Source organism: Arachis stenosperma, chromosome 7, assembly GCF_014773155.1.
Source record: "Arachis stenosperma cultivar V10309 chromosome 7, arast.V10309.gnm1.PFL2, whole genome shotgun sequence".
NCBI classification, from domain to species: Eukaryota; Viridiplantae; Streptophyta; class Magnoliopsida; order Fabales; family Fabaceae; genus Arachis; species Arachis stenosperma.
This window is the reverse complement of record NC_080383.1, coordinates 20,306,280-20,378,368: the sequence shown is the minus strand read 5'-3', so window position 1 is coordinate 20,378,368 and position 72,089 is coordinate 20,306,280. Positions and strand designations below refer to the sequence as shown.

General features: G+C 35.3%; 2 protein-coding genes across 2 annotated transcripts; one reads left to right on the top strand and one right to left on the bottom strand.

Moving 5' to 3' along the window:
- Nucleotides 1–13,384: 13,384 nt before the first annotated feature.
- Nucleotides 13,385–15,663, bottom strand: LOC130940862 (universal stress protein A-like protein). The gene is made up of 4 exons (XM_057869132.1): nt 15,397–15,663; nt 14,486–14,598; nt 14,268–14,386; nt 13,385–13,737 (listed from the first exon to the last, which is right to left on the bottom strand). Exons 1-4 carry the CDS (start codon nt 15,560–15,562, stop codon nt 13,662–13,664), a joined length of 474 nt encoding a protein of 157 aa, XP_057725115.1. The 5' UTR covers nt 15,563–15,663; the 3' UTR covers nt 13,385–13,661.
- A 40,149-nt stretch (nt 15,664–55,812) lies between these two features.
- Nucleotides 55,813–62,066, top strand: LOC130939527 (histidine kinase CKI1-like). Its single transcript, XM_057867629.1, has 6 exons — nt 55,813–55,899; nt 57,768–58,460; nt 58,770–59,145; nt 59,434–60,017; nt 60,730–61,782; nt 61,854–62,066. Exons 1-6 carry the CDS (start codon nt 55,813–55,815, stop codon nt 62,064–62,066), a joined length of 3,006 nt encoding a protein of 1,001 aa, XP_057723612.1.
- Nucleotides 62,067–72,089: the final 10,023 nt, after the last annotated feature.

Sequence of the window (72,089 nt, the reverse complement as noted above, 5' to 3'; positions counted from 1 at the left end):
CCCTGCCCATATGATATGAGCTCAAGTACCAATCCTATCCCAATGAAAGAGACTTTAGATAATGAAGGGGTGATTGAGCTAAGTAATTCAAGTCCCAGCAGAAGAACAAAAGAAAAAGGAGGTAGCCAGTTTGGATGAAGGAATACAAAGCATGAAGGAATGCGTATTAGGGGAATAATGCTTGTGATAGTAGCAAAAATTAATTACGTAACCACCTAGTGGAGAGAGTCATATATAGCAGAAAATGGAGTCACAAAAGATATGCAGAAAATATCATATATCTTTGAGGATTCTCCCTTACTCAAAAAGGAAATCATTGTTTTATCTTTACCGTCCATATAATTCACACATATTTCTGTTAATTCTTCTTATTTTATGTTATTGCTTATTATTGTGATTCTCTGTATTAATTGTTGATTCTGGAATTATTTTATTAGTTCATTACCAAGGAGTACCAACTGATGCTTCTCATTGAGAGGCCAGCGATGGTGGAAGGAACTTGCTTAAATCGTTTGGAGGAGCTCACCCTTTCTAACAAGCACGAAGTTGCAATGTTGAGTCAGTGGCTTGTTGAGGCTAATGAGCGCATTGTGGAGACACAATCCCAACTTACCACCATCGAGAAACTTCTCTGCAAGAATATGAAGTTGAAGTCCAAAAGCGATGATCAAATTCAGCCAAGGAAAGAATTAGTGATTGGTTCTGGTTTGGGCTCACTAAGCCCACGTGGGGAAACACACTAGCTATGCAATTTGAAGGTGGTCGACTTGCCTATGTTTGATGGAGAGAGGGTAGAAGACTAGGTCTTCAGAGCTCGTCAGTATCTTGAAACTTTTGATATTTCCGTTGAGCAGAGAATCCATGATCTTTCCTTCCATCTTGTCGGACCCACATATGGATGGTACCGTTGGGAGTCATCAATAACATCGTTTACACCTGGGAGACCTTTCTTGATGTCCTAAATTCTTGTTTTGCTAAGAACGTCTTTTATGACCACCGCACCGCCCTGAAGGAGCTGAAGTAAGGAGGATTTGTGGAAGAATACCAATGTCAATTTGAGGAGCTCAGTAACCATGTGACTGGGCTGAAAAGGAGTGGATCATAACCCTATTCATTGATGGACTTTAAAAGCATTTGAAGTGTGAATTGTTACTGGCCCAACTCAGTTCATGCATCCAAGCTGTATCCATTGCTAAAATACATGAACAGAAACATGCAGTGACCTTGGGCCTATCCAAGAGCAATGTAACCCGGTACAACCCGTCAGTCGCTACTCTGACCCGATTTAGCCTCCACCCGAGAACTACAACATAGAATTCCACTCATGTCACTTCTGCATCAATCGTATAGCAAGCTTCTTCTCCTTCACCCATGATGACCCCCACTTTATTCAAGAAACTTACCACCGCTGATATCTTCGAGAGAAGAGAAAAAATTGTAACGATAAATATGCGTCAGGCCACTGTTATAAAGCCACTTACCAACTCTTGGTGGGTTAAGATCAACTCCATGAGTTGTTACAAGAGAAGGTGGAGGGGGAGGCCAGCGACGCTGGTTCTGATTTCAAAGATAAAGGGAATAATGATGAGCGTTTGACTTTGAGAATAAACCTCAACGTTCTGGAAGGGGAGTTTCACCCTGAAACCCTCCGCATCCGAGGTACTCATGGAAATCGTCCTCTACTAATTTTGATTAATGGGGGCAGCACTCATAACTTTGTGAAGGGTTTAGTGGGCAATAGGGATTCCATCCATTGCAGTGTGAAACACATGGGGTTAGCTCTCTCGGTGCAGGGGTATAACTTTGCGGTGGATGCGTATATCTTGGATTTGAAAAGAGCAGACGTAATTCTAGGTATACACTGGATGATGAGGCTTGGCACTATTCAGATAAATTATATGGAATTGTTTATGAAGTTTAAGGTTTCTAGCAATTGGGTGATTTTCAAAGGTGAAAGGTTGTTAAAGGAAGGTAGCCTCAACTGTAGAGAACTGAGAAAATTACAGAAGAGAAAAGCTATTGCATCACTGTTCCACTTAGAGGCTGTTGAATCTAGAAACAATAAAGAGGAGCTTACGGCTAATGATGATGAAGTTCAGCAGATACTCAAAAACTTCTTAGGGGTCTTTGAGGAGCCAATACAGTTGCCACCACTAAGGATGGTGAATCACTCTATTCATTTAGTACTTAAGAATGCATCAATGAGTGTTAGACTGTATAAATATCTCCACTTTTAGAAAGTAGAGATAGAAAGACTTTTTGATAAGATGCTACAGGTGGGGGTCATTAGGAATATCCAGAGTGCCTTCTCAAGTCCGGTCTTGCTAGTGAAAAAGAAGGACGTAGGCTGGAGATTCGGCGTTGACTACCAGGCTTTGAACGCTATAACGGTAAAAGATAAATTTCCAATACCAACCATAGATGAAATATTACATGAATTGCATAGGGCTGTTAATTTTTCTAAAATAGATATGAGGAGTGGCTACCATCAGATAAGAATGTGATAGAAAGACATAGAGAAGACAACTTTTTGGACACATATTAGTCACTATGAATTTGTCGTGATATCGTTTGGACTCAAAAATGCTCCCTCCACCTTCCAAGCGACAATGAATTGAATTTTTCAATCTTACTTGAGGTGTTTTATTGCGGTATTTTTACTGATGATATCTTGGTATACAGCAGATCGAAGAAGGAGCACATGGCGTACTTGAGTCAAGCATTGCAAGTTTTGCGTGATAATAAATTTTTTGCAAAAAGATCCAAGTGTTCATTCTTCCAACAACAAGTTGAGCACTTGGGGCACGTTATAATAGTGGCTGGAGTTCAGGTTGACTCGACAAAGATAGAATCAATTCTTGCATGGTTGATTCCCAAAACAATAAAAAAAACTTTGGGAATTCCTTGGGTTAACCGGTTACAACTGGAAATTTGTGACAAATTATGCTCAACTGGCTTTTTCCTTTACCAAGTTGTTAAAGAAGAATGCTTTTCACTGGACATTGGAATCAGAACAAACCTTTGTCCAATTAAAAAGACCTATGATCCACAAATCGGTTCTTGCACTGTTGGTTTTTCAAAACCATTTGTGGTTGAGACGAACGCATCCAGAACAGGTGTTGGAGCAGTTTTGTCACAGGAGAGTGATCCTGTGGCTTATTTTATTAAGAAGCTTGGGGTTCAGTTAGCACATGCCTCAGCTTATGTAAGGGAATTATATGCAGTGACTCAGGTACTAGCCAAGTGGCGGTACTACCTTTTGGGATGAAAATTTACTATTAAGACTGACCACTAGGGACTTCGGGAGCTCTTGAAAAAGTGATCCTAACTCCAGAGCAATAGCACTACCTTTCTAAGTTGTTTGGGTATAACTTTGATATTGAATTTTGACCAGGAAAGTTCAACAAGGTGGCTGATGCCTTATCAAGACAAGATGAAGAGGGTGAGAGATTTCACTTCCAAGCTTTCGCAGTTGTTCAATCATCCATTATTTCCACAATTTTCCAAGATAATCAAGAATTCGAAGAGCTGTTAACAGTGCAAGAAAGGTTACAGAAAGGGGAGTTGGCTGCGGATTACAACTTTCATGATGGGTTACTCTTGTATAACGGAAAAATCTGGGTACTCGAGTTTGCAAATTTGAGGGACCTTCTCCTCCACCACTTTTATTGTGCTATAACTGCGTGTCACGGAGGTATCTTAAAGACTTTCAAAGGGTTATGCGAGTTGTTTCTCTGGTCGGGTATACATCAAGATGTGATACGCTTCATTGATCATTGTGCGGACTGCCAGAGCACCAAATCTGTCACTGCTAAACCTCAAGGATTGCTCCAACCACTTCCCATACCTGCACAACCTTAGGATGATTTGAGTATAGATTTCATCACCGAATTGCCTAACTCATCCGGCTTTACTGCACTACTCGTAGTGGTTGATTGGTTTACTAAGACAGTTCGCACGGCTCCCTTGAAAACCGGTTTCACAGCAAAAATGATAGCTCAGAAGTTTATTAACACAGTGGTCTGATTTTATGGCTTTCCCGCTATCATAGTTTCTTTTCGTGACCCACTCTTTCTGAGCTATTTTTGGAAGAATCTCTTTCATAATTGTGGTACCAAGATGTTGTATAGCACAACATACCATCCACAAATAGATGTTCCAACTCAGCACCTTTTGAGATTTTGAGAAGAGTTGCTCTTTGGAGAGCACAGTACGATGAAAGTTATAAGCTGTGTTCGGAGGGAGTTATTGTCTATCGTTGGCCCCTATGGTAGAATCACTTGTGGCTTGAGAGGTGGTGGTTTACTCTGTGGTGGATGTCAGAGGTTCGAGTCCGCTTATCTCCAACTCATGAACTTAGCCGATACAAAGTTATGCTATATGATAACACCCAATTTTTTTAATTCGGCAGTTTGATATATGCTATGATTTATTATTCGTGGACGTTGATAAGATCTTTCCATCTAGCAACACCTTAGGATGCCATAGCCTTCAAGTTAAGGGTGAGATTCAAATGAGGAAAGACTTATGGTGGGATACCTAGGCACCCAGAGACGAGAAAGGGCATAGTAAACAACAAAATGCTTCGGGGAGTTGAAAATAAGCGTATATCTAAAAAATTGGACAAATTTCTTTCTCTTAAGAATACATACAAGATTAGTCACCACAATAGGGGTAACCTTACCGTTAACTACTTCAATTTTATAGTAAAATACATGCTCTACTAAGAAAAAGACAGAATTTGTAACTTGCTATCCTTTGCCTAGCAGACAAAGATTTACCTCCGTGGAAAGGATAAATTGTTTGGATTGACATGAGAGTCCAACCACATTGCCAGTGGCGGAGCTTAGTTCAGACAAGGGGTGGCCATGGCCCCCCCAAACTTTTATTAAAAAAATTAGTAATACTTTTTCAAAAAATAAAAAATAGTTCAGTTGGCTCAAATATTTTATTATGACTTAAAATATCAAAGTTTAATCTTCATCTCTTGCTTTTATTGTACAATAATTTTTAGTTTTAAACATTCAAAACATATTGGATTTGAACGGAATTGACTGTATTTGCATTTCGCAGCTCTCTATTCAATAAGCAACACTCCCTCTACGTTTGAGTTCAAATATAAAAAATTAGGTATTTTTTATTTATGTAATTTAATATTATTTTATATTTTACTGTTTATTTAATTTAATTTTTTATATGATAATTAGAATATTCAATAAGTATTGATATTATTGTATTTGTCATTTTAATTTCTTTTTTACATATTTTACTGGATATATATTCAAATTTCTATATAAAATAGTCATAAAAAATCAAAGAGTTGATGATGCATTTTTTAAGAAGAAGGCTAATATTCAAGAAGGAAAACATATAACTTTTACAATATCAACACCTGTAGATAGTTCTTCTACTTTAATGAATCACGAAAAAAGTAAGATACAACCTTCAAAAGTTTAAAAAGTTACATCTGATGAGTTTGATCTTAATTCTTTAGAACGATACCCTGAAAAATGGCTTCCAATTTGGCAATATTACCCAAATCAGAGAAATGTTAGACGAGCTTATCTTAAATGAGATCTATATCAAAAGTATCTTGAAAATTATCTTCTGTCTGGCCCCCCAAAATTTCGTTTCAAGCTCCGCCACTGCACATTGCATTGCCAAAATTCACACTGTATATATTTGAAAGAGGTTGACCTCCTTGCTTCTGTCATGTTACAATTCTCTTGCCGCTGAGCTCCCTTTCTTCTCGGTCCAGATAACAGAGACAAAATATAAGATTGGTGCCAACAATTTATCATGAAAGAAAGAAATCATTAAGTCGAAATCACTAACTAATACTACACTAACTAATACTAATCCAATACTAATAGAATAGAAATGGAACCATTTTTCTATATTTTCTCCTCGGTTCTATTGCTACCGCGCGCTTTACGCAGTTGATCGGATCATGTAGATATCCCTTCAATACATAGGTCATCTAAAGGGTCTTGAAGACGCTCCAAAGCACAAAAGCCGAGTATCTAATCTGGATACTAGATATATGGCTAGCTATAGCAATGAAAGTTAGATTTGTGCAGGTTTAATAAATATACTAGCTTTACTACGTATTCCAATTTTATTCTCAAATTAGAAGGGGTGGTGTGTAAACTCTCCCACCTTTGTAAATTAGAATTCTCCCTATTAATATAATAGAAATCTATATATATAATTTTGATAATTTTGAATTTGAAAAAAAAAATTGAAAAGGAGGGATTAAGTATTCTAAAATGAATTCTATGATTTCTATTATATTGTTCTATATTATATTATTTAGAATTGTTAGATTAGGTTTTTATTGAGAGGAACAAATTCCGAGTTAATTTTGTTATCCAAATCAAATGGAAATATGTAATATCATAACATAATAATGGTATTATGTTATAAATGGAATCCATTTTTTGGATATTCTAAAAGAATCTATACGGGGTTGGTAAAAAACTTTTATGTGATTCGATAAAAGCAACATAATTTTATTATTGCTAATTTTATTCATGTTATTCGATAAATAATGAGACAAAACATGATGGAACATTTTCTAAAAAATACAAGAAAAAAATAAAAAATGATTGGGTGAGGAAAAAAATGAAGAAAAAAATAAAGAAAGAATATTTATTGAACTGTTGGAATTACTTCGATATTTCTCTACTTTTCTATTCTTATAGTTTTTGTAAATCCATACGACTTTTGTTCTTATCTTCCCTTAAAATAAAATTTTTGAACTATTCTTTTCTTTTAGAGTTTTCTTGATTCAATTTCGTTAGTCATTCATCATCAATATTCAATTCATAATTATAGATGAATATAGAAGGGTTTCGTTTTTGAATCCCTATCGAAATTGACAATAGCAGAACAAATTTGGATAACTATATTTATAGTTAGTTTCTAGATAATTCATTAACATCTAATATATAGTATCACATATACATGTATTTCTTCTATACCGTAAATCAATTGTTCGTGTATTCAATTGGATTCGAGAAGCATTCTTTGAAACCCTTCAAAAGACTTAAAAAAAAAAAGAAAGAGTTGCCCTTTAGCTATTATATTTGAATTTTATTATATACACCCTAGCTTGACTCCTCTTTTCATAAGGATATTGAATAGTTACGGATAAACGATTTGCGTGGGATAAGGTAATCATAAATTTTTTACCAATGTATCATGCAGCTCGGATTGTTTGTTGACCATAATTCATGAACCCAGTTACCATAAGGAACATATCATGAATATTTATGAAATAATTTTTTTTGTTTTTTTCTCTTATTTGAGGCAAGTTACAAATCTAGAGGATCTATATTTCACAGTGAAAATAGTTGAGACGAAGTTATTAATAATAGATTGCCGAGAGAAATAGGTAAAAGAAATTTTCACCCAAAGTTTAATAATTGATCCATTCTTAGCCTAGGCAAAGTCCATCTTACTGTGATATAAAGGAACAAAAATAAAATAAGTTTTAACTAATGTGATAAAGATATCAATTGTAGTTCCAAAATTCCATATGCTTTAGTTATTTCAAAAAAACATAGAAATGAATAGATACAAAAGGTTATTAACAGGACTCTGGAATAATATTTTCCTATCCAAGTAAGTGGTATGCATACCTCACTTAGGCTAAATATTGCTATAATAATTCTTTCTACTCTAATATTGAAATGTCTTCACATAAGGCTTTGTATGGGTTGCTGCCCACACTATTCCGGGATATATAGGTCGCACATCTCCTATTCAATATGTTGATGATTTATTGTGTGTGCATGAAGCTTTGGATAAGGAGCTTGGGTATAAGCTGCAGAGGGCGCAGAAATGCATGAAAAGAAGGGCTGACTTTTACCATCGTGAAAAGGTTTTTGAGGTGGAAGATTGGATTTTTCTAAAACTTTAGCCATATAGGCAGGATTCTGTGCTTGCTCGTGGTAATTTGAAGCTAAGAAAGAGGTATTATTGTACTTTTAAGGTGATGCAGAAGGTTGGAGCAATTGCATATAAGTTTGAATTGCCAGAAGGAAGTGCTATTTACCCGGTTTTTCATGTGTTCCTACTGAAAGAGTTTAAGGGTGCACCTATCCCTTATATTACCATTCATGACCTTCTACTGACACTCCTATTTGAACCACTGTCTGCCACGATTATCGATAGTTGCATCCACAGCTTGATGATAATACCAAAGAAGTGCAAGTCTTAGTGGAGTGGTAGGGTACTCCCTGAGAAGAGGCAACTTAGGCTAGTTAGGATAAGCTTCAAAGGCTGTATCCTAATGAAGATCTTGAGGACAAGGTCATTGTTATGGGGAAGAGAGTGATTGATACGAGTCCAAGTACCAATCCTAGCCCAATGGAGGAGACTATGGACGATGAAGGGATAATTGGGTCGAGTAATTCAAGTCCACAGCAGAAGAACAAAAGGTAAAGGAGGCAGCCAGTTTGGATAAAGGACTACGAAGCGTGAAGGAATGCATAGCAAGGGAATAATACTTGAGATAATAGAAAAAGTTAGTTATGTAATTACCTAGTGGAGAGAGTCATATATAGTAAGAAATGGAGTCACAAAGAGATGCAGAAAATATTATATATCCTTGAGAAGTCTCCCTTACTCAAAAAGAGAATTATTGTCTTATCTTCACCATCCATATAATTTACACATATTTCTGTTAATTCTTCTTATTTGATATTATTTCTTATTATTGTAATTCTTTGTGTTAATTGTTGATTCTAAAATTATTTTATTGGTTCATTGTCAAGGAGTACCAAGTGGAATACCACCATATCGTATCCTTTACCATACGTTACTAGCAGTTTGTGTGGTCAGCTCATTCTCTTTCAACTCTATTATTCCCATGAGTTTCACATTCTCATCTCTAGCTAACTTTTTTAATATTTTCTGTCGTTCCCTTATTTCCACTCCCTTCACATTCCAAATAATAAAATAAAGAGTAAAAGTGACAATTAGATCCTCAAAAATGTTGAACTTGGACTATTTAGTCTTTGAAGAAAAAATATTAATTAGGTATTCCAAGATAGTAAATGGTGGACATGTATGTCTTTCTGGTAATGAATAGTATGAAACAAAATGGGATTGTTCATGTATTTCATTATTTAGAACGGTGCATGTCTCGTTACTGTCACATTAGCATAAAAATGATATAGTTTTGGACACTGAAATATTTGTTATCTTTTGAGTTTTCATATACTCTTTATCAACTACTCTCTATATATCACAAATCCTATTAAAACAAGTGAAGTTTCGCTCCAAAAGTTGTTATCTATATGACTATCATTCATAGATAGACATGTCAGAGTAGTTAACAGTATATATAAGTATTACCGTTAAGTTTTAGTTGATGAATTGATAGAAGGACATCATGTGTCCATAGTTTGCTATCCTAGAGGACAAATTGGTACTTTTTTTCTTTAAGAACTAATTAGTCCGAAATCGAAATCTTCATATGTAAAATACATTATACACCTAACAGTGTCTTCAATCAACTGCCACTTTCGTCTTCACCAATCTCTTGATTAAGTTGACATAGAGTTTTAACCGACGGATTTAACCGACGATAAACTTGAATTTTAAATTTTTTAAAATTGTTTAAAACTTAATATAAAATGTTAAATATATAAATTCAATAATTTCTAAACTAATAAATCAGAAAATACAACACTAATTAACTCAGAAAATAATTCACTTAGATAATAATAAACTTAGAAAATTAACAATAATAAACAATAAGTCAATAATTAAGTCAGAAAATAAACAAGTTAAGATTAATGATAAACCGCTATTTTACGATTTATTTTGTATTGAATTGAGCAGATTTTATCCATTATTCTCACACTTATTCATATAATTCGCATGTTTTACATTTTCCTTCCTAATTTTGTGCTATAATTAAAAACATGCTTCTTTGGCTTTAAATTTGCTAATTTTAATTCTCTCTTATTACCATTCGATGCCGTGATATGTGTGTTAAGTGTTTTCAGGTTTTATAGGGTAGTAATGGCTTAGAGAATGGAAAGGAAGTATGCAAAACTGGAAGGAAGACAAGAAATTGAAGTTTTGAGAAGCTGATTGCGATGCGCACGCATGGATGACGTGTACGCATGACTGAGCCAATGTCCAAGTGATGCGCACGTTTGGCTGACGCCTATGCGTCGCAGTGAAAAGTCCAGCGACGCGAACGCGTGACGAGCGTCACGTGCTACAATTTACAGAAAACATTGGGAGCGATTTCTGGTCTGCTTTTGACCCAGTTTCAGGCCCGAAAATACAGATTAGAGGCTGCAGAGTGAAGCTGGAAGGGAGGATTCATCCACTTTTCATATTCACATTAGTTAGGTTTAGATGTAGGTTTCTAGAGAGAGAGGCTCTCTCCTCTCTCTAAGTTTAGGGTTCTTCTTTCGATTTCTCCTTAGGTTTAGGTTCAATCTTCCTTTAATTTAGTTTTCTCTCGCTTTTATTTGTTTAAGCACTTTAGTTCATCTTCTTCTCTCGATAATTTTCCATTTTCGCCATTTTTATGTTTATGAGCTATTATTACGTTTGATTTCTTCTAATGAAGTTTATGTTTTCTATGTATATTGTTGCTTTCTTTAACTGTTAGTCATTGATGTTTGCAACTGGTTGTTTAGACTTAGTATTGCTTGTTAATTAGAATTTAAATTAGAATGTTGTACTCTTAGCTTGGATTGAGTAATTTGGAGACTCTTGAATTGTCAAAGTCTCTTGTTGGTTGGTGATTGAAAGTTGCTAGTTGGCTTGAGCTTCACTAATTCTAGTCTTTGATTAGGACTTGTGAACTCAAGTTGATTTACTCACTTGACTTTCCTTCAATTGTTAGAGGTTAACTAAGTGAGAGCAATTTGCAATTACCACCACAATTGACATTGATAATGAGGATAGAAATTTCAATTCTCAACCCTTGCTAGGACTTTTCTTAGTTATTAGTTTATTTTCTTGTTATTTACATTCCTTGCTTATTAAACTCAAAACCCAAAAAGATACAATCTCATAACCAATAATAAATATACTTCCCTGCAATTCCTTGAGAGACGACCCGAGGTTTAAATACTTCGGTTAATTTTATTGGGTTTGCTTAAGTGACAAACAATTTAAACATTGACTGAGGATTAATTGTTGGTTTAGATCTATACTTGCAATGCGACATTTTTGTGAAACTCTAGACCGACGAAAACCCTCACGTCAATTAACTCAGACAATTAACAACAATCAACTAATTAATCCAAAAAATAATTAACTTAGATAATAGTAAACTTAGAAAATTAACAACAAGAAACAATAAGTCAATAGTTAACTTATAAAATAAACAAGTTAAGATTAACTTAGACAATTAACAACAATCAACTAATTAACTCATAAAATAAGTAACTCAGATAATAATAAACTTAGAAAATTAACAACAATAAACAATCAGTCAATAATTAACTCAGAAATAAACAAGTTAAGATTAACTCAGACAATTAACAAAAATAAACTAATTAACCCAAAAAAGAATTAACGTAGATAATAATAAATTTAGAAAATTAACAACAATAAATAATAAGTCAATAATTAACTCAGAAAATAAACAAGTTAAAATTAACTTAGACAACTAACAACAATTAACTAATTAACTCAGAAAATAATTAACTCAAATAATAATAAACTTAGAAAATGAACAACAATAAACAATAAGTCAATAATTAACTCAAAAAATAAATAAATTAGGATTAACTTAGACAATTAACAACAATCAGCTAATTAACTCAAAAAATAATTAACTCAAACAATACTAGAACAAAAATAAGAACAATACAGTTGAGAATCTTATACTTACAGTAATTAGAACAAAAATTAGAACAATTAACTCAGCCAATGTTCTTACTTGAACTGATATCAAATTACATAATTTGAGTTTCATGTTGTATTTCACAACTTTCTTATAAGTGCCTATTCCATTTTTGATATTAACGTAATCCAATTAATAAGAGAGTAAGATACAACTCAATAATAACTAACTACACCAAATTAAATAAATTATCAAAATCTACATCAACATTTAAAATTAAAAAACTAAAAAATTCAGTATAAAAAATTTATGGAATAAAAACTGAAAAAAAATTAGTGAAAAGATTAGTGAACTCAACCATACTGTAGAAGCAGAACCAAGAATACGACGATGGAGAAATCACGAGAAGAGGAAGTAGAGGACGACAACGTTGCAGAAACTAAGTATAACTAACAGCGAGAATGCGAGATGGCGAGAACGTATAAACCACGGACCATGGTCACTGAAAAAAGGAGCGAGATAGGGTTAGGATTTTTTTATTTGAAATGAAGTAAAAGCAGGGATGGAATAGGAAGAGGGATGAAAGCAACCTACCTGAGAGAGAGAGAGAGAGAGAGAGAGAGAGAGAGAGAGAGAGAGAGAGAGAGAGAGAGAGAGAGAGAGAGAGAGAGAGAGAGAGAGAGAGAGAGAGAGAGAGAGAGAGAGAGAGAGAGAGAGAGAGAGTTCACGGTTTGAATTTAGGGAAAGATTATCGTCGGATTTATTAACAGATAAATCTGACGGTAAATCCGACATTAATCTCAGCGCCAATTTTTTTTCAATTATTTCTGACGAATTTATCGTTGGAAAATCAAATCCAAAGTAACTTTTTTATCCGACAAATTTATTACCAAATCCGCTACTAAACCTGCTACTAATGTCTGATACTAAATTTAATGATAAATCTGATGATATTCAGCATTTTTTTTTTTTGTAGTGATATATAATATTGGAGGAGGGAACTAGAATCAGAGTGTTTTTTTGTTTTTCTTTTTTTTTTATCAAGTTACATCTTAACATACATACTCCTTTTTCTTTTTGTTGGATTCCATATAAACACTCCTAGTCATACCTAGGATTTGAACCGTGATACACCTTCTAGCAACATGTTCTAGGCTATGCTCTCCCCGATGTTGGAAGCAATTGGTTTCTGCTTCATATATCACTCCAAAATATTAGTGGTTAAAAATTTATTCCATTAATTTAAGATAAATTCTTTGATATTTTTCTATTTGGTGTCGAATTTATTTAATTTATCTTTTAAAGTAAGTACGTATTAAGTATTTAGAAATTATTTATTTTTATATTTTTAAATTAAATATTAATTTTTAATTTTTTTAAATAAATTAGACAGGTACATATAGACAACATAGCAATAAGTGCACTTAAACCACGATAATGGTGCCATTAGATAGAATAATAATACGTATATACTAAAATTAGCCACAAAAATCAGTCATCAGTATAAAATATATGTTAAAATATAAATACACAATAAAAATAAATTAAATCACACATGTGTTTATTCACAAATACATTAATGACTTATTTTAATAACTAATTTTAATGTACAAATAACATTTTTACATTATATATGTACATGACCGTCTCAAAACTAGATCATATAATCAGCAACATAATAATGTACTTTGCTAGGTCTATTATAGATCAAACTAACAATAGAAAATATAGAAAAAAGAAATATTCATGGACTATGTATAGTGGTTGAAGCTATGACTTTGAAACTGCTTCCCTTGAATCGAGCCAGCACTTACTTAAAGAAAGTTGAGAAACTCTTTCATGGTTGTTTGACGATTATAACAGGACACTTTGCATGCTTGGCACAGTGGTCGCTCACACTTCCAAGGAGTGTTCTGCAATTGAATAAAGAAAGCTACTTAATTATAATAGATTTCATGTACGTGTATTTATTACTGTTATGACTTTTTACTATATATATCATCAATAATGTTTGTAGATAATAAAAAATTATTCTAAATAATTTAAAATTATTTTATTTAGTATTCATCAATGATAGCTAAAATAATTGTATAATTTTAAACGTATGTTATGCATATAAAATTATAAATGTTATATTATATAAAGTAATTTAAATATTGTCTCTGCAACATTGTTGATATATCATTTCATACACAAATAAGTACCTGCCTGTGGATAAGTTCAAAAGCTAAAAGTTATTTCACAAACAAAAGTGCTATTGTACATCAAAGTCAGCTATTAAAATCAATTATCAATATATTTGTGTATAAATATATGTGTGATTTAATTTATTTTTAATGTATATTTATATTTCAACATATATTTTATACTGATGACTAATTTTAATGACTGATTTTGATGTACACGTAGCATAACTCTTTTGAAAATATTAGCTTTAGTTCACCTCTTGAAGAATCCATAACCATGGCTTCCCATGACCAAAGTGTCAGCATCTAACTTCTGCACTGTACTGCAAATTACATTCTTTGCATCTCCCATCTCAATTACTCTCTCCATAGTTATCTAAGCGCAAAATTATAGACATAGCCACAATGATATTAATAGAATGGGGGAAATGGACACATTATAGTAGAAGAATTTCTGAATAAAGAGGCTTATTACATCGGTGGCGTTCAAATTTCTGCAAATGGCTTCAGCTTTATCCATTACTGAATTAGCAAGCTCCATACTGTACTTTTCCATAGCAGCAATAACTTCAGGGGAAAACACATACCCTGTGAAAAATGATCATATTGCAGTGCCTCTCTGTCAGACAAAACCTCAAAATAAGAAGGAAAAGAATATAATATAAAAGGTAGTTTTTCTTTCAAAAAATGATATAAGTACACAACAAAAATGTTTTAAGTCAAGGTATACTCTTTCATTATATGTGATTTGCATAATTTTTTTATATTTTAAGAAACATTACAGAAAAATTATAAGCGTTCAAATTTTTATGTTAAATAAACAAAAAAAAATCAGTTATTCACTTATTTGTATGGTTAATAAACGTATTTTTGTTTATTTTTTATAAATATTTAATAAAGTTTAATGTTTTTTACTAATTTTATACAATTAAAAATAGTTAACTTAAGAAAAAGTAAATATAAAATAAACAAAAATTAAATAAATATAAAAATAATATTTAATTAAATATTTTAAATTATATATTGATTAAGAAATTGAATATATGATGATTATGTAATATATTTTTAAAAAAATATAACATATAACAAGAAGTAGCTTGGTATAGTGGTAATTAAATTGATCTCCATCTCTCAAATCTTCTACATATAGAATTTTTAAATACGTATAAACCCAAAAAAAAATAATTAAGATATATAAAATATAATATATAAATATACACATATATGATTGATTAGTGTGTGTATATAATATTTTTCTAAAAAATTGGTATAAAATTCTAAAAAATATAAATCCATCCTGCAAAAGGCCTTAGACTTAGTAATCAATTGTAATGGAAGTATGAATTTCACTTAGAAGTATTTCATGGTGTGGGAAGAAAATAAAACCTGCAGTGTCGAAGGAGCAGATAGCAGGAGGAGGCTTGACATGGAGCAGAAGAAGCTTCTTTTTGTTGGTATCTGAAATAAGATTGCTTAGGCACCATGACAGTGCATGCATGCTTTCCTCACTCTGATCCACAGCCACCATAATCTTTTGCTCTTTCTTTTCCATTTTTTTTTTTCTTAGCCAAAGTAATCAAAGAAATGTGTCTGGATTGTTGGAATGTTGGCCTTATAATAAAAAGTGTGGATAAGGGAAGGAATTGAGATTATGTACTATGATGTGCTTGCTAGTGTTATCTAGTAGCACAGTAGCTACTGGTTTTTGACTTGTCACTCCTTTTGCCAAGTGTTTTTCAGACACTGACATGTTAGCACAACGACATTAGATATTTTTTATAGTGAAAGTATAGGTTAAAATGTGGTCAACACTTAGTAAAAAAAAATGAGTAATCTCATGCTATTAGATGGAATCTCACACTATTAAAAATACCAATAATAATTAATTGATGGCTATAAATTACAAAATTTGCTCGCTTCTAATACTCCTTTAAATTAAAAGTTACTCAAATAAAGATGATAAAAATATTTTTTTATAAAAAATTTTGTATAAAAGTGTTATTTATTTATTTGGACATATTTTAAATAAAAACAATACTTTTATAACATATTAAAATCTAACTCTACAATTCATCATATACGAATAAAAAAAATATTACATAAAAATAATTATAAAATCTTCATTAAAGTATTCACCTTTCATATTTTAGAGTTGTGAATTTGTGTAATATATATATATATTTTAAACAATTACTAGTACAAGAAGCCTATGCTAGAAAGGATTTAACTTGCATATATTTTTAATGAAAAAATTATGAAAGAAATGTAAAATTTAGAGTAATATCTAAATCAATCTTTAAAAAAAATTAATTTTTAATAAATTTTAATTATCAAATTAGTCTTTAAATTTTAGTTTGATTAAATAAATTAGTTTTCACATTAAATTATTTATTTATAAAAAAATTGATGTGAAAATGTTAAAAGTTTTTAGGAATTGTTATGTTTTTATTAAATAATGATAAAGATTAATTTAGCATGGCAGTGTTTAAAATATGGTAAACCACCAAAGTTTTACCACAATCTGCTGGAACCTCCTCTTTAATATCATACTCAATATCATTTTCCTTCTCGAACTTTTCACTTCGATCTTCGTGGTTTTCTTCTTTAATTAGAGTGATAACTCTTCGGTTTGGGCAATTAACAGTAATATGCCCAAATCCTTGACACTTGAAATACTTTCTATTGGATTTAGTAGAACGAAAAAAAAGTTGTGCTCCTTAGTGGTTGCTGAACCTTTTAAAGGACTTACCTTAGAGAATTGTTGAGAAGTCCATTTCTGCTTTGGAAAATTAACCACCCCCTTTCTTTTGAGAAGTGATTGTTCTTCTTCAGTGTTATTTGCCTTTCAACCTTCAACGCTAGTCTTATAACAACATCCAATGTGTCCAGAATGGTTGTAGTTGAACAATATTTGTAATGTCTTCATTAAGCCTTCTGAGGTAGCGAGCAATAGTCTGTTCTTCGAGCTCTTGAATGTCACACTTCATCAGAAGCTCTTCAAAATCCATAGTGTATTCCTCCACAGTCAATGATTTTTGTTTCAAATTATGAAATTTGATGAAGACTTCTTGTCAGTAGTTCTCTGGAAGGAACTTTTTCTTAGTTTACGGTGTGTTTTATCCCATGTCTTGATTTTGCTCCATCCTTCTCTTTTTCGTTGATGCTTGAGATTCTTTCACCATACTGACGCGTGCTTCTTTAACATGATTGCTACAAGCTTCACGCACTTGTCGTCTAGAATGTCTTTTAACTCAAACACTCTTTTCACTGTGCAAAGCCAATCGATGAAATCATCGTTGGAGTCTCCCTTCAAACTTAGGAATATCAATTTTGATCTCTAAATCTTTAGCTTTCGTGTTGTTGTGTCATGCTCTTCGTGTGGACAAATCTTCAGACGAAGAAGAATAATGAAATGGATTTGCATTATCCTCTTCGCTAGAAGAACTATCTTCAGTCTGGTTTCTATGATTATTTTGAGCGGCTTTATATTTTGCAAGTTACTCTTACAACTCCTTAACTTGAAGGTGTAATTCCTCCATTTCAATCTCTTGAGTAGTTTTACGCTTTGAAGCCATCTTTTACTACTATGTAATGAGACTGATGCTTAGGTATTGATGTTGTGATGATGATGATGATGCATAATGATGATGGGAATGCACCAATGATGATAATTATGGGAATGAATTAAGGTAATCACCAACAAAAAAAGGCACAAAAAAAGAAAAGAATTAAATGATATTACCCAAAACTTCGCAGCAGACAATCCGTACTGACTATGACTCGTATCAATAGTGAGAGAACCACACTAAAGACCGTGCCTATGAACGAAATAAAATTTTACTGGAGCTAGTCGAGGACCGACCTTGCTCTGATACCAAATTGATGCCAGGACGTTGTTTGAGTCACTAATCTTAGCGAGGTTAACAACCCCACTACGGTGAAAATAGCCAAGAATCCACCTTGGTTGGCTAAGCCAAGAATGTACCTCTTTACTCTCAAAAGAGCTTAGAGGAGATAAGCGCAAAGCTTATAATATAAAAAGTGTTTATTACTCAAGTTGCATGATAAAAGGAAAACATGGACTTATTTATAGTAGTAAGGGGAGGGGGAGCCTTTGAGTATTAGGCGATGTGAGACTAATTCATATGCATGCTATAATAACATAACTAAGGTTTACTACTTTAACTAGTATTTCTAATAACGTAATAGATGCTCCTGCATTAGACTCTTTTAAGGCCACTGGTCTTGATAAGTCTCCAATTAAAGTGGCGGTTTGGTATGAAAGGCTAGAGATGGTGTGTACATACTGTGCAACTATAGGCCATGACCATAAAACATGTGTTGTATTTTTGGATGATATGAAGAAAAATAGGTTAAGAGAGGATAAGATAGGAGAATGGATCAGAGCTAATCAAATTGGTATAAGGGTGGAGACTAAGGAGGATGAAGGGAGAAAGGGAGAAATGAGCTTTCAAGTGCATCAGCCCCTTCGCAGAAAGAAATCACTCCCAAACTGTTTGGTAGATGGGTTTTTAAACTTGAGTGTCAAAGACAAAAAAAAAGATACGATCAAGGAGTCAAGAGTCTTGCCAAGAACGAAAGACATGATGAGAAAAAAGAGAATGAAATGAGTATAGAGGATGCTATGGTCATAAGCTCGAATCAGATTCGGTTGGGAAGAACAAGTATTTTTCAAACGATGCATGCTAACACATGGATCCTAACTGAAAATTGCATACCAAGTACTCCTGTTGAATACTCCGTTAAATATAAAAGGCTGAAACAGATGGCTAGATCAAACTATGAAGGATGGAGATGCTGCTTGGGACTAAAAAAAGGGCAGAAGATGAATTGGAGATAATTCTAGAATCATTAACTAGAGGAATTGTTCGAGATATGGATCAAGAGATGGTAGGGGGTGTCATCCGTTCAGTGGCACCCAAGGTACCATGAGAATCCTAATGTAAAACTGTCGGGATCTCCCCAAACCCCTAATAGTCCACAATCTTAAAGAGATGTGTCAATCCCACTCCCCCGAGGTAAATTTTCTCTGTGAAGCTAAAAACCAATCTGAAAATATGGAACATAAAGTCAGATCATGCGAGTATCAATGTTTCACATTAGTGGACCCGAATGGAATATCAAAAGAAATGGCTCTAACATGGAAAGATCATGTGGAGGTACACATTCTATTTCAAGATTCTTTTTCCATAATTACTTCGGTTAAAGATGGGAATAAAAATGTGAGTTGGGGTTTGGTTGGAGTTTACCTGAGTTCTAATGAGCTGACTCGAATCAATCAATTTGAAGAACTCTCTTCTCGACTTCAGCTATTTGAAGGTAGCTTTATCATCTTGAGTGACTTCAATGCAATTACAAATTATGGAAAAAAGGAGGGAGGCAATATGAGGTCTGATGCCTCCACTGAAAATTTCAAATGGTTTCATTGACGATAATCAATTGTGATGGTAATCAGTGGCTAAGAGAAGGGGGGTTGAATCTTAGCCCCTTTTTCTTGAATATTAATTTCTTCCTTTTAAAAGAACTTTAGGAGATATTTCTGCTTTTTATCTCATAACAAGTCAATAAACATTTTCTTTTTGTCTCGTAACCGGTTAGGAGATATTTTTCAATTTTGTCTCCAATGCAACAGAAACAGAATAGGAGTAGAAGAGAAAGAGAGAATCACACCCAGAAGTATCCTAGTTGAGTTGCTAAGTGCAATGCAGCCTACATCCAGTCTTCATTATAACAGTGACTGAATTTCACTATAATCATCAGATTACATACACCAATTCTTCTCCTGGATCTATACAATCCTATCTGAGACAAATCCAGATTCTATCCCCAAATCTGAACTTGACTTGGACACCTACCAAGTTTTCAATTGCAAAGTGCTAACCCAACTTACAAGAAAATCTCTACAGGATCATGAAACACAACATACATATGTACAAAGAAACTCTGAGACATCTATGACTTTTTGTTTAATTTTGCTCAATGCCTTTTTTTCTCTCACTGGCTTTTCCTTACAAACCTCACCATGCTTGCTTTTTACCATGAGATTCAGACAGACAAAACTAAAGAAAAAAAAACAAAATAAAACCCATTGAAGGAGAAGAACTCTGTTAGCTTCGGGTAGCTATGAGAACTCTGTGCTTTTTCTCCTTGTCTCAACCCTTGAACGTTCACCCTTATTATAGAAGGGGAAGCTTCCAAGGTTAAAACCAGTTCAATTAAGCCACCAACATCTTCTCCAACACATAGCCGGTTCGGACAGAGAAGAGAGAGAGAGGGAAAATCAAAGCTAAAATCAACATGCATGTACCTCTCTCAACCCTTCTCATCAAGTTCCTTCATCTTAAGCCCTTGATCTTGACTTTGGCTCCAAGAAAGAACATTGACCCTTGATGAACCTCTGATCCTTGACAGCTCCTTCCTTTCCATATTTGCTTCTTCCTCTTCGTAGCTCGAGTAGCTACCTTCTCTCTTGGATAAACAAAAATGGAAATAAGCTTTACCACTGAGATCTTTTTCTCTGACCGAGGCGGATCTTTCCTATTCTTGGCATGGAAGATATTGAAGCTCCTCTTAAAATCTTGCCTTCAATGACAAAGATCTAACCACACCATGCTTTGGATCTTCCTTTTTTACTAACCATCATCAACCTAGCCTTTTTCTTCTTCATAGATTCACTTTGTCTGTACTTTTTTCTCTGATAAGTTGTTCACTCTTCTTTCCTGAGTGAAGTGACAACCGAAACAAAGAGAGAGAAGAGAGAGCAGAAACAAAGCATTCAATGTAAAATTAAATGATATTGAATTATGGACTTCGATTACCTATGTGAGCATTTAATCAAATTGAATTTTGTGTTCCAGTAACCAATGCATGCATTTAATTTAATTAAAATTTGAATTCCACCATCAAAAGGGAGTGGGTAACCGAACCACTACTTTTTCCGTTCCTTCTTTCTTCAATTTCAGACCAAAGGCTTTGTTGGTCTAACAAAAAGATTGTTTTGGGATGTGCATATATTTCCTGGCCCAAATAGCTTTGATATCCTTTTAAATCATTCAGCCACTTAGTATGAAATATTTTTGCACAAGAGCTGATTATTCTCATCACATTGGGCTTATGTGACTTTGGCCCAATAATCAAAATCTACACATTAACAAAATCATCATACAAACAATTGGAAGCAAATATTGAAATAACAATTAATTAATATTTTTAATAATATTTTGATCATCATAATAATTCAAGTTTTTCAATCTCAAAAAAGGGTTGATCTTGGGATGATAGGGCAGCAATTTACATGGTCAAATAGGAGGTATGGAAAGGTGTTAATTAGAGAGAGGCTTGATCGTTTTATGGCTGGAATGACTTGGAGGGAGACTTATATAGATGTGGTGGTAAGAAGACTATCAGAGAATGGTTTAAATCACGCTCCTCTCTTACTTGATTCGGTTTCTCCATGATGGTTTACCAAAAAAAATTTTAAATTTCAGGAGCGATGGTGTGAGATGGAGGATATAAGAGCACTGATAGCAAAAGTTTAGAGTATGAAAGTTAATTACTCACCTATGTATGTTTTGGCATAAAAATTGAAGTATTATAGGCGCCGTCTAGTGTAGTGGCAGCGGCATAACAAATCCAACTCTAAAAAGGTAATTGAAGAACTAAATCTTAGATTGTAATAGTTGGGGACAGCAGGTTATTTTGGTGGGTCAGAGGTGTTAAAGATAGAGAAAAAATTAGAAGAGGAGCTATCAAAAGAAAAATTTTTGAAAGAATCAAGATGCAAGTGACTAAAAGAAGCGGATAACAAAACAAAGTTCTTTCATATCAGAAGTTCCATGCTAGAAACCAGAAAAATAAAATTTGGGGATTTGTTCAGAACGATGGTGAGATAGCCTTAGATCCATAGAATATTGCTCTGGTGGATAAAAATTATTTGAAGGAAATATTTTTATTCACTAACCCATTAGAACCTGGTGACATATTCAGCGATTTTAGTGCTTAGTCCTTCGGTTATAGATTTCATGAACCGAAGGTTAATGAGACCAATCTCTATTGAGGAAACCAAGAGAATCAGTTTTAGCATTTATCCTTATAGTGCTCTAGGTGAGGATGGCTTCACAGCACGGTTTTTCCATTTTTATTAGGACATTGTGAGTGGTGATATTTTTAAGGTGGTTCATAGCTTCTTTGGTGGAGGTAAAATTCTTAAGGCGTTTAACCATACACATATTTGCTTGATTCCTAAGATTCCGTACACTAAAGACATGTCACAGGTCAGACCTATTAGTTTATCCTCAGTCTTTTATAAGATTATTTCCAAAATTTTGGTATATAACCTTTAGGAGTTTATGAATAATTTAATAAATCCAAATCAGAGTGTATTTTAAAAGGTAGATTAACCTGATCACAAAAATCTACCCCTTCAAAAAAATATCAACTAACAAGGTGAGAGAAAAATAAATTCTAGCAACAACTTAACTCGCAAACATATTCTTCTGTCCTCCCGCAGCTGATGCGTGCGCATCATGTTGTGTTTTTCTATACTTGTTCATATACGAAATAAACACATAATACTTAATTATGGAGAGTTTTGGTGTTTAAATGGGATATTGCTTTCATCCTTTTTATTTCATAATTCTTGCAGGAAATCTTGGGAAAAGAGAAGCAAAAGCACAAGGATGAATCAAGAATTGAAGACAAGTGAAAGAGAATTCATAGATGCTGTCAACCTTGACCTCTTCACACTCCAACGAGCATAACAAGAGCTAAAGAGGTCCAATTGACTCAGTTCCAATGGCATTGAAAAGCCAAATTATAGAGCTTTCCAACGATATATAATAGTCTACACTTTTCTTCTGGACTCACAGCCTTGGTGGCGCCTAACTTGGGATTTTGCAAGTTAGGCCCAAGATCATAGAAAATCACTCCAAATCATGCTGCCATAGTGGCGCCTAACTTGGGAAATCCTAAGTTAGGCACCAATCATCAAGTTAGCAATGGTCCTCACGCCTATTTGAGCTATGCAACGAGATTTTATTTGATTTTTATTAAAATTTTTATTTAATTTACAAATAGGAAAAGATATTATTTAGTTTTAAAAATATATTTTATATTAATTAGGATTAGATATAAAAGAAGAAGAGATATTGGCCTAGGGACTCTGCTAATTTTTATTCGACACTTTCATACTTTTCTCTACTAGGGTTTATTTTCTCCATGAGGAACTAAGCCTTCATTGTTAAGGTTAGGAGGTCTATTTACTTTGATAGATTAATAATTATTTGTTCTTCTACTCCTGATTAATGTTTTGATTATTGTTTAAAAATTGATTTCGTTCTTCATCCTAAGAATTAGTGAATATTGGAAAATAACTCTAATTCAACTTGAATTCTATTTGAATTTTGGAAAAGTTGTATCATTAGAATTACATCTTGAAATCAATTCCTCACAACTCTCTATTTATCTGGATTTAACGCGATACGTGACATATAATCGTATTATTTTTGGGTATCTAGGGCTTGTGTGGCTCATAAACTAATTTTGAACTTAACCCTCTAATCGAAATCAAGTGACCAAGGAATTGGCAATTGATGAAGGTTAGAGGAGACTAAAAAGGTCTAAGGAATTAGGGTTTAGTCACATATAGTTTGCCATGAACATAATCTTTGCATGATCAAGGTAGTTAACATTGAATATTAATTCGGAAATTTAAATATCTCTGACACCTTAACTATTTTTATCATATTATTTTATTAACCAATTTCAATTTGTTTTTATTTAATTCTCTGTTTTTATGTTATTTGCTATTAAAATCCTAAATTTTGATTGTCTGACTAGAATAATCAATTGATTATTGTTGCTTGATCTATTAATCCTCGTTGGATCGACCCTCACTCACCTAAGGTATTACTTGGTACGACTCAGTGCACTTGCCAGTTCAGTTGTGGTATTCTAATTCCGCACCAGCAGCTTCGCAATAAGCCTTCGCACCTGTAGCTGAATGGGGTGAAAATAGGGGGTAAGAATTGGGAAGTTCTTAGTAGGTGATGAGCGGATAATTTATACGCTTTTTGGCATTGTTTTTAGGTAGTTTTTAGTAAGTTCAAGCTACTTTTAGGGATGTTTTCATTAGTTTTTATGTTAAATTCACATTTCTGGACTTTACTATGAGTTTGTGTGTTTTTCTGTGATTTCAGGTAATTTCTGGCTGAAATTGAGGGACTTGAGCAAAACTCTGAAAAAGGCTGACAAAAGGACTGCTGATGCTGTTGGAATCTGACCTCCCTGCACTCGAAATGGATTTTCTGGAGCTAAAAAACTCCAATTGGCGCGCTCTCAACGGCGTTGGAAAGTAGACATCCAGAGCTTTCCAGCAATATATAATAGTCCATACTTTATTCGGAATTTGACGACGTAACTTGGCGTTGAACGCCAAGTATATGCTGCTGTCTGGAGTTAAACGCCAGAAAAACGTCATGACCCGGAGTTGAACGCCCAAAACACGTCATAACTTGGAGTTCAACTCCAATAAAAGCCTCAGCTCGTGAATAGATCAAGCTCAGCCCAAACATACACCAAGTGGGCCCCGGAAGTGGATTTATGCATCAATTACTTACTCATGTAAACCCTAGGAGCTAGTTTATTATAAATAGAACTTTTTACTATCATAATCGCATCCTGGATTGTATTTGGATCCTGTGATCACGTTTTGGGGGCTGGCCATTCGGCCATGCCTGAACCTTTCACTTATGTATTTTCAACGGTGGAGTTTCTGCACACCATAGATTAAGGGTGTGGAGCTCTGCTGTACCTCAAGTTTCAATACAATTACCATTACTTTATATTCAATTCTCTTTTATTCTTATTCCAAGATATACGTCGCACTTCAACTTGATGAATGTGATGATCCGTGACACTCATCATCATTCTCACCTATGAACGCGCGTGACTGACAACCACTTCCGTTCTACCTTAGGCCGGGCGCATATCTCTTAGATTCCCCAACAGAATCTTCGTGGTATAAGCTAGATAGATGGCGGCATTCATGAGGATCCGGAAAGTCTAAACCTTGTCTGTGGTATTCCGAGTAGGATTCTGGGATTGAATGACTGTGACGAGCTTCAAACTCGCGATTGCTGGGCGTGATGACAAGCGCAAAAGGATCAATGGATCCTATTCCAACATGATCGAGAACCAACAGCTGATTAGCCGTGCTGTGACAGAGCATAAGAACGTTTTCACTGAGAGGATGGGATGTAGCCATTGACAACGGTGATGCCCTACATACAGCTTGCCATGGAAATGAGTAAGAAGGATTGGATGAATGTAATAGGAAAGTAGAGATTCAAGAGGAGCACAGCATCTCCATACACTTATCTGAAATTCCCACTATTAATTTACATAAGTATCTCTATCCTATTTTATTTTCTGTTTATTTTTATTAATCATATTTGATTTTCTAAATTCCATAATTTTATCCTCCTGACTGGGACTTACAAGATGACCATAGCTTGCTTCATACCAACAATCTCTGTGGGATCGACCCTTACTCACGTAAGGTATTACTTGGACGACCCAGTACACTTGCTGGTTAGTTGAACGGAGTTGTGTCCACACATAAGTGCCATAATAATGATTCCATACAACAACAAATAATACTACATTGATGTGATTACAATTTCGTCCACCAAGTTTTTGGCACCGTTGCCGGGGATTGTTCGAGGATGGACAACTGACGGTTCATCTTGTTGCTCAGATTAGGTAATTTTCTTTTCAAAAAGTTTTCTAAAATCTTTCAAAAATATTTTTTTATTATTTTCGTTTTTTTAATATAATTTTCGAAAAAAATAATAAAAATACAAAAAAATCATAAAATCATAAAAAACCAAAAATATTTTGTGTTTCTTGTTTGAGTCTTGAGTCAATTTTTAAGTTTGGTGTCAATTGCATGCTTTAAAAATTTTTCTTGCATTTTTTTTAAATTCATGCATTCATGGTGTTCTTCATGATCTTCAAGTTGTTCTTGACAAGTCTTCTTGTTTGATCTTGATGTTTTCTTGTTTTGTGTTGTTTGTTGTTTTTCATATGCATTTTTCGTTTGTTAGGGTCCATGCATTAAAGATTTCTAAGTTTGGTGTCTTGCATGTTTTCTTTGCATCAAAAATTTTTCAAAATTATGTTCTTGATGTTCATCATGATCTTCAAAGTGTTCTTGGTGTTCATCTTGACATTCATAGTGTTCTTGCATGCATCTTGTGTTTTGATCCAAAATCTTTATGTTTTGGGTCATTTTTGTGTTTTTCTCTCTCATCATAAAAAAAAATTTTTCAAAAATAAAAAAATTATCTTTTCCTTTTTTATCTCCTAATTTTCGAAAATTTGAGTTGACTTAGTCAAAAATTTTAAAAAATTAGTTGTTTCTTACAAGTCAAGTCAAATTTTCAATTTTAAAAATCTTATCTTTTCAAAACTTTTTCAAAAATTAAATCTTTTCCTTTTTTTATTATTAATTTTCGAAATTTTTTTTAAAATATTTTTCAAAATCTTTTTCTTATCTTTTACATCATATTTTCGAAAATTAGCTAACAAGTAATGTGATTGATTCAAAAATTTGAAGTTTGTTACTTTCTTGTTAAGAAAGGTTCAATCTTTAAATTCTAGAATTTTATCTTTTAGTTTCTTGTTAGTCAAGTAATTAATTTTAATTTTAAAATCAAATCTTTTTTAAAATATCTTTTTTTATCTTTTTAATCATATCTTTTATCTTATCTTTTATATTATATCTTTTTCAAAATTTTATCTTTTTCAAAAAAAATTTTGATTTCAAAATATCTTATCTAACTTCTTATCTTCTTATCTTTTCAAATTTGATTTTAATATCTTTTTTAACTAACTATTTGACTTTTTGTTTGTTTCCTATCTTTTTCAAAACCAACTAACTACCTATCCCTCTCTAATTTTCGAAAATACCTCTCTCTTTTTTAAAAAAAATTCCTTTTAATTGTTTTGAATTTTAATTTTAATTATATCTTATCTTTAATTTTTGAAAATTACTAACCACTTTTTCAAAATTATTTTCGAATTCTATCTCTCCCCTTTCTCTATTTATTTATTTATTTACTAACACTTCTCTTCACCTCTCTTCATCTCAAATCACTACCTCTTTCCTCAACCATTCTTCTTCAATACTCTGCCCTTTCTTTTTCTACTAACAATAAGGATCCTCTTTACTGTGACATAGAGGATTTCTCTTTCTTTTTTCTTTTTCTCTTCTCTGTCACATGAGCAGGAATAAGGATAGGAACACCAAAATTACTAGGAATCATTCAACAGAAGCAAGGAAGAGACATAAAGGAGCTCAAAAAGCACCATTGGACCTTCAAGAAGGCGCCACCTTCACTCAGGTGGATTCATTCCTTGTTCTTATTTCTTTCTGCTTTTCGGTTTTTATGTTGTGTTTATCTATGTTTTGTGTCTCTACTTCATGATCATTAGTATGTAGTAACTATGTCTTAAAGCTATGAATAAATTCCATTAATCCTTCACCTCTCTTAAAAGAAAAATGTTTTAATTCAAAAGAACAAGAAGTACATGAATTTCGAATTTATCCTTGAATTTAATTTAATTATATTGATGTGGTGACAATACTTTTTGTTTTCTGAATGAATGATTGAACAGTGCATAATTTTGATCTTGTTGTTCATGAATGTTAAAATTGTTGGCTCTTGAAAGAATGATGAACAAAGAGAAATGTTATTGAGGATCTGAAAAATCATGAAATTGATTCTTGAAGCAAGAAAAAGCAGTGAAAAAGAAGAAGCTAGCGAAAAAAAATTTGGCGAAAAAAAAATAGAAAGAAAAAGAAAAAGCAAGTAGAAAAAGCCAATAGCCCTTAAAACCAAAAGGCAAGGGTAAAAAGGATCCAAGGCTTTGAGCATCAATGGATAGGAGGGCCCAAGGAAATAAAATCCAGGCCTAAGCGGCTAAATCAAGCTGTCCCTAACCATGTGCTTGTGTCATGAAGGTCCAAGTGAAAAAGCTTGAGACTGAGTGGTTAAAGTCGTGATCCAAAGCAAAAAAGAGTGTGCTTAAGAGCTCTGAACACCACTAACTGGGGACTCTAGCAAAGCTGAGTCACAATCTGAAAAGGTTCACCTAGTTATGTGTCTGTGGCATTTATGTATCCAGTGGTAATACTGGAAAACAAAGTGCTTAGGGCCACAGCCAAGACTCATAAGAAGCTGTGTTCAAGAATCAACATACTTAAATAGGAGAATCAATAACACCATCTGAAATTCTAAGTTCCTAGAGAAGCCAATCATTCTAAATTTCAAAGGAAAAAGTGAGATGCCAAAACTGTTCAGAAGCAAAAAGCTACAAGTCCCGCTCATCTAATTAGAATTAATATTCATTGATATTCTGGAATTTATAGTATATTCTCTTCTTTTTATCCTAATTGATTTTCAGTTGCTTGGGGACAAGCAACAATTTAAGTTTGGTGTTGTGATGAGCGGATAATTTATACGCTTTTTGGCATTGTTTTTAGGTTGTTTTTAGTAAGTTCAAGCTACTTTTAGGGATGTTTTCATTAGTTTTTATGTTAAATTCACATTTCTGGACTTTACTATGAGTTTGTGTGTTTTTCTGTGATTTCAGGTAATTTCTGGCTGAAATTGAGGGACTTGAGCAAAACTCTGAAAAAGGCTGACAAAAGGACTGCTGATGCTGTTGGAATCTGACCTCCCTGCACTCGAAATGGATTTTCTGGAGCTAAAAAACTCCAATTGGCGCGCTCTCAACGGCGTTGGAAAGTAGACATCCAGAGCTTTCCAGCAATATATAATAGTCCATACTTTATTCGGAATTTGACGACGTAACTTGGCGTTGAACGCCAAGTATATGCTGCTGTCTGGAGTTAAACGCCAGAAAAACGTCATGACCCGGAGTTGAACGCCCAAAACACGTCATAACTTGGAGTTCAACTCCAATAAAAGCCTCAGCTCGTGAATAGATCAAGCTCAGCCCAAACATACACCAAGTGGGCCCTGGAAGTGGATTTATGCATCAATTACTTACTCATGTAAACCCTAGGAGCTAGTTTATTATAAATAGAACTTTTTACTATCATAATCGCATCCTGGATTGTATTTTGAATCCTGTGATCACGTTTTGGGGGCTGGCCATTCGGCCATGCCTGAACCTTTCACTTATGTATTTTCAACGGTGGAGTTTCTGCACACCATAGATTAAGGGTGTGGAGCTCTGCTGTACCTCAAGTTTCAATACAATTACCATTACTTTATATTCAATTCTCTTTTATTCTTATTCCAAGATATACGTCGCACTTCAACTTGATGAATGTGATGATCCGTGACACTCATCATCATTCTCACCTATGAACGCGCGTGACTGACAACCACTTCCGTTCTACCTTAGGCCGGGCGCATATCTCTTAGATTCCCCAACAGAATCTTCGTGGTATAAGCTAGATAGATGGCGGCATTCATGAGGATCCGGAAAGTCTAAACCTTGTCTGTGGTATTCCGAGTAGGATTCTGGGATTGAATGACTGTGACGAGCTTCAAACTCGCGATTGCTGGGCGTGATGACAAGCGCAAAAGGATCAATGGATCCTATTCCAACATGATCGAGAACCAACAGCTGATTAGCCGTGCTGTGACAGAGCATAGGAACATTTTCACTGAGAGGATGGGATGTAGCCATTGACAACGGTGATGCCCTACATACAGCTTGCCATGGAAAGGAGTAAGAAGGATTGGATGAATGTAATAGGAAAGTAGAGATTCAAGAGGAGCACAGCATCTCCATACACTTATCTGAAATTCCCACTATTAATTTACATAAGTATCTCTATCCTATTTTATTTTCTGTTTATTTTTATTAATCATATTTGATTTTCTAAATTCCATAATTTTATCCTTCTGACTGGGACTTACAAGATGACCATAGCTTGCTTCATACCAACAATCTCTGTGGGATCGACCCTTACTCACGTAAGGTATTACTTGGACGACCCAGTACACTTGCTGGTTAGTTGAACGGAGTTGTGTCCACACATAAGTGCCATAATAATGATTCCATACAACAACAAAGAATACTACATTGATGTGATTACAATTTCGTCCACCAGTAGGGTCGGGGCTAGAATTTAAGTTCATTTTGCTATTATTAGCCAACTGCAACTAACAGCAAAACACATACAAGCATAAATAATAAAAGAACGCAAAAGTCAATCAGTCATTAATGTGTGCACTACCTCAAAACTAAGAGGTGCAGATTGAAATGCGAAATGGCTATTAAATTGGATACAAGTAAAGCATATGATAGAGTTGAGTGGAGTTTTTTAGGGTTCATCATGGAGAGGATGGATTTTGTAACCAAATGGATTTTTTAAATCAGAGAACTAGTCACTACTGTTTCTTACTCTGTTCTTGTAGAAGGTCAACCTTATGATTTTTTAAGCCAACAAGGGGCATGCGGCAAGGATATTCTTTGTCACCTTATCTATTTCTATTTTGTGTGGAAGGATTATCCTGTCTGTTACATAAGGCAAAGCAAAACAGATCTATTCAAGAGATTCAGATTCACAGAAAGTCTTTAACAGTCAATTATCTCTTTGCTTATGACTCTATCTTATTTGGAAAGGCTAATGAGGAATCATATAACAATATCCTATCTCTACTCAATGAATATGAGGTACTTAGCGGGCAGAAAGTTAACCTCCATAAATCAGCAGTTTTTTTAGTCAAAACACCCCACAAAACCAGAAGACAACAGCTAGCAGAGTTACTTAACATAGAGCATGTAGGAGCCCAAGATAAATATCTAGGCCTTCTATCCATTATTCGGAGATCTAAAAAGGATACATTCAGTGCAATAAAGGATGAAGCTCAGAAAAGAGTTCAGGCTTGGAAGAGAAATTTGTTATCAGCCGGTGGCAGACATGTTTTAATCAGAGCTGTCGGAGAAGCTATTCTAATATATACACTTTCATGTTTCAAGCTTCCAAATTCTCTAATAGAAGACATACATAGGATTTTAAGACAGTTTTATTAGGGTCAGAAGGGAATGGAGAGAAAGATGGTTTGGGTTAGTTGGGATTGTATGACCAGACCCAAAAAGAAAGGCGGATTAGGATTCAAGGATCTCAGAGCCCAAAACCTAGCCTTGCTGGGTAAACAGTTTTAACAAATTATTACCAAGCCTAATTCGCTACTTGCGCGTATGCTCAAAGAAAAATACTATAGATACATGATGCGTGAGCATCTTATCTATCTTTTCCTAGTGAATTTGCATCTAAATTGTTGAGTTTAATTTAGAATTAATTATATTTTAGCCACTATAGATGCTATTTTGAGTTTTGCGCAATTTTATTTATTTTAGGTAGCATTCGGAGGGATTTGATGAAGTTTCTGCAGAGAAAAAGAAGAAACCAAAAAAGATGACCAACGAAGACCGACGCAGACGCATGGCTCACGCGACCGCGCGGAATGGAGAAATTGCAATGACGCGATCACGTGCCTGACGCGAACGCGTGGACTGAAATCTGCACAAATGACGCGAGCGCGTGGACGACGCGGACGCGTCACATACGCGATCTGCAAAAATACAAATGACGCTGGTTACGAATTTTTGGCTGTTTTGACCCACTTTCCAGCCCAGAAAACATAGATTAGAAGCTGCAGAATGGACAAATCAAGTGGTCCCCAACCATCAACTGAAGATCTGTTAATTAATTCGAATTTAAATTCAAATCTTATCTTTTAGGAAAATATATTATTTTTAATTTTTGATTTCAAACCTATTAGGATTAGTAATAAATAGAAACTCTGTACATTTAGACAGGGATCGGATTGTTACCAGAACCATTATTTTTCTTCTCTGAACCATGAGCAACTAATCCTCCATTGTTAAGGTTAGGAGCTCTGTCTATTTGTAATGGATTAATTCGTTTGATCTTTCTAATTTATTCCATGCTTTGATTTATATTTCAATAATTATTTTTGTTCTTTATTTTATGAATATGGGTGTAACGGAAGTATGACCCATGTTCTAACTGAGTTCTTGTAAAACTTGGAAAAGCTCTTTACTTGAACAATAGCTTGGAAACATATTATCCTAAATTTTAATTATTTGGATTTAATGGGATACGTGACATATAATCCCCTTATTTTTGGGTAATTAGAATTTTTGTGGCATATAAACTGAAAATTAATTTTTACCCTCTAATTGGAATTAACTGACCAAGGAATTGGTAGTTAATGAATTTTAGAGGAGACTAGGAAGGTCTAAGGAATTAGGGCCTAGTCACATATAGTTTGCCATGAAATTATATCTTGCATGATTAAATTAGTTAGTAATAAAAATTAATCCGGAAAAATAGATAACTCTGAAACCTTAACTATTTTCTACATATTTTATTCCCAACTCATTGCTGCTTTTGCTTTCTAAAAGTCTAACATTACTGTTGAATGCTTTTGAACTTCCAACACCCTTGTCTGCTTACCTAACTAATTCTATCAAATACTATTGTTGCTTAATCCATCAATCCTCGTGGGATCGACCCTTACTCACGTAAGGTATTACTTGGTACGACCCGGTGCACTTGCCGGTTAGTAAGTGTGGGTTATAAATTTCGCATCAAGTTTTTGGCACCGTTGCCGGGGATTGACTGTGATTAACAACTATTAGTTGTTTGATTGTTTAGATTAGGCGTTTTAATTTCAATTTTAATTAAAAATTATTTTATTATTTTTCAAAAAAAAATATTTTAAAAAATTTCCTTGTCTTTCGTTAGCACCCATATCCCCCATTTTAATTTTTTTTCATTTAACGTTTGAAATTTGTTTTTAAAACCTGCGTCCATTTTTTTATTTTTCTTTTTATTTTTATTTTCTTTTATTTTCATTCTGTTTCTTTCCGTTATTTTTTTAATATTTTATTAGTTTTATTTTATTTCTATTTTTAACCTTAAAAAAAAAATTAAAAAATTTTTTTAATTAATAAATAGCACCAATATTTCTCTTAATTTCTGAAATTAAGTTTGGTGTTGACTATTTATTATTCTTCTATTTATTTTATTCAATATTTTTATCTCTTTACACAGGTTACCTCACTGGAAATTCTTTACACTCTGACGTAGAGATTCCCATTCTTTCTTGTGTTCTGTTTGTTTATGCGCAGGAACATAGACAAAGAACTTCTCTTAGGCTTTGATCCTGAACCTGAAAGGACTTTCAGGCGGCGTTTACAACAAGCAAGACTTTGCAAGGCTGCAGAATCCACTATGGCAAATAATAATGCCAATGTGGTAAATCCGAATGGGGATGATCAACAGAGGAGAGTGCTTGGCTCTTATTCTGCCCCTACTGCGGATCTTTATGGAAAAAGTATTGTGGTGCCTCCTATAAATGCAAACAACTTTGAGTTGAAGCCACAATTGGTCACCTTGGTGCAACAAAATTGCCAGTATCATGGACTTCCTCATGAAGATCCAAATCAGTTCATATCTGATTTTCTGCAGATATGTGATACTGTGAAGACAAATGGAGTGAATCCAGAGGTGTACAGACTCATGCTTTTTCCGTTTGCTCTGAGGGATAAAGCAAAGCTATGGCTAGATTCCCAACCAAAGGAGAGTTTGGATACTTGGGATAAGGTTGTTACTGAGTTTCTCACAAAATTTTCCCACCTAAGAAGCTGACTAAGCTTAGGTTGGAGGTTCAGACATTCAGACAGAAGGATGGTGAAACTCTGTATGAAGCTTGGGAGAGATACAAGCTACTGACTAGGCAATGCCCTCCAGATATGTTCTCCAAATAGACCCAACTGGATATCTTTTATGAAGGCTTGGGTGAGATGTCCAAGATGAGCCTAGACACTTCTGTAGGCGGTTCATTGCACAAGAAGAAGACACCAGAGGAGACTATTGAGCTGATTGAATTTGTTGCAAGCAACCAATATTTATACTCATCTAACAGGAATCCTGTGAACTCTGAGACCCCTCAGAAGAGAGGCGTGTTGGAAGTAGAAGCTGTTAATGCTCTTCTTGCTCAGAACAAGCTGATGTCTCAGCAAATAAATCTACTTACTCAACAGATGGGTGGCATGCAAGTCTCAGCTATCAACACCCAAAATCCAACACAGGAAATCTCTTATGACATGGCAGGTAATTTTATGCAAAATGATAATTATGATTATGCTCAACCTTCTTCTGAACAGGTGAATTACATGGGGAGTGGTCCTAAAAATCCCAACAATGATCCATATTCTAAGACATACAATCAGGGGTGGAGGAATCACCCAAATTTTGGGTGGAGAGATCAACCTCAGAGACCTCAAAACTTCAACAATAATCCTCAGGGCGGTTTTCAACAGAACAACTATAATAACCGCCAATCTCAGTCTCAGCAACAACAACAACCTCAGCAGGAAAATTCTAAAACCCAAGAAGATTCTAAATAGGAAATGATGATAAGTTTCATGCAAGAAACCAGGGCCTCCATTAGAAACTTGGAGGTGCAAATGGGTCAAATGAGCAAGTAAATACCTGAAAGGTCTCCAAATACATTCCCTGGTGATACAGTGGTGAACCCAAGAGAAGATTGCAAGGCAATTCAATTGAGAAGTGGTAAGGTAGCTGGTTCTGAGACCAAGGTCAATGAAGATCCAGTTGAAGGAGAAGCTCGAGAGGAGAAGAAGGAAGAGGTAGAACACGCCCTCCCTAAGCGTGCAGACAACCCGTTTCCTGACTCTCTTGACAACTATCCCACCTTACCAAAGGCTCCTGAATATAAGCCAAAAATGCCATATCCTCAGAGGCTTCAGAAGGCGTCCAAGGAAAAGCAATTCTCTAAATTTTTAGATGTCTTCAAGAAGCTACAGATCAACATCCCTTTTGCAGAGGCTCTGGAGCAAATGCCTCTCTACGCCAAATTTATGAAAGAATTGTTGACCCACAAGAGGAATTGGAAGGAGCAAGAAACCGTGGTATTAACTAAGGAATGCAGTGCAATTATTCAACACACCCTTCCTGAAAAAATGCCAGACCCAGGAAGCTTTGTCATTCCCTGCACCATTGGAGAAGTCGGCATTCAGAGAGCTTTATGTGACCTTGGAGCTAGCATCAACCTCATGCCACTTTCAGTGATGAAAAAGCTTCAAATTGAGGAGGTAAAACCTACTCGTATTTCTCTTCAACTTGCTGATCTTTCTATTAAATTACCTGTGGGTGTGGTTGAAGATTTACTTGTTAAAGTAGGACCATTTATCTTCCCTGTTAACTTTGTTATATTAGACATGGAAGAGGAGGTAAAACCCTCTATTATACTTGGTAGACCCTTTTTAGCTACAGGTAGAGCTCTGATTGATGTGCAAAAGGGTGAATTAACCCTGAGGGTCAATGAAGAACAGGTGGTCCTGAATGTTTTTGAAGCTCTCAAGCACCCTAATGATTCAGAGGGGTGCATGAAAATAGATGTTATCGAACCACTTGTTCAAGAAGTACTGGAATCTGAGGTACTTGATGCTGTTCTGGATCCTATTTCTGAGTATGAATTAGTTGAAGTTGATGATTCACCACCCCAAAAGAAGCTGATGAACACGCCAAGTAAGGAGGAGGAAGCCCCCAAGCTTGAGCTCAAACCCTTACCTCCTTCCCTGAAATATGTGTTCTTGGGTGGAAATGATTCATATCTAGTGATTATTAGTTCTTCTCTGAAACCTGAAGAGGAAGAGGCGCTTGTTTCAGTGCTCAAGAGTCAAAAAACAGCTCTTGGATGGACCATTAGTGACTTGAAGGGGATTAGTCCAACTAAGTGTATGCACAAGATTCTTCTTGAAGATGATGCCAAACCAGTTGTGCAACCACAAAGGAGACTCAATCCAACTATGAAAGAGGTGGTCCAAAAAGAGGTAATAAAACTATGGGAAGCAGGTATTATTTACCCTATTTCTGACAGTCCTTGGGTAAGTCCTGTACAGGTAGTTCCCAAGAAAGGCGGGATGACAGTGATCAAGAATGAAAAGAATGAGCTTATTCCTACAAGAACAGTCACAGGATGGAGAATGTGCATAGATTATAGGAGGCTCAACACTGCTACAAGGAAGGATCATTTCCCCCTCCCTTTCATTGATCAAATGCTTGAGAGGTTAGCTAGTCATGCTTTTTATTGTTTTCTAGATGGATATTCTGGATATAATCAAATTGCAGTGGACCCTCAAGATCAAGAGAAGACAGCATTCACATGCCTTTTTGGAGTATTTGCCTACAGGAGAATGCCATTTGGACTTTGCAATGCTCCAGCAACTTTTCAGAGGTGTATGCTTTCAATTTTTTCTGATATGGTTGAAAAGTTTATTGAGATATTTATGGATGACTTTTCTGTTTTTGGTAATTCTTTTGAATCCTGCCTTAAACATTTATCTCTTGTCTTGAAACGGTGTCAAGAATCAAACCTTGTTTTAAATTGGGAAAAATGTCATTTTATGGTTACAGAAGGCATTGTTCTTGGACACCGGATTTCAAGTAAGGGGATTGAGGTTGATAGAGCAAAGGTGGAGGTAATTGAAAAATTACCACCACTAACTAATGTTAAGGCAATTAGAAGTTTCTTGGGTTATGCAGGATTTTATAGAAGATTTATAAAGGATTTTTCTAAAATTGCTAAACCATTGAGCAACCTGTTGGTTGTTGATGTTCCTTTTGTCTTTAATTCTGACTGTCAGCATGCTTTTGAAACTTTGAAGGCAAACCTTACCTCTGCTCCCATTATAGCTCCCCCTGACTGGGATTTACCATTTGAATTAATGTGTGATGATAGTGATTTTGCTATAGGAGCCGTTTTAGGACAGAGGCATGGCAAGCTTGTACATGTCATCTATTATGCCAGTCGTGTGTTAAATGATGCTCAAAAGAATTACACAACTACAGAAAAGGAATTATTAGCTGTTGTGTATGCTGTTGATAAGTTCAGGTCCTATTTACTTGGTTCTAAGGTTATTGTTTATACTGACCATGCTGCGTTAAAGTACCTTCTAACCAAACAGGATTCTAAACCCAGATTAATCAGATGGGTGTTACTCCTTCAGGAGTTTGATATTGAGATAAAAGACAGGAAAGGGTCAGAAAATCAAGTAGCTGACCATCTTTCCAGAATTGAGCCTGAAGCAGGAGAACAACCACCCACAGCTGTGACTGAGACATTTTCGGATGAACAATTGTTCCTCATTCAGCAGGCACCATGGTTTGCAGACATTGCAAATTACAAAGCCATGAATTTTATCCCAAGGGAGTACAGTAGGCAACAAGTGAAGAAGCTATTGACTGATGCAAAGTACTACATTTGGGAAGAACCATACCTTTTTAAAAGGTTCTCAGATGGAATAATCCGGAGATGTGTCCCAGATGAGGAAAAGCAGCAGATTCTTTGGCACTGTCATAGGTCTGATTATAGAGGCCACTTTGGTGGTGAGAGGACAGCCACAAAAGTCCTTCAGAGCGGGTTTTACTGGCCAAATCTCTTCAGGGACTCAAGAGCATTTGTAAAGCACTGTGGCAGATGTGAAAAAGCTGTAAATCTCTCTGCCAACCATGAAATGCCACAGCAGGGACTTCTTGAAGTTGAGTTGTTTGATGTGTGGGGTATTGATTTCATGGGACCTTTTCCACCCTCACATTCAAACAACTATATCCTAGTGGCAGTGGACTATGTGTCCAAATGGGTGGAAGCTGTGGCTTTACCCACCAATGATGCCAAGGTGGTAATGGGCTTTCTTCATAGGTATATCTTTAGCCGGTTTGGCGTCCCAAGGACACTTATTAGTGATGGAGGAAGTCACTTCTGTAACAGACAGCTAGACTCTCTTCTGCATAGATATGGAGTCCGTCATAAAGTGGCAACCCCCTATCACCCTCAGACAAGTGGACAGGTTGAAGTTTCTAATAGGGAGCTTAAGAGGATTCTGGAGAAGACCGTCAGTGTTTCAAGAAAGGACTGGTCTAGGAAGCTTGATGATGCTCTCTGGGCATACCGGACAACATACAAGACTCCAATTGGCATGTCTCCATATCAGTTAGTCTATGGCAAAGCCTGTCACTTGCCAGTTGAGTTGGAGCACAAGGCTTATTGGGCAGTTAGGTATCTGAATCTTGATTCAGAAGCTGTAGGAATTAAGCGGATGCTTCAGTTGAATGAGCTTGATGAACTCCGATATTCAGCCTATGAGAATGCCAAGCTCTATAAGGAAAGAACCAAGTTACAGCATGACAAAAAGATTGCCATCAGAGTCTTTGAGCCAGGACAAAGAGTGCTTCTATATAATTCAAGGCTCAAATTCTTTCCCGGGAAGCTGAAATCCCGGTGGTCAGGGCCGTTTGTGGTTACCAGAGCCTCACCATATGGTCATGTGGAAATACAGGAAGAAAATTCTGACAGAAAATTTACCGTGAATGGCCAGAGGTTGAAGAACTATCTTGGAGGCGAGATTGACCACCAGAGGTCCACTCATCTGCTGAACTAGCAGAACTGACCGTCAAGCTAGTGACGTTAAAGAAGCGCTTGTCGGGAGGCAACCCGATAATTTCGTATCCTTCACTATTTTTCGTAGTAATTTCTCTTAGTTATTTTATTTTTATTGAGTTCTTACTAATTTTCTGATCATGCAGCTATGTTCTCCCAGGAACCGAACACCTCAAGCTATATTTCAAAAAAAAAAAACGCACACACGACGCGAAAGCGTCGCTGACGCGTTCGCGTCAGATGGATGTGTGTGAAAAATAAATTTGACAGAAAGTTGTGCGGGAGTGGCGCGAGAATGAAGACTTTCGCACAAAGAAGCCCACGCGATCGCGTGCCCCACGCGTTCGCGTCGCTTGTGATTTTTCGCCACCCACGCGGCCGCGTCACTGACGCGGACGCGTGACCTGCGAAATCGACGTAAAAGAGTGTTTGGGCAGAGAGTTGTGCTGGCTTGGGGCAAGAGTCGTGCTAAACGCACGGAATTGGTCACGCGGACGCGTGACCAATGCGATCGCGTCGATAGCACAAACGGCCATCCACACGTTAGCGTGATCGACGCTATCGCGTCGTATGAAAATAGGCATCCCAAGCCATGCGAACAGAAAGTCGCGCGGTCACGCTGCTGCCTTCGCGCGACTAGCATAAAATCCATGGCACGCGATCGCGTGCCTGACGCTTCCGCGTCATTTTGGGAAGGCGCGACCCACGCAAACGCGTGCCCCATGCGTTCACGTCGCTTGCGCCACACTAGTTCACCGCCCAGTTTTCTTCCTCTCTCTTTCTCCCAATCCTAATTCTCTCTTATTCTTTTATCCTTTTATTTTTCTTTCCTCATAATATTTATCTCTTTCTATTTTCAGTTCTTATTTGCTTGAGGACAAGCAAACCTTTAAGTTTGGTGTTGACGCTTCGCTTAAAGCTTTTCTGTTTATTCCTATGGCACCAAAAGGGAGGCAAATCATCTTCACGGAAGAGCACAACCTGAAGAGTAAAGCAACAGCTAGGATAACTAAGGTGGTTGAGTTCCTTTCATTTTTATTCCTCCTTTCTTTTTTCTATGATATGTTCCGGTTTTCTGCCATTTTACTTTGTCTGTTGCATGATCTTTTATTAGTTAGAATTCTAGGACTAGTTTTTTTTTAATTTCTTTAATGCTGAAAAGATGTTTCATGTACCACTCACTGAACTTGAATCTAAAAAGAAAAGAAAAAGAAGTGATGTATTGCATGAGAAATTGAGTTTAATTCTAAGAATAGTCTTATTTACTTACATGTAGTGGTATTTTCTGGTAATTCTGAATGCATGATATGAACAGTGCATATTTAAATTTGAATCAAGGGATGTTGATGTATAAGGAACAGGAATTTAGAGAATTATTATGACTTCTCTGAAATAAATAAAAATTTAATCCTTGAAGTAAAAGAAACATCGGAAAAAAAAATAATATAAAATAAAATAAAAAGCAAGGTCCAAGGCTCTGAGCATCAATGACTAGGGAGGTCAGACATGATTAAAAGCTCAAAGAGTTGTTTCCTTAGTCATATGCTTGTGGTGTGATCGTGTCAAGTAATCCTTGAGACAGAACACTTAGAGTCGAGACCAAGTGCATTTAACAGAGTATGCCAAAGGCTTTGAGCACCACTGTCTGGGAGTAATTAAAAGAAAAATCAGAACTCAAAGAGAGTTTCCCAGTTAAGTGCTTGTGGTGTTTTTGTGTCAAGTAAAGCTTGAGACAAAACATTTAAAGTCACGGCTAGGCTCAAGGTGCAAAGCACCAAAGAAAAATAAATTAAAATAAATTTTGCTGTGTTCAAGGATTAAACTGAAATGTAAAGATCAGAGAATTCATGATATCATCCGGATTCTAAATCCGAATGACATTAACATTCTTGATTCAAAGGAGAGTGAGATGCCAAACCTATTCAGGATTACAGTTATAAACCCCACTATAAAAAGAGACTTGAGCCTAATCGAACTCTCATTCTCATGCAAATTCACATCCTAAGCTTATATTAGTTTTGGTTGCTTGAGGACAAGCAACAGTTTAAGTTTGGTGTTGTGATGCGTGAGCATCTTATCTATCTTTTCCTAGTGAATTTGCATCTAAATTGTTGAGTTTAATTTAGAATTAATTATATTTTAGCCACTATAGATGCTATTTTGAGTTTTGCGCAATTTTATTTATTTTAGGTAGCATTCGGAGGGATTTGATGAAGTTTCTGTAGAGAAAAAGAAGAAACCAAAAAAGATGACCAGCGAAGACCGACGCGGACGCGTCACATGCGCGATCTGCAAAAATACAAATGACGCTGGTTACGAATTTTGGGCTGTTTTGACCCACTTCCAGCCCAGAAAACACAGATTAGAAGCTGCAGAATGGACAAATCAAGTGGTCCCCAACCATCAACTGAAGATCTGTTAATTAATTCGAATTTAAATTTAAATCTTATATTTTAGGAAAATATATTATTTTTAATTTTTGATTTCAAACCTATTAGGATTAGTAATAAATAGAAACTCTGTACATTTAGACAGGGATCGGATTGTTACCAGAACCATTATTTTTCTTCTCTGAACCATGAGCAACTAATCCTCTATTGTTAAAGTTAGGAGCTCTGTCTATTTATAATGGATTAATTCGTTTGATCTTTCTAATTTATTCCATACTTTGATTTATATTTCAATAATTGTTTTTGTTCTTTATTTTATGAATATGGGTGGAACGGAAGTATGACCCATGTTCTAACTGAGTTCTTGTAAAACTTGGAAAAGCTCTTTACTTGAACAATAGCTTGGAAACATATTATCCTAAATTTTAATTATTTAGATTTAATGGGATACGTGACATATAATCCCCTTATTTTTGGATAATTAGAATTTTTGTGGCATATAAACTAAAAATTTATTTTTACCCTCTAATTGGAATTAACTGACCAAGGAATTGGTAGTTAATGAATTTTAGAGGAGACTAGGAAGGTCTAAGGAATTAGGGCCTAGTCACATATAGTTTGCCATGAAATTATATCTTGCATGATTAAATTAGTTAGTAATAAAAATTAATCCGGAAAAATAGATAACTCTAAAATCTTAACTATTTTCTACATATTTTATTCCCAACTCATTGCTGCTTTTGCTTTCTGAAAGTCTAACATTACTGTTGAATGCTTTTGAACTTCCAACACCCTTGTCTGCTTGCCTAACTAATTCTATCAAATACTATTGTTGCTTAATCCATCAATTCTCGTGGGATCGACCCTTACTCACGTAAGGTATTACTTGGTACGACCCGGTGCACTTGCCGGTTAGTAAGTGTGGGTTATAAATTCCGCATCAATACACTAACCCCTTTTTGGCAGATAAAGGAAACCAACCTTCATAGGATTGGCAAAGTCTACTGGAGGAAAGAAAAGTGGTAGAAAAGGATTTGAGACGAAGTATAGGATCTGGCACAAATGTTCATATCTGGGAGGACCCATGGTTATCCCCACCCTACCCTTTTAGACTTAGTAACAACAACAATCCAGTAACAGGCATCAATTGGGTACATGATTTACTTACAGTGGATGGAAGATGGAATAAAGAGCTAGTTGAAGCAGTTTTTTTTCCTGAGCTTAGTTTGCATATTCTCTCCTTGCCACTGAATGACGATGGTTAGGACAAGCTTAAATAGGCCTAGAACAAGAGGAAGAAGTACGATATGGCCTCGTAGTACTGGGTGTCTTATGATTTTTTTCATGCGCCAGTTGAGCACCTTCCAACGACAATGACGAATTCGACGCTTTGAAAATTGATTTAAGGGTTAAAATTACCATCCAAAGTAAAAAATTTTCTGTGGAGAGCAGCCCATGAAAAAAATACCTATACTCAATTTAATAAACCAGAGATTCTCAGATACTTCAGCAATGTGCCCAAAATACAGAAATGGCAATGAAAAAGTCCTTCACACCTTGGTGCAATGTGGTCCCACTCCTGAGATTTGGTCTTCCTCTCCTTTTATGAATGCCATAGTGCGAAATAGAATCATAGAGTTTGCAGTCTGGTTGCAAACAGCAAGTGGAGACATTGGAAGAGAACAATCTTCTATAGCTCTCCTTGCATCTCTGTGTTGGGTGTTCTGAAAGACAATAAATTTGGAGGTTTTTGAAGGTGAAAAGTTGGTGGTAACAGTAATTGTAGAAACAGCAAGGAATGACTCAAGTTATAGAGCACCATTCTTTGTGAATCCTCAATTTCTTCTGTTAGTTTTCTTTTTGCTAGTATTTGGTATTTACCAAAGTAGGAGATCCCCTTTTTCTTTTGTCTTTGTCTCTATTATGGACAATGTATTTCTTTTTTACAAAGCAATGTAATTACATATCTTTGAAAAAAAAAGGGTAACATAACATAAGATTTATGTTAAGTGTACACTAAAATGATTTATTAGTATAATATACATATTAAAATACAAATATATATTGAAAATGAGTTAAACAATGCATGTATTTATATGTATTTGTACAAAAATACATAGTGATTTATTTTAGTTACTAATTTTAGTGTACAAATAATATTTTTACATAACATTAGTGATGAGGGAAAAATGATTCCACACAAACTCACCGGCAAGTGTCGGGTCGCATCAAGTAGTAATAACTCACAAGAGTGAGGTCGATCCCATAGGGATTGATGAATCAAGCAACTTTAGTGAGGTGATTAGTTTAGTCAAACTAACAGTAATGGATTGGGTGAAATTGAACAACAGAATATAAATGACAAGGAATTTAAAGTGCAGAATGTAAATCAGCAGAAGCCTAAAGAGCAAGGAAAGTAAATTGCATCAAATGTAAAGGAAATTTGGGTGCAGGAAAAATTAAATGAAGCAGTAAATCAGAACTTAGAGCAATTGCGGAAGACTTAAATTACAGGAAAGTAAATTGTAAGCAATGAGAACAGAAAGCAATAGGAACAGAAGATTAAAATCAAGCTCAATATAAATTGAATTGGAAAATTGCAGAAAGGGAAATTTGTAGAAGAGAATTATCATAAACTGAAATTGCATAAGCCAAATTGAATTTAACACTGAAATGTAAAGTTGCAGAAAAATAAAAGTGTTTCAAGAGAGCTTTCTATTCTACTTCTACTCCTATTCCTAATGCTCTCCAACAGAGCCAGCCCCCTAATCTCCCTAATGAAATGAAACTGATGCCTTTTTATAAGCTTTACAAAATGAAAATGAAATTGAAATTGAAAACAAATTACAATTTAAATGAAATTCCTAATCTAACTGTTTCTTGTGCCTTTGAGTGATGTCCATGGGTTTTGCTTGCTTTGGTGTGTATATGGGCTTTAATTGGAATTTGAGCCAGCATTTGGTTTGGCCTTGAAATGGATCCAAATGGCACTTGGTTCAAGCTCCAGTGGAGCATTCAGTTCATTTTAGTAAACGCTACGTTCACTAGCTCCAAGCATGCTTCCTCACGTGCTTCCTTGGTGGGCGTTTCTTCATTAGCGTTATATTAGTGAACGCTACGTTCACTCACCTAATGTTGTCCCTTGTGTCTTTGATGCGTGCCTTTGGTTCCTTGGCCAAACTCACGAGAACGTTCGCTTTAGTGAACGTAGCATTCACTTGTTTGAACGTTGCTCCTTGGTGCCCTCGTGTTGCACCAATTGTTTCCATGGGCCAAAGTCACGAAAACATTCACATTGGTGAATGTGGTGTTCACTTTAGTGAACGCTGCTCCTTGGCATACGCCTTGGTGCGTCCTTGGTGCTTCAATTGTTACGCACCTTGTTGAGCGCTACGTTGCCTCCCTTAGTGAGCGCTGCTTCCTTTGTTTGAGTGTGGTTTTTGGGCCTTAAAGATGCCTATCAATTGTGCTTTAATTTCATGCCAAATATAGATTGCTATATATCGTTGGAAAGCTCTGAATATCAGCTTTCCAACGTAACTAAAAGTGTATCAATTGAACCTCTGTAGCTCAAGTTATGGTCCTTTGAAGAAGGCATGGTCGCACTATTTTGGAGGCCAAAAACGTTCTTTTTAGTGAACGCCACATTCACTTTAGTGAACGTTGGCTGTTTGGAGGTCAAAGTTAGCGCCAGCTTCTGAGGCCCAAACTTGATGTTCACCCCATACTATTATATATCGTTGGAAAGATCTAGATGTCTACCTTCCAGTGAAATTGAGAGCACATCATTCAAAACTCTACAGCTCAAGTTATCTTCCTTGGAAGGTGAAGTGGTCAGCTGGCCTTGCTGCAGTTTGATACTATGTTCATCTTTGCACTTTCGGGACAAGTTTTCTCCCTTAGATTTAGTGTCCACCTTGCAGTGCCATATATGCTTGGAAAGCTCTAGATGTCTACTTTCCATTGTCACTAGAATCACCTCATTTGGAGTTTTGTAGCTCGAGTTATTCTTGTTGTGGAAAGAGGCCAGGGTTGCAAATCCTCTTTGCTCCTCCTTGAGTCTGTTTCCAACTCTTTTGCCACTTTGGGAGTGTGATTCTTCTTTTAGTAATTTTATTGCTTCTTTTTCTATTATTTCCTACAAAATTTATAAAATCACAAGATCAATGAAATATACTATTTAAGCACAAAAAGCATTCAATATTTAAGCACTAATTATCAATTTCTTGTATGAAGAGCATCGAAAAACATGACATGATGACAGGTCATCACAACACCAAACTTAAACATTGCTTGTCCCCAAGTAAGAAAAGAATCATGCAATAAAGATTGACAATCCAAGGTAAGAAGAATAGCAACTCAATGTTCATGGTTGGCTAGTTTTCTATGCATGCCACAATCACAAAAGAAAGGTAAATGATTGATGCTTCTATCTAGCTCAATTTATGAAATCTTTTCCTTATATTTCTTCCTTGAAACAAGCTTTTGATTTTCTTATTAGTTTCTCCTTTTGGGTGCCCCATGAGTTGATAACAAAGCTACGACTCTAAATGCTTTGTTTTCAAGTATTACCACTTGATACACAAGCACCACAAGCATTTAATTAGAGGACTTCTTTAAGCTCATTTGTTTCTTTTCTTTACTCTCTAATTATTGATGCTTAGAGGCTTGAGCTTTAAGGGAGTGCTTTAAGGGAGTGCATTTGCACTTGAGCCTAACCTTGACTCTAAGTGTTTTGTTTTCAAGCTTTTTGCTTGATACATAAACACCACAAGTACTTAACAATGGAATTGTCATTGGTACTCAGAGCCTTCAACTTTCTCATTCTTTCCCTTTTTCTTTTCTTGCTTTAATTTGGAATTGCTTCTGCAAGATTTTCATGATTTCAAAAGATTTCACAGAATGTCCTAGATGAAAACTTCAATTAAATAAAATCTAATGCAATTGAGCAACAATTAATCATACTAGCCTTCCAATGCTTGTATGCCCATGCTAAATTCTTCTTTAATTCCTTGTTTGTTTATGATCATGATACTTTATTGCTTTTGAACTCACAAAACTCAAGTTGGTAGTCATGATGTCACAGCAAGATGTTACAAATCTTCAGGCTATGCTTATTCATACACACATGTGCATACAGAGAAGATAAAGACAATCATGCAATTTACAGTGCTAGAAGTAAGTAGGAAGAGAAAGGAGTGTTACCACCTTGTAGTTCATCTTCCTTGTTGTTGTCATTCTCCTTCTATTCTTCCCCTTCCCATACCAACTTAGAGTGTTTTCTCATCCTCAAGCAACAATTGGTATAGTGGTGATGGGGTTTATGATGGATCATGAGTGTCTTACACAGTGAAATGTTAGTAGTGCATGTGTTTAGGCAAGCAAAATGAAAAATAATAGTGAAGGCATAGAAAACATAGACATTTGTGATTGCAAACATAAGAGGATGTGCATGATACATTGCATAAAGAATAAGTGGTATACCAAACTTAGTGTGACACTTTCACTTGGAATTGATGCAAGTATCCAATAAAGATTAGGAATAAGTTTTGTTGCATAGCAACACCAAACTTAGAATACAACCACATGTTCATTTACTTGAACTAAGACTAAACAAAGGAAACTGTCATATGTTAATGACACAATCACCAAGAGAAACAAATGTCACGAGTAAGAATTTCTTGGTGAGGCATTAACACAGACAGTTGGAGATAGTAAAAGAAAGTATGAAAAATAAAGAGATGACTAAAACAAAGATAAAGAAAAACATAACAGAGAGCTTCAAAGCAAAGGCATTATAATTGTACAAACAAGTGTTGTTGTTGGGTATGTTGCATAGAAAAATAAGTGGCACACCAAACTTAGTGTGACACTTTCTCTTTAGAATGATGCACCCAGTGAGGATTGAAAATAAATTTGTTGCAAGGCAACACCAAAGTTAGAATGTAATCATATGCCAATTTATTGAAATTTAAACAAAGCAGACAGAGAAAATAAACAAAGCAAAGGAATGAAATGTTACCTAAGGTTGGGTTGCCTCCAAACAAGCGCTCTTTTAGTGTAATTAGCTTGACATGTTGTTCTTCACTTTCTTCCTCTTCTTCCAATTTGTTAAGAGGAATGAACTCAAGGGGGGAGAAGATTCAGCTATTGTCCCCTGTTTTGGTCTCTCCTCAGCAAGCTCCCTTTTGTTAATGGCTTGATTGAACTTGCTTGTTGGATCAGGGGTGGGATTGTTTGCAGTTGACCTTCTCTTCTTCATGAATGTTGTCCTTTGTAGCTTGGTCACAAACTTCTCTTCGGTGTTATTGTTGGTTGCCTTCACTTCTTTAATGTCAAGACATGGTTGCTGTGTGATTATTGGAGCATTATCTTCATCAAAAGCCTTCTGAATTGCTGGTTCCATGAGCTCTTCCTCTATGTACTTCTCTGCCTCACTTGAGTATGAATTTTCTTGATTGTTTTCCTCACTTTCTTGTTTTCCTACTTCCTTTTTTGCACTCAACATTTGATTTAATAGCACTTTTATGGAGGAGATCTGTTGTTCTTCCCAATATTTCTTCATCTCCTCTTCATATCTTTCAATCACAGATTCAAGTGTTGAGCACCTTGGTTCAGGGAAGTTTGTGGAGGTTGTAAGTCTTCATGTTCCTTTGTCATCTCAAGTGGCTTCTGTGGATATGCAGTTTCAGGTTCAAATGCCTCCTCCACCTCATTCTTCATTAAAATTTTTCTTGACACAGGGGCCTCTTCTTCTTTCTCTTCCACGTCCTCCTTCACATCCATCAAGTGATCTTCATCTCCCTTGCTTAGTGATTCTGAGTGTTTCCTTATGTTCTTCAAGTGTTCATCCATCTTTTTGAAGAGGGTCTCTTGCTCTTTCTAGGATTGTTCTTGTCTTTCCAAAAATTCTCTGGACTTTTGAAGGAAATCCTCAGGTACTAGCTCAAAAGATGAAGATTGAGAGGAATTTTGTGGATATGGATGTATGGTGGTGAGATTGTTTTGAATGGTATGGAATGAATCTTGTGGATTATGAAATGATTTTTGTGGTTAGTGAAATGAGTCGTATGGATCTTGGGGAAAATTTTGTGTTGAGGCATAATCAAATGATGAAGAATTTTCAAATGAGAAACTGGGAGGTGAGGGTGGATAATTTTGCATAAATGAATTCAAGGTTTGCTCATGTGATGATGGCTCTTGATAAGTAGAGCGTGTACTATCAAATGCTCTCTGGTTTTGCTCCTTCCATCCAAAATGTGAGTCATTAATGAATTCATCACAATATGGATCATGTTGTGGTCTTGGGGAGAAATCTTGCGTGAATTCATTGATAGCAGGGTCAAGTGATGATGTCTCTGGATGAATAGCATATGGAGCATTAAAATTCCCTTCCCAGCCATAGTTTGTGCCAGTGTCATAACAGCATGATTCACTTTGTGGCTCTAGACTTGATTATTCACACTCTTGTTGATATGTCTGTATACCATGAGGATAATGACATAAATCAATTTGTGATTTTGGACAATATCTCATGTGATTGTCTTGCTCATCTGTTAGCTTTGAAGCATATCCCCATTGATTGGAGTGCTCAGAATATGTGATTTCTTGGTGATATTTTCAGCCACCATTAGAATAGTTAGTTGGTGATGGCGGGTAATATCCCATAAAATTTGTTTGATCACAAGATGAGTTGAACTCCATTTGAATTTTATAAAACACATCACCAATGAAAATTGAAATTCATATCGTAGAGGAGAATTTCTTAGTGAGGCAATAACTCAAACACCTTGGCATCAGAAAATTAAAAGAACAAAAACAAAGAAAATTCTTAATCTAGACTTCTCACCCACTTAATCATTGTCGCTCTATATCAATCCCCGGCAACGACGCCAAAAACTTGATGAGGGAAAAATGATTCCACACAAACTCACAGACAAGTGTACCGGGTCACATCAAGTAGTAATAACTCACAAGAGTGAGGTCGATCCCACAAGGATTGATGGATCAAGCAACTTTAGTGAGGTGATTAGTTTAGTCAAGCTAACAGTGATGGATTGGGTGAAATTGAACAACAGAATGTAAATGACAAGGAATTTAAAGTGTAGAATGTAAATCAGCAGAAGCTTAAAGAGCAAGAAAAGTAAATTGCATCAAATGTAAAGGAAATTTGGGTGCAGAGAAAATTAAATGAAGCAGTAAATCAGAACGTAGAGCAATTGCGGAAGACTTAAATTATAGGAAAGTAAATTGTAAGCAATGAGAATAGAAAGCAATAGGAACAAAATATTAAAATCAAGCTCAATGTAAATTGAATTGGAAAATTGCAGAAAGGGAAATTTGTAGAAGAGAATTATTAGAAACTAAAATTGCATAAGCCAAATTGAATTTAGCACTGAAATGTAAAGTTGCAGAAAAATAAAAGTGTTTCAAGAGAGCTTTCTATTCTACTTCTACTCTTACTCCTAATGCTCTCTAGCAGAACCAGCCCCCTAATCTCCCTAATGAAATGAAACTGATGCCTTTTTATAGGCTTTACAAAATAAAAATAAAATTGAAATTGAAAATAAATTACAATTTAAATGAAATTCCTAATCTAACTGTTTCTTGTGCCTTTGAGTGATGTCCATGGGTTTTGCTTGCTTTGGTATGTATATGGGCTTGAATTGGAATTTGAGCCAGCTTTTGGTTTGGCCTTGAAATGGATCCAAATGGCACTTGGTTCAAGCTCCAGTGGAGCGTTTAGTTCATTTTAATGAACGCTACGTTCACTAGCTCCAAGCATGCTTCCTCACATGCTTCCTTGGTGGGCATTTCTTCATTAGCGTTACATTAGTGAACGCTACGTTTACTCACCCAACGCTGCCCCTTGTGTCTTTGATGCGCGCCTTTGGTTCCTTGGCCAAAATCACGAGAACGTTCGCTTTAGTGAACGTAGCGTTCACTTGTTTGAATGTTGCTCCTTGGTGCCCTCATGTTGCGGCAATTGTTTCTATGGGCCAAAGTCACGAAAACGTTCACATTGGTGAACGTGGCATTCACTTTAGTGAACGCTGCTCCTTGGCATGCGCCTTGGTGCATCCTTGGTGTTTCAATTGTTGCGCACCTTGTTGAGCACTACGTTGCCTCCCTTAGTGAGCGCTGCATTCTTTGTTTGAGTGTGGTTTTTGGGCCTTAAAGATACCTATCACTTGTGCTTTAATTTCATGCCAAATATATATTGATATATATCGTTGGAAAGCTCTGAATGTCAGCTTTCCAACACAACTGGAAGTGCATCAATTGAACCTCTGTAGCTCCAGTTATGATCCTTTGAAGAAGGCATGGTCGCGTTGTTTTGGAGGCCGAAAACGTTCTTTTTAGTGAACACCACGTTCACTTTAGTGAACGCTGGCTGTTTGGAGGCCAAAGTTAGCGCCAACTTCTGAGGCCCAAACTTTATATTCACCCCATACTATTATATATCTTTAGAAAGCTCTGAATGTCTACTTTCCAATGAAATTGAAAGCGCATCATTCAAATCTCTATAGCTCAAGTTATTTTCCTTGGAAGGTGAAGAGGTCAGCTGGCCTTACTGTAGTTTGATACTATGTTCATCTTTACACTTTTGGGGCAAGTTTTCTCCCTCAGATTTAGTGTCCACCATGCAGTGCCATATATGCTTGGAAATTTCTAGATGTCTACTTTTCAATGCCACTAGAATCACCTCATTTGGAGTTTTGTATCTCGAGTTATTCTTGTTGGAGTTATCCTCCTTGAGTCTGTTTCTAACTCTTTTGCCACCTTGGGAGTGTGATTCTTCTTTTAGTGCTTTTATTGCTTCTTTTTCTATTATTTTCTACAAATTTTATAAAATTACAAGATCAAAGAAATATACTATTTAAGCACAAAAAACATTCAATATTTAAGCACTAATTATCAATTTCTTGTATAAAAAGCATAGAAAAATATGACATGATGACATGTCATCAATTAGGTGGGAGATTATTGTCAAATTTTCAATAATAAAATATTAACTAACAAAAAATGTTATAAGGTTAACATTTTTTATTAATATTAGCTAACACTTTGAGTTAATATTTTATTTTTGTACTATTAGTTTAAGATTTAAAGTTCATAATTGAAATTTTATTCTTTAAAATTTAGAATTAATCAAGTATTAATAAAAAATAATAAAATTTATTAATCATGTAACATTATTTTTAACTAGAAAAGGTATAGGGAGACAATGAGTCTAGTGAACAATATGAATAGTAGAATTAAAACGAAAATTAAAATCAGATGATAATTAATTTAATTATTTTCTATAATTTCGAATTTTGAATTTTAAAAAAATAAGGATTTACAAATGGTAATGCAGTTACGTATACGGTAATCTCCCTTCTCTGCGTGTGATTTTCGTTCTGCAGAGCCTTCCTCTCGCCATTCTCTTCCCATCTCTCCGGTCCGCCGCCACCAAGAACACCAACCGCTGCCGCTAAGAATACCAGCTGCCGCTGTCCAGAACACTAGCCAATGCCGCCCAGCTCTCCGTGAACGTCTGAGTAGGCACCCTCTTCGCGGACATTGCGTCCCTTGCGCAGCCGACCAACGCGCCAGCCATGCAGGCCCCACCGCAGGCCACTGTCTCCCATCGTGGCATTTGTGCACCGCCCTTCCTCCCGCTGATTCGACTTCTCCTCCTCTTCCATCTCAGACTGCTGCGCGTTCGAGTTTGAAGCCCACAGAGCAGATTCGCAACCTCGCCTAGAAGTTGTCGTTGCGTGGCTGCTCTGTCACTGGATCTCCTCCCTTGTCTCCATGCGTCAACATCGACTTTCTCCACCCCCACAAATGTGCTGGATGTTTAATTCACTAGATATGTAGATGGTTATTTTAATTCTTAATTGAATGGTTATTTTGTTTGATTCAATTTAAGTATATACAATTAACAAATGATGGATGGTCATTTCACTAGGTAATTGGATGATTATTTTAATAACTACGTGGATGGTTGTTTGATGACGATCCCGTGACGGTGATGGGGGAGGGGGTTACAGGGGGTGGATGATGATGGCTGGTAAGGGAGTTCTAACAGCTGGAGAGGTGGGATGATTGATGAGGGTGGGGTGGCATACGGTTTGGGGGGAAAAGAGTGTTTCGGTGAATTCCTTTGATAAATTAGAGTTGGGATGGTTACTTTTTTTAAATAACTATTTGGATTTCTTACTTTCCTTGTGTTGGGCTTAATTAGAAGTCCATTATTCACATTGTTAAGATTTCTCATTGTCTCCCTAACGGAGTTATTTTTTAAAGTCTTGGTAGTAATTTTTAGATCCAGCTGGATTCGGACGATTTACATAACTCAGTCTGAATTTACAATTCGAACCGGGTTCACATAAACCGCCCGGGTCTTTGGTTTTTGTTTTTCTTTTTTTCAAAACACGATGTGATTTAGCATTCTTTACTAAGCTCTCACATTCTCCTCTCTCAGTGTCACCCTCTCACTGAAGCTCTCTGTCATTTCTCTCACTGTGGCTCACTACTCCCGCCTCCAGTCTCTCTCACTATCTCCGATGTCGCATTCAAGCTCCTCGTTGCTCTCTCGGCTCCAGTCTCTCTCATTGTCTCCGGTCTCGCACTCAGTTGTTCTCGTGCGGCTTTCCTACTATCGTTGTCGTCAGCAGCAGAAACAGCAGGTCTCGGGATTGGTCGTCATTGTCACTCCCTATCTCATTGTTGTCTCGCACTCAGTTCAAGCCTTTGTTGCGCTCGTCGTCACCGGCGGCAGAAACAACAGGTCCTATTGCTGGTCGTCGGACTCGTTGTTGTCGTCTTCTTGGTTCAACTATCGGCATCAGCTTCCTCCTCGCCATGAGCTTCCTTCCCGTCGTCAGCTTCCTTCGTGCAACCAGTAGTTGGTCCCACCCAACTTAGAAGATCTGCATTGATCTCCTTCTTCCTCGAGCCAGAGGCGCTGGTTGCCTAGTTTCGTTGATCGGTTCTTCTCCCTTATCTGCGATGCTATCCATCTTCTACTCTCTTGTGGCTCCTCGTGCCCCAGTTGGTCGTCTCAGGTCCCATTCCTCCTTTATGTATCGCCACTTTTCCTTCTCTTTCTTAGTTCAGTTCGTCTTCTTCCCACGATTCTATCCGTGTTGGTGCTCTGGCGACGTAGCGATTTGGATGAGGGACCCAATGATGCGATGAGAGAACTCTATTTTCTAATATGCTACTTGCCTCTTTGCCGTTTTCCATCCAGTTGTTGCCTCCATTAGCCTGCTTCCTCGCCTTCGTCTGGATTTTTGCCGGTGGTGATGTTATTTGATCCGATGTTATTTTAACACTCGATTTTTGAGCAACATCATAATTTCTCCCCTTCTGCGCCTATTCTTCTTTCTTGCTGTTGCTACCAATTTCATCTTCTCCAGGAAGCTCTGCTGCAATTTGTTGCCTCCCATGTCACGCTCCATAATTTCTCTTTCTTACGGGATTTCACGCTAACAAATCTATCAGTGGGTATCTTTCCACCATTATTTTGCAACAATTTCTCAAGGCTGAATTTTCCATCTTGGATGGCATACTGTTTGTTGGGTCATTTCAGGAATAAAAGGTAGTGCTTCTATTTTTGACTTTATCAGAACTAGTTGTATTAGACCATTATCCTCATCAAAACAGTATAAAAAGTAGGTTATTAACAACTTCAAGGTATCAAATGTTGGCATCTGTAATGTCGTTTTTCTCTTTCATTAGCTGGCATATCCAATGCATAACTAATGGAAGCAGCAACTTGGGTGACATTCCATGGATTTATCAAGATAGCACTAGCACAAAAAAACTGTGCAACACCTCCAAATTAATAAATAATATAGAACCTGCAAACTCATGCATAATTTTTGTAATGAATTTTTTTTGTCAAATATAAAGGATTAATTTTGGCTATTTTTATTGGTTTTTTTGTTAAACATAAATAGTCAAGTCCAATCTTGTGTTTCTCCAAAAAAAAAATTTATGTAAAAATAAAAAACTATTTAAAATGAATCATATTATTCAAAAATTTGGTTTTTTTTTTATATAATAATGGGTTCGAATGAACCAAAACACAAGTGAGAACACTTGTGATATTCTCATGCATAGTCTTTAAAAAAATTATTTTTGGTGTATCTATGTGAGTGGTTTTCAAATCATAATTCATCTCCAACAAATTGTAATTGTAAGTACGTCCAATCATCTAACAAGAGCTATCATTTTACCAGCATTTTACGTATTTATTTTATGTATTATATCAATAATAAATTTAATAACTAATTTTTTTGTTTACATATAATGTGGATGATATTTTTTTTTTATTTCTTTGTATGAATACTTTGAAGTGAAAACTCAGGTGAAGTCGACTTCACATGAAGCTGATATCTGAGAATCGTTAGATGAAAATTTAGTCAAATCAGTCAAATTATTTAACGACTCTCAAGTATCAACTTTACGTAAAGTCGACTGCACCTGAGTTTCCACCGTCATCATGTATTATCTTTGATTAAAGGTTGTTTGTATCCACAAAATTGAGAAAGAAAAATAAACGACATTTAGACAAATAAAGGTGAACAATAAATTGAACAAAAATATTATTTTAATAATTAAATGTAAAAATTATATTAGTTTAAAAAAAATTCTAAATTTGAACATAGGTTTATGCCCACCAACTTCTTATAGAGGTAATAAAATATTTCCTTCCTTTTTTCTTTAAACAAATATACTAAGAGAAAAGACTTAATGTTGATCAAGTTATATTTTCTGAATCAAATTATTTTTAAAAAATCTTTCTTTGATAATATTTCTTATAAATATTTTTCTTTCAAACGAAATCCTATATCACTACGTTCGCACAATTAATTTTTTTTTTTTTTGTTAATAAAGCATTGGCAAAATAAAAGTAATAATAATAAAATAGACTAAATAAATGAGAATATATGGTGCTAAGAATAAAAGAATATCAAATCTTCATGAGAGATCTTTTCATACCCTAATTAATATCATGCCATTACAATTTCTATTGCCAGAAATTTATCATTCACAAGAAGTCAAGAACCTGTGGCTATGTGATAGATGTAGTTTCACTATTATTTAATATATAAACACATTATACATACAAGATAATTTGATTTTATGGAATTTCCGGTGCAGAATCAATAGAACATAGGTTGATCACATCTCTAGAAGATTCAATGAATCTCTTTCGACTTTCGTCACTCATGTTGGTGCTGGTATGTGCTAGTATGTTTATATTATTTGTGCACTTTTTATAACATATTTTCTTCTCTTGTAAACATTCTTTGTTTTTGTACAATTGAGATGATGGTATATTTCCACTATAGGTACTCTTATTCCTATTGTACAATTTTTTAGTATAAAATAAAGTTAACCCCTCTTAGACTTTGGTTTATCTGTAGTTTACTCCCTAACGTTTTATAATTAAAAGATGGATTTTGATATTATTATTGTATGATTATCACATAGTGTAAAAAGGTTCAATTTTCAAAATTATCTTCGTATGACATGATTTTTCAAAGGATAATTATGTGAGAAAATTTAATAGATTTTTTTCTCCATTTTACAATGTTAGAACATGGAATTGTATATTTTAAAACATTATTAAGACATAAACGGCATATGAATATGTTATATATCAATATACTAAGAATATTGAGTGCTAAACATAATTTTTGTTCTAGGTATATGGCTCGTTGTTAGTTCTTGGCTCATTGATGACATATTGGTACATTATAATCTCACAAAAGGAGGAACATGACACTTTTTCAATATCAAAAATATTTTTAAACCAGCTTCAATCAGAAATTAGATACTCACTCGGACACATGGAGTCATCCTCAACTAATTTTTCAAGATTTTTCAGCTCTTCCCTCAATGCTTCTAGTGTCTCTTTCATGGATATTAAAGCTAAGGTTAGCATCTCTATTAAAGAAAATCCTTGAATAATAATGCAATGAGGTTCAATGTTTTTATTTTATTCATTTATTGTTCACTGCATGAATATAGCTATTTTTTCAACAGTGCTTTTAAGTTCTTTATTATTCAAAATTGAATTTAAAGATTTTTATTTTATTTTTGTTTACTACATAGAGAATAAAATAGTATATTTGTCTTCTATTTAAAGTTAAATATCTTTAAAATAATTTTGGATTTTGACACAATATTTAAATTTTAAATTAAATATGTTTAATACATCTTAGACAATATTTGTTTTAGATAATATAATACAATTACCTAAATGCTATAGATCACACTATGTCAATGAAATTTGTTGCGAATAAATTATGCATTGATAAATTAGGCAATGTCCCAATCAATCTTAGCTTACACAAGGATTGGAAAAGGTTACCTTAGAATTTTTTTTTTTTTTTAAATAATAAATAACACTCACTTGGTATCAAACAACGGTGTAATGAGGTACCATGATGCCACTCACAACTTCAGATTCAGCTATAGTACGCAGAATATAATGCTACTAAATAAAACAAAAAGAACACATATAGCCGCAAACATTTTCTTGAAAAACTAGGGAACTAATATTAATATGATTGGAAGTTCTAATTTTTTTTATTATATTTAAAACAGTAAATAAATTTAAATATATATTATTCTTTAAGAATATAATTTTGATGAACTATAAATCTAAAATAATTTTATACGTGTATCTAATTATATAATAATATATTAGTAACAATAATTGTCTATTATATTGATTATATAAATAATCAACTAAAAGATTATAGTTTAAGATATTTTACACTATTAATGTATTAAAATTAAATATTTTTTAAAAAAATATTAAAAAGATAAACAAAAAAATCAAAACTTTTTTCTAAGAAGTTAAGAGGATAATTAATATATATATATTAAAAAAATTAAAAGTTCTATCAAGATTTAATCAAGTTAAATTAAATATAATAAAATTATAAATTTATTTAAGAAATATAATTTTTTAAAGAGCAATATTTAGTATTTTATTATTTTAAATCAGTTAAAACACTAAAAAATCGTATTGGTTTATCTACTTTACCAATTTTCATCAAAATTTTTAAATTTTTATTGGTTATTAATAATCGATTTTTTTCATAAATAAAACCGATTTAATATTAGTTTCATTCTATGAAACACAAATATTTTGCTGAGTTGTCATGTCCATATGTCGGACATATTTTAGACACGACACTCACCGACACTTGTCCAACACACGTATCTGCTGTGTCCAACCGTGTCTTAATAAAAAATAAAAATTTTTTCACTGGACACGCGTAGACACACCTAAATACTATCACGTGTCAGCGTGTGCAGTCTTATTCTTAACATATATTCTTAAAATAAATTTAGATATAATATATATTATTATTTATTAAAACAAAAAAAATATTTTAAATACTTGATATAATTAATATATATAAGACATTAAAAATAATTAACAAATTTAATTTATATTTTAATATCAACAAAATATCAAAATATCATTATGATTTATCTAAAAAATACTTTATATTTTATATGTATGTGTGTCTTCGTGTCATGAAAGATTTTAAAATTCGCGTGTCAGCGTGTCCCGTGTCGTGTCGTGTCCCGTATCCGTGTCAGTGTCCGTGCATCATAGGTTTCATTTAATTCGGTAAAATTAGCCGATTCTAATCTTTAAAACCGTTACTAATTTGACACTACTATATGTCATTTTAATTTTCCATATATAAATTTTTTAATTATTACCGGAAAGAAAATTTTGTTGTAACCTTACTTACCATCTTTTATTACATTATTATTTCAGGTGGCTCCGTTATTATTTCAAGCATTTGAGAGGGTTCCTCACTTAGAGCAAATTTCATACATAGTCATGGAAGGTCTCTCCTTTTCATATTATAGAGATCATCTTCAAATTTTGGCAATCTTCTCCAACTCATCATCTTCATCTACTCTATATTATATCCAACATGTAAATCAAGATAATGGAGAACCCTATGGTGAACCTACAAAATACAATTTTTCGTCTATTAACACAAGTTGGATTTCTGAAGCTCTTCAATTTTCTTATTCATATGCATTATTCAGCAATGCCTCATCATTGCGAACCAATTGGAGCATTATTGTTGATAGTGGCCATAACCCTTTGTTTCTCAACTCCGCAAGAGTCACAAGAACAAGTGTGATCTCTCTAGGGTTCTCGGAAACAACAGTAACTGATTTTCTCAGGGCTCAAAACAATGATCTTCATCAAAGTTCAATGAGCATGTCTTGGGCTACAAAAGATGGAAGGGCTACTGTACAAGGGATCCGAAATACTCGTTTGGTGATTTCTAATGATACAGTTTTGCTTCAATTATTGGACCAAAATGGAAACCCTAAAGGTGTTGGAGACACTGCTATACCATGCAACAATGAAAGATTTGGATCTAGTTTGAATATTCAGAATACGGAATATTTGATTCACTGCAGCACAATTGATATCATGGGAATAGAATCGGTAAGTTTCTATATTATTCATTATAAGTAGAGTTTAATTTTAGCATACTAATAATAATCGTCTATTCACATTTATTCTTTTAATGCACTTATATTTTTATTAAGGGGGTGCTAGAGGAACAATGATTATCTTGAACAACATGAACAACCACCAATCAAATATAAGTACACTACACCCTAATTTAATGCTACTCATCAAATTTACTCTTTTAACTTTATTAATTCACATTATTCACACATTGTTCAAGAATGTTATTAGTTACCAATACTTTTCCTGGCATCAAAATTAAATGGTATGTTTTGATTTCAGGTATATGTTGTGGCTATTCGAAAGAATGAATTACTTAGCTTTGACCAGCATTATAAGAAAAAAGGGTTGACTCTGTTGATTGTAATGATATTCATGATATTGATTGCTCTCCTAAGCTTTCTAAGCATGAATGGAAGAAATGCGAAGCGAGAAATACGATTGCGTGCCTCACTCTTGAAACAAATGGAAGCCACCCAACAAGCTGAGAGAAAGAACATGAATAAAAGCCTTGCATTTGCTGCTGCCAATCATGATGTTAGGGCTTCTCTTGCGGGCCTTACTGCTTTGGTAGACATGTCCTTTGACTTTGTTCAAAATGCGTCTGAATTGGACACCAACTTAAAACTAATGAAAGGTTGCACCCAAGACTTACTAGGTAATAATTTCATCTTAATTTGTGTCACCCAATTTGAGTGCAACTATTCTATTTATCAAGTGCAAATTTTTGAGGTTGGAATTTGGTGTTTAACTTTATATGAAGTTGATAATTGAGAGTTATTAAATGATTTGATAGGTTTAACTAAATTATCATCTGAAGACTCTCGGCTATCAACTTCAAATAAATTTTAACTGCTTCTGAATTTTCACCTTTATTATATAGTACTCACACCCAGATGTAAATTGAAAGTATTAATTTGTTGTCATGTTATAAATACTTGCTTAGGGCTGCTGAATTCTATACTTGACACAAGCAAAATTGAGGCAGGAAAGATACAGCTTGAGGAAGAGGAATTTGATGTATCAATTCTGTTGGAAGATATAGTTGACTTATACCACCCTATGGCTTCAAAGAAAGGTGTGGATCTAATCTTGGACCCTTGTGATGGTTCTATTATTAGATACTCACGTGTCAAAGGAGACAGAGGAAGACTCAAACAAGTTTTGTGTAATCTTTTGAGCAATGCTGTTAAGTTTACTGATGAGGGGCACATAGTGGTTAGGGCAAGAGCTCAAAAGCCAAGCTTGCACAATTCATTAATGGCTGGTAATAGTGAAAAACATGGATTCATGGGACGTTTATCATGCTTATGTTTCAAGAAAATTAGCAGTGATGAAGTTGAAGGCACGAGTAATTCAACACAAGCAGATCCATATTGCGTAATGGATTTTATATTTGAAGTGGATGATACGGGAAAAGGAATCCCCAAAGAGAAGTACAAGTCTGTGTTTGAGAACTATGTCCAAGTCAAAGAAACTTCCCTTGGAGTTGGAGGAACTGGCTTGGGACTTGGGATTGTGCAATCACTGGTACGTATTTGCCTTACTTACTAATATTTATACAAAGGTAATATTGTAATTAGGACAGAATTAGAAAGTAGAGTTAGTTAGTTAGTTAGTTAGGTTGCAGAATTGTTATTCTGTTTTGGGATGCTGCTTTTGCGTGTGTATCAAGGCATTCTCACTGCATTGGTTAGGAGTTTATATATATAGGTGTTGCAGTATATAGAAGATAGATATCTGAATGTAATTTGATATAGCATCAATATACTCTTTCAGTTCTTCTCTCTTCTATTCATCATTTGAGTCTCACTACTGTGTTCATTGTTTTTATTCTTGTTCATCATTGTTAGAAGAAATTCTAAGTTGTCTAAATCATAACAAAAAATTTATTATAATATGATATACATCAGCTTAAATCAATTTATAAAAATGAAATTGATTTTAATCTAAAAAAGAAAAAACAGTTTAAATTGATTTTATCTGATTTATACACAAATAATTGGTTTTTACTTGAAACCAATTTTTTAATAATAGCTTATGTAAGAGAAAGTCTAGAGGGACAGCATTTAACCATCAAAAGAAAAATGAATAATCTCATATTATTAGATGTAATCTCACACCATTAAAAATACTCATGATAATTACAAATTACAAAATCTGATGGTCCCTAGCACTCTTCGCTTATGTAATTTCAGGTAAAACAAGAAAAGAGTGTCTAAATTTTTTTTTTTTAATTTAGGTGCGTTTAATGCATGGAGACATTGAAATTTCAGAGAAGGACGTGGGAGAAAAGGGAACATGCTTCAAGTTCAATGTTATCCTTAATGTATACGAGAGAATCACGAATGCTGCTAGCACAAAAGAAGAAGAAGAAGGTGTTGATGAAAGAAACCAAACTCAGGCGCCATTACCAACCCTTCAAAGCTGTAGCTCTGGTTCAAGCATTTGTTCCCTTAGTCCAAGATTCCGAATCCGCAGCTCCAGTCCCAAGCCAGAGCCTTCTCGTGTCATTATGCTAATCGCCGACGAGTATCGCCGGAAGGCCACAGAGAAGTTCATGGAGGGCTTAGGGATCAAAGTTGCCGCCGCGAAACGGTTGGAGGATCTATTTGATGTCCTGAAGAAGATGAAACAAAAGTGCCTGTATTCAAGCAGCCACAGTAGTGGTTCTCAAGGATCAGAGTATTTGAGTGCGAGCTCTCACTCCCGTTCCAGCAGAGTTAGAGTTGCATTGAGTTCTATGGATGGAAAGACGGATATTGGAGCAGCATCTAATGGCTTTATCCTTATTGTGGTTGAGACAGATGCAGGGCCACTTTTGGAGCTGTGTAAGATAGTTTCTAACTTCAAAAGAGGGCTTTGTAACCCTTGTCAAGTTGTTTGGTTAGATAAGAAGATTCTCTTTAAGAATCTTGATAAGGACACGCTTGATCCCAAAGACATGGTTCTATCGAAACCGTTTCACGGTAGCCGTTTGTTCCAGGTTATAAAGCTTCTTCCCGAGTTCGGTGGATCCAAATTGAACACTCAGGAATCCTTTGTGGATCAATCTTCTGTTGGGTCCAAAGAAATACAAGAATGTGAGGATACAGAAAAGCCGTTGAGTGGTAAGAGAATTTTGGTGGTTGATGATACTCCATTGATGCGCATGATTGCTTTGCGTAGTTTGATCAAGCTTGGAGCGATTATAGAGCAGTGTGAGAATGGAGAAGCAGCTGTGCATCTAGTTGGTGATGGTTTAATCAAGGATTTTCCTAATCCCCCTTACGATTACATCTTAATGGATTGCCAGGTAATGTTTTTGAATTTGACTTATTTTGCCAGGTAATGTTTGGCTTACTCCTGATGTAATTGATTCCACAGATGCCAGTAATGGACGGGTTCGAGGCAACAAGGAAAATAAGAAAGATAGAGAAGAGGTATGGTAATATTCGCATTCCTATAATTGCATTAACAGCTGACAGTGACAAAATGACCATAGATGCTGGAATGGACTTTCACTTGGTAAAGCCTATCGACAGAAACAAATTTCTTGAAGCCATTCGAGACATCAATGCTAAAAAGCGCTCCATTTAATGTTATGTATCAATGCAAAATGTTACGAGTTTACATATAATCATATAGTGTAGCGTGGTTGTAATTTACCTTGTTTCTTTATTATACGGTAAAAAATATGATTCTTGCTCTTAGCCTTCGTTTCGTAAAATTTTTAAAAGATAATTTCTTAAAAATCATAACACTTATATTTAATAAATCAAATTAAAATTTACTTTTAATAAATACAAATAATAATAATTATATTATAAAATAATTTTTAACATTTAAAAATATCATAATAAATTTGTTTTCAATCACTTTGGAACTCACTAGCTCCCAAAGCACAACAAAAAACAAAACACTCAAACAACATACAAACAGCAATAAACTACTTCAAAAAATAAGGAAACTATAAACACATATCTAACAAAGCAAGACTCCTAGGGTCTTCATCCTCCACCGAAGGATAACCATTAGATACATATACTCCATTAAACCATTATGTCCTCTCTTATGATACAAGTTCTTTCATCAAGACAAAACACACAACTATTTTCCCTTATTCTTCAGCCACCGGTTGGTAAAGAATTGGACTTGGTTAACATAAGCATCAAGAGTTCTTGCCTTCTTCTGAAAATTCAGGAGTTACGCTCCTAAATTGCCCAAAGAACTGCTAAAAAATACACCAACCATTCTCTTTTGCGCAGTTTGCTAAATAAGCTGATTCATCCAACAATAAAAGCAGATTCCATCTTTGGAAGATTGCACTCCATATTTCCCAAGACCACTCACACCCAGAAAATATATGATGAACCGACTCCTTACTCGTACCTCATTATCGGACAACATCTTCAATTTACAGAGTCTGTCCATAGTGTTTAACCTTCCAAAATTATAAACCACGTGAGGAAAGACTCATGTTTGCACACCAGTTTATCAACTTTGTCTGCCTTTACAACTACTTTAGAGAGCATTTGCAAGATAGAATTCAAATCCACCATCTCCCAGTCCCCAAGCTCTCTCTCACAAACCTACTATCCACATTATTTGAGACTCGGTACAGCCGTGGAAACACCTCCTTCAATCTGCCTTCTTTGACCCATAAATCATGCTAAAACTGAATTCTTATAGACTTATACCCTTCCTAGCCACAAGCTGCATATCATCTTCAAAGGTCTCCACCAGCCTACATATTTATTTTTGTTAATGTAAAACAATTTTAAAATGACAGCTAATGAAAATTAAATTCTTATTCTAATCCAAAAATTTTTATTTATAGAAAATTCTAATAATTAAGAAATTACAATTATATATAACAACCGGTAAAAACTACTTGTGAAATCTTCTTTGTGTTACAAGAAGAATGAAATGGATGACCATGAGCGGCTCACATTTTTTATACTGAAGTGCTATGTTATTAAAGTCTTTACATTTAATGATAGTAAAAAAAGTAGCCTCCTTGCATGTATAAATAGAGGCTAAAATCTCATTGCGTAACACACGGTTACAAATTACAACAATAAACAAATCAATAACAACAATTTTCTCTTTCTTTTTATATTGTCTATATACAAAATATTTTCTCTCTCTCTATACAAAGTTTTTCTTTATCTTTTCTTCATATACTACAACATATAATATTAGTAGATATATTAATCATCATTATTATAGTGAGATAATTATATTAGTGAATATCAAAACTAGAGTCTTCGATTTATATTTATTTTATATTATATCTTCCTTATTTATTTATTCTACAACACGTTATTAGCATGAGACTCTGATCAAATTTTTAGGAAGACTCAGGTAACAAATTTTTATTATGTCGAAGCTCTCTCATCTTGAATTTAATGCTCTTGATATATCTGGAAACAATTATTTATCATGGATATTAGATGCTGAAATTCATCTTGATTCAATGAATCTTAGAGATACCATTAAGGCTGAAAATAATGCATCCCAGAAGGATAAAACTAAAGCCATGATTTTTCTTCGTCATCACCTTGATGAAGGATTGAAAAATGAATATCTCACATTAAAAGATCCTGCAGATCTTTGGAAAGACCATGAAAGAAATATATAATCATCAAAAAACGGTGACACTTCCTCAAGCCCGATATGAATGGACGCACTTACGTCTTACGTCTGTAGGATTTTAAATCCATAAATGAATATAATTCTGCAATGTTTTAAATCACCTCACGAATGAAATTGTGTGGGAAAAAAATAACTGACAATGATATGTTGGAGAAAACTTTCTCAACCTTCTATGCCTCGAATGTGCTCCTGCAACAACAGTATTGAGGAAAGGGATTTAAAAAATATTCTGAGTTAATTTCTTGCCTTCTTGTTGCTAAACGCTACAATGAGTTGCTGAACGCAACAATGAGTTGCTTTTAAAGAATCATGAAGCGCGCCCAACTGGCGCCGCGCCATTTCCTGAAGTAAATGCGGCAAATTACCCCAGAAGAGGTAAATGGCAAGGTTTTAGTAACAAGAAAAATTATGGAAGGAAAAAGAATTATGTTCAAAAGAGAGGATCTTACCAGAAGTGGAATAAAGAAAGAAATATTAGGCAAAATAAATCAACAAAGGGTCATTAGTCACGTACCTGTCGTACCCCAATGCACCTAGTCGATCTTTACCAGGCATCTTTGAAAAAGGAAGACAAAGGAAAAGAAACAAATTTTGTTTCAAATGATGCTGAAAATTCCATTACTCATTATGATGTATCTGATTTGTTTGAGGATCCTGAAGAAAATATTGGTCATTTGATCAATGATGAAATAGTTTAATATGTGAGATTGTTAAGTAGCCATGAAAATAAATAATGTAAAGAATTTATTGTTAAGTTTTATTTTCTATATATTTGAGTTTCAAATATGATGTATATAAATAATGAAATATTAATGTTCATAAATTTTGAAATCATTAAATGTCTCAAGTTTTAAAACAAAATTTCAGTATATGACATTATTTTTATGTACAGTGTTTCTTAGAAAAATAATTCCGATCAAGTATTCAATTTAATTGCGCATACTACTCATTTTATTATTATTTGCCTTTGAAGAAAATGACAATAATATATAATGAAAATGTATGCCTTGCGGATAGTGCAAGTTCGCACACCATTCTCAAAAGTGATATATATTTTACCCATCTTGTGTTGAAAGAAGAATATGTTAATACTATTATTGGCTCAGACAATGTGATAGAAGGCTCCGGAAGAGCTATAACTTTGTTTCCTGGAGGAACAAAATTTATAACAAATAATGCACTATTATCTACCAAGTCTCTGAGGAACCTTGTTGAGTTTCAAAGATATTCGCCGAAATGGATATCATATTGAAACAATGAATGAGGGAAATCATGAGTATTTATGTATCACAACTCATGATTTAAATAAAAAGGTTATATTAGAAAAGTTACCATCACTTTCATCTGGGTTGTATTATACCAAGATTAGTGCAATTGAATCACATGCCATTGTAAACTAGAAGTTTACTAGCCCAAATGAGTTCATAACTTGGCACGACCGATTGGGTCATCCGGGAACAACTATGATACGGAGAATTATTGAAAATTCCCATAGATATTCACTAAAAAACCAGAAGATTCTTAAATCTAGTGAATTTTGTTGTGTTGCATGTTCTCAAGGGAAGTTAATTTTAAGGTCATCACCAGTAAAGATTGGATTTGAGTCTCCTGAATTTCTAGAAAGGATTCAAGGTGATATATGTGGACCTATTCATCCACCATGTGGATCTTTTAGATATTTTATAGTCCTAATAGACGCATCTTCGAGATGGTCACATGTGTGCTTATTATCTTCTCGCAACTTATCGTTTGCGAGATTACTGGCTCAAATTATTCGACTAAAAGCACGGTTTCTAGAAAATCCAATCAAAGCAATTCGTCTTGATAATGCTAGTAAATTTACTTCCCAAGCATTTGATGCTTATTGTGTGGCTAATGGAATAAGTGTTGAACATCCAGTAGCTCATGTTCATTCACAAAATGGGTTAACAGAATCACTTATTAAACGCCTCCAATTAATTGCTAGACCCTTGCTTATGAGAATAAATCTCCCAACCTCAGTTTGGGGCATGCTATTTTACATGTCACATCACTTATTCGTTTGAGTCCAACAAGTTACCATCAGTTCTCTCCTATGCAATTAGCATTTGGCCAGCAGCCAAATGTTTCCCATTTAAGAATATTTGGGTGTGCGATATATGTTCCCATTGCACCACCTAATCGCACCAAAATGGGACCCCAAAGAAAATTGGGGATATATGTTGGATATGATTCTCCCTCTATAGTGAGGTATCTTGAGATACAAACTGGAGATATATTTAAAGTCCGATTTGTGGATTGTCAATGAAATATTTGAATATAATGTGGCATTAAATATCATGCATGAAAGTAAGGATCTTGAGCCAAGATCAGTTGAAGAATGTCGACAAAGAAATGATTTGCCAAAATGGGAAGAAGCCATGAAGGTTGAGTTAGACTCACTTGCAAAACGTGAGGTCTTTTGACCTGTAGTCTGTACACCAGAATATGTAAAACCTGTTGGATACCGATGGGTATTTGTGAGAAAACAAAATGAGAAAAATGAATTTGTGCGTTACAAAGTCCAACTTGTGGCACAAGTTTTTTCACAAAGGTCTGGTATATATTATGAAAAAATGTATTCCCCTGTAGTTGATGCAATAACATTGCGTTAGTTGGTCAGTTTATGTGCATATGATAAACTACATATGCATTTAATGGATGTGGTAACAGCCTACTTATACGGCTCATCAGATCATGATATCTGTTCATACCCTGACCGGGGTCCTCCAACTCGGCAAATTCGCAAGAGGTCCGACCTTATCCTAAAGCTCACACCTAAAGGTCGGACCTCGGACAAAGAGCAAGGAAGGCCCATCAAAAGGAACGCAGCCCAAACCTAAAGGCCGAAAAGGCCTGGAAAAGGCGGTTCCACAAAGATAAAGATAAAACTCCCAAAGATAAGATAAGATAAGAATATCTTATCCAGAGAAGATCACTGCCAACTACTATAAATACACTGGAGCACCCAGGTATGGCATTCATTCCAAATCTACGCATATCTGCTTGGACCCATGCTAACTTAAGCATCGGAGTGTCATTGCAGGTACAACCACCAACCATTCTGCATACCAAGCTCGGGTCACCGAACCCCCACCACGGGCCTCTCCAGACGACCGAGCTGCACGTTTCAGGCAAACCCTCGGAACATTGGCGCCGTTGCCGGGGACCTGGAAGTCATCCCTCTACCATGGCGGACGACCCTCTCAACGATGAGCACGCTGCATCCGAACGAGAGGACGAAATTGACACCGGAGAACGACCGGACAGCCCTCTATCACCACGTACTCCAGGAGGAAACAAACAGAATCGCCCAAAAACGTCACTCCCAAACAAGGATCCACAAAATTTCGAAAGAGCGAAGAACTCGGAAATTCTAGAAGCAGTCCGGGCACAACAAGACCGACTAAAACAACTCGAAGAGGACATAAAGAAGTAGAAAGAAACCGAACAAGATCTGAGAAGAGAAACTCGAAAGCGCAGAGAATTAGAAGAAAAACTGCGGAAAATAGAGGCCAACCTGAAAGACCGAACAGAACGCGGCACCACCACCGAGGGCAACCACGATCCCTTCACGCAAGAGATCATGAAGGAGAAGGTACCGCGAAACTTCAAACCACCCGATATGGACCTCTACGACGGCACCACCGATCCAAGTCATCACCTCAGCAACTTCAGAAGCAGAATGTACCTAGTCGACGCCTCCGACGCGATTCGGTGCAAAGCCTTCCCCACCACTCTCACCAAGTCAGCCATGAAGTGGTTCGACAACCTGCCACCAAGATCAATCACCAGCTTCGAAGACCTAACCAAAAAATTCCTAACAAGATTCTCTATTCAAAAGGACAAGACAAAACATGCCCCCAGTCTACTCGGGATCAAACAAGGTGACCAAGAAACTCTCCGAAAATACATGGAACGATTCAACAAAGCCTGCCTGGACATACAACACTTGCCCACTGAAGCAGCCATCATGGGACTAGCAAACGGTCTAAAAGAAGGACCGTTTAGCCAATCCCTATCCAAACGATACCCGACCTCCCTATACGAGGTGCAGGAGCGGGCGGAAAAATATATCAACATGGAGGAAACCTCCCAGCTAAGAGACTCTTCTAGGAAGGAATCAACCTACCCACTCCGAGATCGGGATCGGGAACAGAAAAAGAAAGAAGAACCCAACTCGGACAAACCACGGAAGTACCACAGCTACACCCCCCTCCGAGTCTCCTTGGTAGACGTCTACAGAGAAGTATGCCACACCGAAAAGATCCCACCGCCCCGATTGCTAAAACACAAGAAAGCAGGGTGAGTGATGAGCGGATAATTTGTACGCTTTTTGGCATTGTTTTTAGTATATTTTTAGTAGTTTTAGTTGAGTTCTTAGTATATTTTTATTAGTTTTTAGTTAAAATTCACTTTTCTGGACTTTACTATGAGTTTGTGTGTTTTTCTGTGATTTCAGGTATTTTCTGGCTGAAATTGAAGGTTCTGAGCAAAAATCTGATTCAAAGACTGAAAAGGACTGCAGATGCTGTTGGATTCTGACCTCCCTGCACTCGAAGTGGATTTTCTGGAGCTATAGAAGCCCAATTGGCGCGCTCTCAACGGCGTTGGAAAGTAGACATCCTGGGCTTTCCAGCAATATATAATAGTCCATACTTTGCCCAAGATTTGATGGCCCAAACCGGCGTTCAAAGTCACCTCAAGAAATTCCAGCGTTAAACGCCGGAACTGGCACCTAAATGGGAGTTAAACGCCCAAACTGGCATGAAAGCTGGCGTTTAACTCCAGAAAATGTCTCTACACGAAAATGCTTCATTGCTCAGCCCAAGCACACACCAAGTGGGCCCGGAAGTGGATTTTTATGTCATTTACTCATCTCTGTACACCCTAGGCTACTAGTTCTCTATATATAGGACCTTTTTCTATTGTATTTACATCTTCGGACATCTAGTTCTTAGATCAGATCTTGGTTCTTCTGGTTCCCTCTCTGGGGCCGAAACCAATGATCACTTTTGTTCTTATGTATTTTCAACGGTGGAGTTTCTACACACCATAGATTAAGGTGTGGAGCTCTGCTGTACCTCGAGTATTAATGCAATTACTATTGTTCTTCTATTCAATTCCGCTTGTTCTTTGTCCAAGATATCACTTGTTCTTCAACTTGATGAAGGTGATGATTGACACTCATCATCATTCTCACCTATGAACAAGGTGACTGACAACCATTCTTGTTCTACAAGCATCCGAGGCTCTAGTGAATATCTCTTGGATTCTTCGGAATCTTCGTGGTATAGGCAGGACCTGATGGCGGCATTCAAGAGAATCCGGAAGGTCTAAACCTTGTCTGTGGTATTCTGAGTAGGATTCAATGATTGAATGACTGTGACGTGCTTCAAACCTGTAACCTACTGGGCGTTAGTGACAGACGCAAAAGAGTTATTCTATTCCGGTAGGGGAGGGAACCAAACCGGTGATTGGCAGCACTGTGACAGAGTGTGTGCATTAGCTTTCACTGCGCGGATGGGAGGTAGCTACTGACAACAGTGAAACCCTACACGAGCTTGCCATGGAAAGGAGTAAGAAAGGATTGGATGAAGGCAGTAGGAAAGCAGAGAGACGGAAGGGAAGGCATCTTCATACGCTTGTCTGAAGCTCTTACACCAATGATATACATAAGTATCACTATCTTTATCTTCTATGTTATTTTCGTTCATCACCATTATACATTTGAGTCTGCCTGACTGAGATTTACAAGATGACCATAGCTTGCTTCATACCACCAATCTCCGTGGGATCGACCCTTATTCGCGTAAGGTTTATTACTTGGACGACCCAGTGCACTTGCTGGTTAGTTGTGCGAAGTTGTAGTGATCACAATTTCGTGCACCAAGTTTTTGGCGCCGTTGCCGGGGATTGTTCTTGTGTATGGACAACTGACGGTTCATCTTGTTGCTTAGATTAGGTATTTTTCTTCAGAGTTCTTAAGAATGAATTCTAGTGTTTCAAGGTGATGTTCTTATCATCACCAAAGCTGATTGATCATCATCAATTTAGCTCTTGAATGCAATGTCTTGCTGAAGCTTAGCTAGCTATGTCTAATTCCTTTAGACTAAAGCTTTAGACTAACATTGCATGATTCCTGGAATTCTCATTAAGAATTTTGATACCTTTATTTTCTTTTCCATATAATTTTCGAAAAAAAGCCAAAAAAATTACAAAATCATAAAATCCAAAAATATTTCTTGTTTAGAGTCTCATCTTAAGTTTGGTGTCAATTGCATGTTTCTGTTCTTCTTGCATTTTTCGAATTTATGCATGCATCTTAATTAATCTTCAAGTTGTTCTTGATGATTTCCTTGTTTTGATCTTTGAATTCTATTGACTTGAGTGCTTTGTTGTTTCTCATATGCATTCTTATTTTGTTAGTGTCAATAGTGTACAAACTGCTAAGTTTGGTGTCTTGCATGCATTATTATTTGATTTTTGTTGCATTTTGATTAGTCCTTATTATTAAAAAAAATCCAAAAATACTTTTTATTTGTGTCTTTTCAAGTCAATAAAACAAAGAATTGAAGATTCAGAACATACTGCAGAGGAATTATACAGAAAAAGCTGAGCATTCAAAAATGCCCAGTGAAGAAGACAGACTGGCGTTTAAACGCCAGCCAGGGTGCCTGGTTGGGCGTTTAACGCCCAAAAGGGTAGTAGTTTGGGCGTTAAACGCCAGAATGTGCACCATTCTGGGCGTTTAACGCCAGGATGGCAAAGGGGGAAGATTTTGTTTTCAAAATCAATTTTTTTTTTCAAGTTTTCAAAGTTTTTCAAAATCAAATCTTTTTCAAATCATATCTTTTCAATCAAATGTTTTCAAAATCAATTTCTTTCCTTTTTCAAAGATACTTACTAACAATTAATGATTTGATTGAACATTTTTTGCCTTTTCTGTTGAGGAAGGTTTTATGCTTGAATCATATCTTTTCTTGTTAGGCAAGTCATTAATTTTTAAAATCATATCTTTTCAAATTGTTTTCAAATCATATCTTTTAAAATTGTTTTCAAATCATATCTTTTAAAATTGTTTTCAAATCATATCTTTTCAATCACATCTTTTTAAAACCAATCATATCTTTTTAATCACATCTTTTTCAAAATAGTTTTCAATCAAATCTTCTTAACTTCTAATTTCAAAATCTTTTTCAAAAAATTACTTGATCTCTTTCTCACTCTTGTTTTCGAAAATCAATTAGTGTTTTTCAAAAATGTTTTCAAAATCTTTTACTTAATTTTCGAAAATTACTTCCCTTCTTCTCACATCCTTCTATTTCTGAACTAACTCTACTCCTTAATGCAAAATTCGAACTCCATCTTCTTTGATAAGTTCGAATTTTCTACTTCTGTCTTCTACTTTTCTTTTCCTCTGACACCTTAAGGAATCTCTATACTGTGACATAGAGGATTCCATATTTTCTTGTTTTCTTCTCTTTCATATGAGCAGGAACAAAGACAAAGGCATTCTTGTTGAAGCTGACCCTGAACCTGAAAGGACCTTGAAGCGGAAGCTAAGAGAAGCTAAGGCACAACTCTCTGTTGAGGACCTGACCGAATTCTTCAAAGAAGAAGAACCCATGGCAGCCGAAAACAACAACAATGCCAACAATGCAAGGAAGGTGCTGGGTGACTTTACTGCACCTACTCCCGACTTCTATGGGAGAAGCATCTCTATCCCTGCCATTGGAGCAAACAACTTTGAGCTTAAGCCTCAATTAGTTTCTCTAATGCAACAGAATTGCAAGTTCCATGGACTTCCATTGGAAGATCCTCATCAGTTCTTAGCTGAATTCTTGCAAATCTGTGACACAGTCAAGACTAATGGGGTTGACCCTGAGGTCTACAGACTGATGCTATTCCCTTTTGCTGTAAGAGACAGAGCTAGGACTTGGTTGG

Bases quoted from the DNA above. Each gene is read 5' to 3' on its own strand.
- LOC130940862 (XM_057869132.1), bottom strand. From the start codon at position 15,562: ATGGAAAAGAAAGAGCAAAAGATTATGGTGGCTGTGGATCAGAGTGAG. The intron at 14,599-15,396 runs GTTTTATTTTCT...CATTTTTCACAG, and splicing joins CTGCTCCTTCGACACTGCAG to GGTATGTGTTTTCCCCTGAA. The intron at 14,387-14,485 runs GTAATAAGCCTC...TTTTGCGCTTAG, and splicing joins GAAATTTGAACGCCACCGAT to ATAACTATGGAGAGAGTAAT.
- LOC130939527 (XM_057867629.1), top strand. From the start codon at position 55,813: ATGGAGTCATCCTCAACTAATTTTTCAAGATTTTTCAGCTCTTCCCTC. The intron at 55,900-57,767 runs GTTAGCATCTCT...TTATTATTTCAG, and splicing joins TCATGGATATTAAAGCTAAG to GTGGCTCCGTTATTATTTCA. The intron at 58,461-58,769 runs GTAAGTTTCTAT...TTTTGATTTCAG, and splicing joins ATATCATGGGAATAGAATCG to GTATATGTTGTGGCTATTCG.